Source organism: Magnolia sinica, chromosome 3, assembly GCF_029962835.1.
Source record: "Magnolia sinica isolate HGM2019 chromosome 3, MsV1, whole genome shotgun sequence".
NCBI classification, from domain to species: Eukaryota; Viridiplantae; Streptophyta; class Magnoliopsida; order Magnoliales; family Magnoliaceae; genus Magnolia; species Magnolia sinica.
This window is the reverse complement of record NC_080575.1, coordinates 121,411,765-121,472,712: the sequence shown is the minus strand read 5'-3', so window position 1 is coordinate 121,472,712 and position 60,948 is coordinate 121,411,765. Positions and strand designations below refer to the sequence as shown.

General features: G+C 40.0%; 5 protein-coding genes and 1 pseudogene across 6 annotated transcripts; 3 read left to right on the top strand and 3 right to left on the bottom strand.

The window, feature by feature from the left end:
• Nucleotides 1-6,734: 6,734 nt before the first annotated feature.
• LOC131238737 (senescence-specific cysteine protease SAG39-like) lies at nt 6,735-8,325 on the bottom strand. The gene is made up of 2 exons (XM_058236346.1): nt 7,899-8,325; nt 6,735-7,390 (listed from the first exon to the last, which is right to left on the bottom strand). Exons 1-2 carry the CDS (start codon nt 8,323-8,325, stop codon nt 6,798-6,800), a joined length of 1,020 nt encoding a protein of 339 aa, XP_058092329.1. The 3' UTR covers nt 6,735-6,797.
• Nucleotides 8,326-9,192: 867 nt separating this feature from the next.
• Nucleotides 9,193-10,823, top strand: LOC131238736 (senescence-specific cysteine protease SAG39-like). Its single transcript, XM_058236345.1, has 2 exons — nt 9,193-10,021; nt 10,138-10,823. Exons 1-2 carry the CDS (start codon nt 9,598-9,600, stop codon nt 10,731-10,733), a joined length of 1,020 nt encoding a protein of 339 aa, XP_058092328.1. The 5' UTR covers nt 9,193-9,597; the 3' UTR covers nt 10,734-10,823.
• A 325-nt stretch (nt 10,824-11,148) lies between these two features.
• Nucleotides 11,149-16,149, bottom strand: LOC131239135 (senescence-specific cysteine protease SAG39-like; annotated as a pseudogene).
• Nucleotides 16,150-17,729: 1,580 nt separating this feature from the next.
• On the top strand, nt 17,730-18,996 carry LOC131241027 (senescence-specific cysteine protease SAG39-like). Its single transcript, XM_058239644.1, has 2 exons — nt 17,730-18,185; nt 18,311-18,996. The coding sequence occupies exons 1-2, from the start codon at nt 17,762-17,764 to the stop codon at nt 18,904-18,906; spliced, it is 1,020 nt and encodes a 339-aa protein (XP_058095627.1). The 5' UTR covers nt 17,730-17,761; the 3' UTR covers nt 18,907-18,996.
• Nucleotides 18,997-24,537: 5,541 nt separating this feature from the next.
• LOC131241026 (ketol-acid reductoisomerase, chloroplastic-like) lies at nt 24,538-38,788 on the top strand. The gene is made up of 10 exons (XM_058239643.1): nt 24,538-24,886; nt 25,025-25,117; nt 34,627-34,692; nt 35,450-35,590; nt 36,435-36,662; nt 36,863-36,980; nt 37,182-37,321; nt 37,428-37,595; nt 37,768-37,923; nt 38,014-38,788. The coding sequence occupies exons 1-10, from the start codon at nt 24,605-24,607 to the stop codon at nt 38,380-38,382; spliced, it is 1,761 nt and encodes a 586-aa protein (XP_058095626.1). The 5' UTR covers nt 24,538-24,604; the 3' UTR covers nt 38,383-38,788.
• Nucleotides 38,789-42,572: 3,784 nt separating this feature from the next.
• LOC131241025 (probable beta-1,3-galactosyltransferase 14) lies at nt 42,573-59,300 on the bottom strand. 2 transcript variants are annotated; one of them, XM_058239641.1, is made up of 7 exons: nt 58,750-59,291; nt 52,773-52,925; nt 52,602-52,684; nt 52,370-52,469; nt 52,071-52,184; nt 44,757-44,899; nt 42,573-43,089 (listed from the first exon to the last, which is right to left on the bottom strand). In XM_058239641.1, exons 1-7 carry the CDS (start codon nt 59,115-59,117, stop codon nt 43,004-43,006), a joined length of 1,047 nt encoding a protein of 348 aa, XP_058095624.1. In that variant the 5' UTR covers nt 59,118-59,291; the 3' UTR covers nt 42,573-43,003. The 2 variants fall into 2 exon arrangements, with proteins under 2 accessions (XP_058095624.1, XP_058095625.1); XM_058239642.1 differs by lacking the exon at nt 52,071-52,184 and having other exon boundaries at nt 58,750-59,300.
• Nucleotides 59,301-60,948: the final 1,648 nt, after the last annotated feature.

Below are 60,948 nucleotides of genomic sequence, written 5' to 3'. Positions count from 1 at the left end.
TTTAATGACGTATACAGAACCTGCTTTCACGTGTTCACTTCCTTTACTACCTAACTATTGGTACCATAGCCTAAGGCCCATAATGGGGTGATCCGATTCATCCACCTTCTCGGCCAGCTAGACATGGGCCCAAACAGTCCTGACTTGAGCAATGTCCACTTCTAACAAACATCTAGTGAGCTTAGGATGTTTCAACAATCACCATTATTTTCTATTATATGGGCCACACGAGCACTGGATCATGCTGATATTTAGGCCCTAGCCCTAAAATGACATGGCAAGAAGGATAGGCGGCATGGATTATACACATACAACGGTGTGGGCCCCATGAGTTGGGCCTTGCCCACGCCCCAAAAAGGGCTCCGTACACATCATTAAATACAACATAACTTCTTATTCACTGAAAAACCGTACAACTTTTGAACTGAGTACAAAGGGCATTTTGGTCCAAGTAATTTTCGAAAGCTTGTCAGAAGGCTACCCTCAGAATATTTGAATGGTTGAATTTCTTTAGAGAATTTGACCATACATCGAGGTTATTATAGTTAATTTTCCCAATTTTTAGGCTTTTGGTTATTCTACAATTCTACTTTGATCAAAATTCCATAAGATTATAAACAACTTTAATATGCTAACTTACTTTTCAAAAGATGCTTTCCAAACTAACTTAAAAAATAACTTTTTAGTTTCATAAGCAAGCAAAGGCACTGATGAGAGAGTTGCCAAACAGGCATAAAAGAGTTTTTTTTTTTTTTTTTTTTTAACCTTAGCAGTTCCACAATCTTCCATGAAGTATTACGTAACAGTCATCAATCGAAACTAGGAAAGAGATCAAGTGTAGCTGTTGAGGGGAAGAAATGATTAGTACAGCCAAAGACATGTGTCCAATTGCGACTTTCCCACAGAAAATTTTGTAGGACACAATTGTACCATGCAATCGGTGTTGAGATGTGGAGCCACATCTAAACAGCCACTCAACCAGTCGAGTGCCCCACTCGACCAGTCGAGGACTGACTCGACTCAAAGTCCAGCGAGCATCAAGTTTTGGGTTTCGAGGTGCTCGACCGGTTAAGGCCCATGCTCAACCAGTTGAGAGTCTGCTCGACCAGTCGAGCACCCTGCTCAACCAGTCGAGGTTACGCAGATTCGTTTCCGGATTTGAGATGGACTGTGGATTTTTGAGTCGGTTTTCGCAGAGGTGCGAAAGTGAAGTTGCCTAAACTATAAGTAGGTGTCTCTAGGGCTTTTCTAAGGTATGAGAAATAATTCTAAGGTGTGGGCAAAGGGTTTTCTCTCTACTTCCAAGGGAAAGATTAGTATATTACCTTGTAATCTTCGTTTTTCTTCATAGTGGAAGTTTGCATCCATGGTTTTTTACCCTTATTTGAGTTATTCCACGTATATCTTGTCTTATGGTTTGTTTAGAATGCTTTGATTCTATTTCTAATATATATTTCTTCTTGTTTATCGTTTGTGGGTGAGACCGATGATTGGATCTTGGTTCATTGCGTTGTTGGCGTGCTACGCAACAACTGGTATCAGAGATATTGGTTTAGTTTTATTATGAGCAATGAAGGAAGAAGGGAAGACTAGAATTGAGAAGTTTGATGGTTCAAACTTTTCCTTCTAGAAGATGCAGATGGAGGATTATCTGTATCGGAAGGACCTCTATATTCCTCTAGGAGAAAAAGAAAAGAAACCAAAAAGGATGACAGATAATGAATTGTTTTTATTGGATCGGAAGGCTTTAGGAACGATCCAACTCTCTTTATCTAAGAGCATCGCCTTCAATATATCCAAGATGAAAACTACAAAAGAATTAATGAAAGCCCTAGCCAATATGTATGAAAAATCCTCAGTATCCAACAAGATTCATCTTATGAAACAGTTATTCAACATGAAAATGTTAGATGGTGGGAGTGTGGCTAAACATCTAAACGAGTTCAATACAGTTACGAGCCAGTTGAAATCCATTAGCATTATTTTTTAAGATGACATCAGGGCGTTATTGATCTTGTCCACTTTATTAGACAGTTGGGATGGTTTGATGATTGCTGTGAGCAATTCTTCAAGGTCGACAAAACTGAAAATTGATGATGTGGCCGGTCTAATTCTCAGTTAAGAATCTAGAAGAAAGACATCAGGAGTTTCAGCGGATTCAGGGAATGCTCTAAAAGTTGAAGGAAGAGGAAGATCGTTAAACAAATGAGTCAATAAACACGGACGTTCTAAGTCAAGGAAAAAGTCCAAAAGATCGAAAAATAAAGACGGGTGTTAGCATTGCGAGAAGAAGGGGCACATGAAATGTGATTGCAGAGCGCTCAAGAAACAAGAAGGAAGCTCTTAAGGCGGAAAGGATTCAGTGAATCTATCTGAGGAGAGTGACACAGATGCGTTGATCTTGTCTCTTGATGCGAGGAATGAGTCTTGGGTTATAGATTCGGGTGTTTCGTTTCATGTCACCTCATGTAAGAAAGTTCTGCGTAATTATGTGTCAGGTGACTTCGGGAGAGTCTACCTGAGTGATGATGAGTCGTGCAGTATCGTTGGAAAGGGAGACATTTATGTAAATCAGAAAGATGGAACGACTTTGAAATTGAAGGATATCAGACTTGTACCGAGTTTGAAACGGAACTTGATCTCAGTGGAGCAGTTGGCCGATACCGGTTATGTGACAACATTCACCAATGATTCCTGGAAGATCACAAAAAGTGCCTTAGTGATATCTCGAGGCAAGAAGGAAGGTACTTTGTACGTGACTTTAGGATCATATCGTTCACTCACAGTCGAATCAACTGGAGTGAATGGGCAGTTATGGCATCAGAGGTTGGGACATATGAGTGAGAAGGGGATGAAAGTGTTATTGTCAAAAGGGAAGCTACCAGGGCTGAAGTCTATTGACTTAGAATTCTGCGAGGACTGCGTGTATGGTAAGCAGAAGAGAGTAAGCTTTCAGAAAACAGGACGCGCTCCAAAGACACATCTATTGGAGCTTGTATACACTGATGTGTGGGGATCGGCACAAGTATCATCTGTTGGTAGCTCACGTTATTTTGTTTCTTTTATTGATGATGCTAGTAGAAAACTATGGTTTATTTTTTAAAGCACAAATCTGATGTATTTGATGTATTTAAGAAGTGAAAAGTAATGGTAGAAAACAAAACAGGTAAAATAGTAAAATGTCTCAGATCTAATAATGGGGGAGAGTACTGTGATAAGAAATTTGAGGAGTATTGTAAAGCAAATGGAATCAAACATCAGAAAATGATTAAGAGATACCACAGCAGAATGGTGTGGCTGAGCGCATTAACAGGACCATCCTTGAGGGCGACAGGAGCGTAACGTTACATGCAAGATTGTCCAAGACGTTTTGGGCAGATGCTATGAATATTGCCGCATATCTCATCAATAGAAGTCCCTCAACACCATTGGATGGTGGGCTACTAGAAGAAATGTGGACTGGGAAAGAAGTGAACCTTGCACATCTCAGAATGTTTTGTTATACTTCATATATTCACATTGATGCAGAGCACAGAAACAAGCTGGATGCGAAGTCCAGGAGGTACACGTTTATAGGCTACAGGCAGCATGATTTTAGCTATAGGTTTTTGGATACAGAAAACAGGAAAATCATCAGAAGTAAAAAATGTAGTCTTCAATGAAAAAATGATACATAAGGACAGTGTGCAGGAAAATAAGGCTAAGGAGAAAGAATTCAAAGAGTTGGAAGAGTTACTAGACACGAGTGTTACAACGCCACAGGATGATCATTTACAGGAGCATTATGAGGCAAAGCTGCATACATCAGTTGTGAGGAGATCTACTCGGGAGAGGAGACCCACGGTCCGATACTCACCCTCCTTACATTATCTACTGCTGACAGATAATGGTGAACCAGAGTGTTTTGAAGAGGCATTACAGTCAGATACACGGGTTAAGTGGGAGTAGGCCATGGATGATGAGATGGACTCTCTTGAGTCTAATCGTACATGAAAGCTAGTCATTCTACCCAAGGGTAAGAAAGCTCTTCATAATAAGTGGGTTTACAGACTGAAAGAGAAGCACGATGGTTTGAAACGGTACAAGGCTAGACTGGTTGTCAAAGGGTTTCAACAAAAGGAACGTATCGATTTCACTGAAATATTTTCACCAGTAGTAAAAATGTCTACGATTCGCATGATCTTGAATATAGTGGCTATAGAGGACTTATACCTAGAGCAACTAGATGTTAAGACAACCTTTCTTCATGGGACCTTGAAGAAAAGATATATATGCATCAGCCGATAGGATATGTGGCGTCAGGAAAGGAGAACAAAGTATGCAAACTGAAGAAGAGTGTATATGACTTGAAGCAGACCTCGAGGCAGTGGTACAAGAAGTTCGACAGTTTCATGTCGAAAAACGGTTTTAGGAGATGTCATGTAGACCACTGTAGTTATTTGAATAAGTTTGATACGTTGTATATCATCCTTCTTCTGTACGTTGATGATATGCTTGTGCCTGGTTCAAGCATGAAGGACATCTCAGATCTCAAAAGAGAACTGCCTAGAGAATTTGTCGCGAAGGATTTAGGAGCTACAAAACAGATCTTAAGCATAAGAATAAAGCGTGACAGGGAAAACAAAAAACTAGTTTTGTCACAAACAGAGTACATAACCAAGGTACTTGATCGATTCAATAGGGGATGTGCTAAGCCGGTTAGCACTCCATTAGTCAACCACTTCAAGTTATCTAAGGAGTGAGGGGCAAAGACGCAGGAGGAACGGGAGTACATGGCTAAAGTATCATACGCGTCAGCTATTGGGAGTCTCATATATGCTATGGTGAGCACGAGGCCAGACATTGTTCAAGCAGTGGGAGTTGTTAGCAGGTCATAAACACCTCAGGAAGGAACATTGAGAAGCTGTGAAGTGGATCCTCAGATACCTGGTAGGTACTATAGATATAAGGTTGTGCTACGGTGAATCGGAAATCAAGCTACAAATCTACGTAGATTCAGATTTGACAGGAGATATCGACAGCAGAAGAAGCACTACAGGTTATGTCTTTACTTTGGGTAGTGCTGCAGTCAGTTAGGTCTCTCAGTTACAAAAGATAGTACCTATCAGTACGACAGAAGCAAAATATGTTGCGGCTACAAAAGCATGTAAGGAGATGGTGTGGATGTAAGGTTTCATGGAAGAGTTGGGTAAGAAGCTAGTAGGTTGCAAGCTGTACAGTGACAGTCAGAGTGCAATACAGTTAGCTAAGAATTCAACATTTTATTTAAGGACCAGGCATATTACTATCAGATATCACTTTACACGTTCGTTACTGGAAGATGGATCGATTGCTCTGGAGAAGATTCATATAAGTGAGAATCCTGCAGATATGCTGACCAAAGCGGTCACACGGGAGAAGTTGAAGCTCTGTTCAGCTTTGATTGGTCTTCAGGCTTGAAGATGGGGAGGTGGTGCACTCCGGATGAAGAAGACGAAAGCTTATGGCGATGTGTCTCCAAGTGGGAGATTGTTGAGATGTGGAGCCACATCTGAACGGCCGCTCGACCAGTCGAGTGGCCCACTCGACCAGTCGAGGACTGGCTCGACTCAAAGTCCATCAAGCATTAGGTTTTGGGTTCCGAGGTGCTGGACCGGTCGAGGCCTATACTCGACCAGTCGAGCACTCTGCTCGACCAGTCGAGGTTACGCAAATTCGTTTTCAGATTTGATACGGACTGCGGATTTTTGAGTCGGTTTTCGTAGAGGTGCGAAAGTAAAGTTGCCTAAACTATAAATAAGTGTCCCTAGGGTTTTTCTAGGGTATGAGAAATAATTCTAAGGTATGGGCAAAGGATTTTCCTTATACTTCTAAAGGAGATGTTAGTATATATATTGCAATGTAATCTTCATTTTTCTTCATAGTGGAAGTTTGCATGCGTGGTTTTTTACCCTTATTTGGAATTTTTCCACGTATATCTTGTCTTGTGGTTTGTTTGGAATGTTTTGATTCTGTTTCTAGTATATATTTCTTCTTGTTTATCAGTTGTTGGTGAGACCGGATATTGGATCTCGGTTCACTGCGTTGTTGGCGTGCTGCGCAACAATTGGTAGGCCCACCATGGAGATCACCTGTAAAATAAATAAATAAATAAAAGGCCGGCTGCTTATTGGGTGGGCCTTAAATGAATGTTGATTCAGACCATCGGTTGTCCACTGATTCAACCGGAGTAGCTCACCTAATGAACGGACCAGCCTGATCCTCCATTTGATCTTGATGGTGAAGCCTACTGTTTCCATGGTGCGGATTACCTGCATAGCTAGCATGTTTGTCGGAATGGCCTGGTTAGGTCGAGAACTTAGCATTCTGTTGGCTATATGTGATCAGTGGCCCACTTTTTCAGCAGCCAATAGGTTAGTTGCCGTACAATGTGAGGACTATATCGTCTTGGCAGACTACGAAATGCTCTCAAATTTGTTTCCTGGTTAAAATTGAGATGAAATTTTGTAATTTGATCGATCACTTGTACATCCAAACACAGCCTTATAAGAATGGTTGTTATGTTTGTAGACATCCTTGAAATGAGCAATGTGTCACAGTTGCCCACGTGATCATGGGAATGGATCCTTACCTTCCATATCGTGCCTCCCGTGGTCAGATGGTTGAACTAATTTAGAAGATCTAATCTGAAGCCAGATGATTATATTGAGGTAATAAGATCATACATTGTAATATAATTACATATTAGAGCAGTCTGAAATAGAACAGAGCATTTATAAGCTGAAAGGTTGTAAACATCGAGTATGATGTATTATCTACTATGCTGTTGGGTAAGAAGCCTCCATGGCAATACCACACAGGCCTTCCTTAGCATCAACATCTCGTTCCATCCTTATATATCCTTCTTCACCCCACCCAATGCCCCATGAATTCTTTACCAGCCAATACTTAGTCCCATCATCAGCAGTCCCATATCCAACGGCTGTCACACCATGGTCTAAGTCAGTACCACAAGCACCCGTGAATACACCACTTGAGTAGAATTGGAAGGCAAATCCTCCAGCATCAATGGCCACTGAAATTGGCTGATTGGCCACTGCCTTCAATAGTGCATTCTCACTGTTGGCTGGTACATCTTCATGACTGTTGATCTTGGCCGCATGGTCAGAAGACTTCTTGGGGTTGCAAGTGCCATCAACTCCCTCGTATGGATAGTTTGCTTCTGTTGTAAGTCCTCGGTTGTGTTGAATGAAATCGAAGGCATCATCCATGAGGCCACCATTGCATCCTTGATCCACACCTTTGGTGTCACAGTCCACTAGCTCTTGCTCCGATAGTGAAAGCAACTTACCTGTTTTAAGTTGTGTAATTCCTTCTGTGGCTGCAACGGCTGAGAATGCCCAACAACAACCTATTTTGGAACATTTGAGCCACAATTAGTAAAAACACAAAATTAACAATCTCATCTTCCCTTTTCTTATTTGATGAGTGCGTGTATTAACAATGTTACAGATACTTGCTTGGGTTTTCTTATTCTTCATCAGTTCAAGAAGAGATCATCACTTTATTTACTAATTGAACCTGGCCATTCATTAGATTTTCCACCTCTTGGATAGACTATTGCCCAAAAATCATATTGATTTTATGGTATTAATTATGCATTAAAAAGTGGTCTGCAATGCCCCCATTAAGTCAATGGCGAATGTAATGTTATCCTAGAAAGTTTAAAAAAGATAGACTTGTATTGCCCATTCATTCGAATGAAATTGTTGGCTACTCTTTGTATGGTTCAAAATTGGACTTTGGCCATGGTCCATCCAGAGCTGGCCATTCTGATGGATGGTCCAGATTGACTAGCTCAGTCACCAATGAGGGTTAGTAGAGCGCAGGTGAAGGTTCATGGTCTACTTAGTACTTACCGCATTGTCCCTGATCCTTGATGGGAGTCACAGCACCTTTCTTTCTCCAGTCCATTGTAGATGGTGCAGTAACATTCTCATACATGAAGGATGTGGCTTCTGAAGCCCTTGCTCGGGTGGGCCTATATCCATTACGAGCGGCCCTGAACTCGTCGTTCGTCATATCGGCAAATGCATTGACGCTTAACTTGTATGATCGGTCCCCTATGCTGTTAAAAGATTCTATCAACTCCACATTACTCTTGAATATCTTGAAACGTTGTTCCTTTTCAGCCACATCCTTGTACGTGCGTCCATTTTGAGCCATCCATTGCTCATGGAGATCGGACATGGATGAGTCATGGAGAGTGCGCCGGGCCATGGCTTGAGAAGCCAAAGCTCCCAAGATGAAGAAGGCCACAAAGAAACAATGGTACATGGAAGCCATTGTGCAAAGTAAGAGGGTGTGATGGATGGGCTGAGGATGTATGGAGAAGGGATGCATAAAATCAAAAGAGGCTTTGCTTTATATAGACACTGCATTGTGCCCCACAGAAGTCATTACTCTCCCTTGCTTTCTTGTTATTGAGATAAAGAGAGGAGGGAGGGAGGGAGAGAGAGAGAGAGATATATACGTGCCGGGGCAAATGTAATGGTGTGGATGGGTACAGGGACAGGCTTCCTAATTTTGTTATAGCAATCTTTTCGTCTACGTTCTCCTCTGTTTACACATACTATCAATGGCACTATCAAGGTTTAGTTACCGTAAATCTTGTGAACATCTGATTGTGTACGACATCTGAGTCGTTTAGAAGGAGAGAGGGACATAAACACCTTCTGATGTGATCCACCTGATAGGCAGAAACACCCTATTTTTTGTGCCTGGCGGCATGGCCTGCCTTCTGAATGACTTGGATAGCATACACACGTGACAAGTTGGCACTTACACGCAAAGATATAAACCCAACCCGAAAATCACTCCATTCATCTATACACCCTAGAAACCCATATACAACATCCTAAAGACCGAAGTGGGGCTCACGTGGTATGTGTAAAGAATCCAATCCGTCCAACGGGGTCTCCCAGCCATAATGGTTAGAAGACTCAGAATTCTGGCCAATCCAATTATTAGGTGGGCCCCGCTTCTTGAATTTGGACATTTTTATGAGGTTAATTTTAAATTGTTTTTTGCGGTTTGACCCATCTGATTGTCAGATCAGCCTGGTTTTGGAGGGTCTGACCATCATGATGGGCGCAACTGTTGGACGGGTCAGATGCACACACAAAACATGGACTACTCAGATCTTGTACATGTTTACCATATTGGCACATTTGTTGACGTGTACATGGACCATAACTTTCTTTACTGCCAACGTGTCAGCCAGTGTATTAGAGTCTGGTCGTTCAAAAGGTGGGGCAAACCTTGTAGATCACCACCAGCGAAAAAAACAGAATGTTAGTATAGAGAAGCGCAACGTACACGAAATTTAAGTATAAGATGGGTTAGATTAGAAAACGTCATTTTAGCCATCGAAATCAATACACTTGATCAAGCACGTATATCAAGTCTTAATCTTCACCACAGTAACAATAAAGCCATGGAGATCAGTGAATCATGTGGGGCCCAATACCCCGGATATAAACTCAGCTTAGAGTAAGTGTATGAATCCACCTCCATAATCACATCATCAGATCATCCATACACTCCTCACCTAACACCATGGCTTCATCAACCAAATCTTTCTTCATAGCCTTGTTCATATTGGGAGTCTGGGCTTCTCAAGCCATGGGCCGCACTCTACAGGAAGCGTCCATGTCCAACAAGCACAAGCAATGGATGGCTCAGTATGGTCGCACTTACAAGGATGCAGCTGAGAAAGAGCTTCGTTTCAAGATATTCAAGGATAATGTGGAATTCATAGAATCCTTCAACAATGCCGGTGACCGATCTTACAAGCTAAGTGTAAATGAATTTGCAGACCAAACCAACGAGGAGTTCAAGTCCACCCATAACGGATTTAAGCCCACTCAAACAAGAGCATCCAGAGCCGCGTCATTCATGTATGAGAACGTGACTGTGCCAGCTAGTATGGATTGGAGAAAGAAAGGCGCTGTAACCCCAATCAAAGACCAAGGACAATGTGGTAAGCTTTATAACCTACTCATGAATCTAGCTGATTTTCTTCCATTACTGCAACTTTCTTCTAGAAAGGGACATGAAATTATTATAGTTAACTTGCCATCGGATGTCGCCAAATAGGATGCTGCTGGGCATTCTCAGCGGTAGCAGCCATGGAAGGGATTACCCAACTCAAGACAGGGAAGTTGGTTTCTCTGTCCGAGCAAGAGGTGGTGGATTGTGATATCAACGGCGAGGATCAAGGCTGTGAAGGTGGTCTCATGGATGATGCCTTCGATTTCATCCGACACAACGGAGGACTTACAACTGAAGCCAACTACCCCTACGAGGGAATTGATGGCACTTGCAACTCGAAGAAGGCAGCCAACCATGTGGCTAAGATCAACGGTTACGAAGATGTTACGGCCAACAGTGAGAAAGCTCTATTGAAGGCTGTGGCCAACCAACCTGTTTCTGTCGCAATTGACGCTAGTGGATCTGACTTCCAGTTTTACTCGAGTGGTGTCTTTATGGGAGATTGTGGTACCGAACTAGACCATGGAGTGACGGCCGTTGGATATGGGACCGCAGACGATGGGACTAAGTATTGGCTAGTGAAGAATTCATGGGGCACTTCTTGGGGTGAAGATGGATATATAATGATGGAAAGGGATGTTGATGCTGAAGAAGGGATATGTGGTATTGCCATGCAAGCTTCTTATCCCACCGCCGCTTAATCCTCAGTAGTTGCATGTCTCATGCTTGTTTTTCCTATGCTTTTATCACAAAAGTGTTATGCAGAAATGTAGAAATGTGTAGTTTCTTTATGTAATGGATTACTTCCATTATCACTCATATAGTTTCCAAACATTTACTTTTCTATGGGTTCATGACATGGTTCAGAACCTTGAAAAAACTCGCCTCGGCTCAATGTCCAGTCATGTTGGGATTGACTCCAAGACTAGGATGAGTCTTTACTTCACTCGGCTTGATATATAATAACTAAATTAATATGCTCGAAGATGTGGTGGTAGGGTAGGCCTGACCTTCTGGGTGGTCCGTCCCCTTCAAGTGGAATTTGCTTTGTTTTCTCTCCCTGGGTATCTTCTTTTGGGGGAGCTCCTGTTGTTGTGTAGTCAACCATTGGGCTCTCTAGACATGGGTAGTGCTGTTGTGGTGTATTTGGCAGGCTTTGTCCTCCAATTCCGAAGTGGTAGAAGGAGAATCTGACAAACCCTCCGCGAAGACATGATGTCTATATACGCAAAATAATAATCAAAGAAAAAACTTATTCACTGCTTTCAATATATAGGTTGTCCCATTATTAGGATCACCTAGTGGAAAAAAAAATTAAAAAAAAAAATCAACTCTATTTATTCATCTGGAGAACTAACACAATATCAGCGCAAATTCTATTGTTTGATACAAATAAAATTACAAGTGTAGCCATGAATGGAAATTTTTTGGATGAGTTTAAGTTATAAAGCATCAGTCCTAAAGGATTAAATTATTGTTTACCAAACTTTCTATATCCAACGAGAGATGCCCATATACTTATTATTGCAATAAGATTTTATCAATGTTGTTCATAATCATGTAATCTTGATTCCAACTGATTTTATTTTTCCTACTTTGGTGTATAACTTGATTGATTTGATTGCATGGCAGAGATCTTCTAATGGTTTGGTTCTTATGTAACTCACTAACAGAAGATCTCTACCATGTAGTCAAAAATATATCAGTTAAGCTCTACACCAAAGCAGAAAAAAAAAAAAAAGAATCAATTGAAATGTAAGTTATATGATGAATTTCTCTTTTTATAACACAACAATGAAAAAACGACAGACTGAGTCCGTCGTAAAATGCAGTTAATGACGGGCTTCTTCTGTCATATGGTCCATCAAATTTGTCCTAAAACGTAAAAGACAGATAGAGTCCATTGAAAAAAAAAAAAAAGGATATATCTAATCCATCAAGAAAAAACGACGAATCATATCGGCCAGGATAATCAATTAAGTCTCGCAAAACTCTAAAAAACTTCATTTAGCGATGGACTTTGTTCATCGTATTACGATAGATCACATCCATCGCTTCTCTTTGAATAGGCAGTAGACATTGAAATCCGATAATGATTTCAAAACAGCGACGGATTTAGTCCGTCATTAAAATTTCTGCGAAATTATTTTTTGAATCTATTGCACTTGATAGCATATCTATGCATATCTAATTCATAATATGAAGGAATATATGACTATTCAAATGCATGGATTGTAAAAACTCAAAAGAATATGTATACACATAAAAATTGAAAGATAATGCCAAGAAAGCATATCTGAATCAATTTGTGTTGTTCACTTGCACAGTCCATTAAAATTTCTGTCAAACAAAAAAACAGCAATATGTTTGCCATTGTCAAATAAGATAAGAGCTTTCGAGTCTTAAAGAAGGGAAAAGATGCAAACTTCTCAAGATTAATTCAATGAGGAATTATAGGATCCTTGGCAACTTTGCACCATGTACTCTTCAATACTGATAAGTGGGCCAGACGGCTTACTAATCCAGATCATTTTCTTTTGTGTCCCACACATGGATGCACCATACCCCAAAATACTACTGGGTTTAAAGATCCTAGACACCAATCTTGGCCCTTTCTCCATTGAATGTGAACCTTTGTTGTATTACTCTTCCTAAAAGTCCAGTAGTTAACTACAAATCATAAGGTTAGGATTGTCCTATCCAGGAGATTTGTTGGGCATAGTCCATCCATCACAGGGCCAATAGACCAATGGTCTAGAAACACTGGCCCATGGATCCCATTTGTCAGAACCGAAACCCCCTCAGATTAAGGATCCTCCAATCCATCCAATTGCATTAAGTTCCTCGTCATCTGTAGGACAGACAACTGAAACCTCCCTACTGGCCAATTCATGGTTCAGTAACCATATACCCCTAAATTCATGTGTAAATAAAATGTGCATTTGGTTGTACTATCAATTTGAATTACAATAATTAGTCCAAGTGGAAGTAACCAAGTTGAAATGCCATCCTTGAACTTGAGCATTTCGGCCAACGGGCTGGACTCCAAATTGCAATTACATCACTCTCAAGTGGGGCTTGAATGCCCAAGCTGAGTTGGGGAATTGTAACTCCAGTTTGAGGGCTGCTAATTAATATGGAAGGGCATGTTTGGATGCACTGTTCTCTTGGACTGCAATAATAGTTTACAGAACTGAAAGCGACCATATTGTTATTACCTTCCTCAACATTGATATTGAGGGATTTGCCTCAAAATTGCAATTACATTTCTTTGAAGTTGGACTTGGAAGGAATATGACTGCTATTGGATGGCTGTTCCTCAGTATTAATACAAGGAAGAGGCCGCTTCCTCTATGACATTTATAGAATAAGCTTATTCTACAATGCGGTGTGTGGGACCCATGTTATATATGGACCACATCCAATACATCCTCAAGGTATGCCACTGAATCTTCACCCTGTATGCCAAAACTCAGGCCAATCCAAGTCACAGGTGGGTCAGGGAACAACTGGGATGAGGATGCCCACAATTAAAACCTTCCATATTGTTTCGTGCTCAACCTGCTGTGTATGCCATCCAATCCATTCAAAAGATGCACACCACCATGATGAATGGAAACCCAAAAATCCAGATATGCCAAAACTCAGGCAGGCCATATCATGTTATTTTAAAGGTTTTAGGCATGATTATACATGGTGTAGCTGACCTGAGTTTTGGATTAGCTTGATTTTTGGGATCCAAGGAAAACGTGAGAGACCGCAGATGGATGGATAGGACGTCATGCAAACTTCATGGTGGGCCCCACACAGAGTTGTAGAATAATCTCATTCTACAATCATTGTAGAAGAACAGGCATGTACTAGGAAATGTCATTCTAATATGGTCATTTCCTCTTTATTAAACAGAATGTCCATGCTTCAATTCACATGTGCATCCAAACACAGCCCTGAAACATCTTATTTCTTCATGATTCAAATGATAGTCCGTGATTCGATTCATCTGTGTGTCCAAACACAACCTGAACATGGAATGAAGCTTACCCACTGCATCATATACAGCATTGCATTTCTCGGGCAGCTCTTTGAAGTTCTCTTGTGTAGTCGATTGCCAAATCGGCTCCCAAGCTACTAAATAGTTCCAGTTTTCTCGTTCTAGCAGTAGCCTGAAAACCTGCTTCGCTAGCTGTCCATGAAAAAATGGAGTGTTTCAGGCTCATACAGCTAAGAGAAAGGCTTGATTCTTATAAGATGAAGAGGTAGTGTTGAGTGTCTTCAAGAAATTCAATGCGAGTGCCAGTGAAAGAGAAGAATTATATGGTCCTTGATACAAGGATGTCGGTCTAATGGACCCCACAAGTGAATGCGGCAAGCAATCCTAACCCTTCAATTGGTGGACAGAACCAAGTTAGAACAGAGATCTAATCTGAAGCCAGATGGTTGTATTGAGGTAATAAGATCATACATTGCAATGCAATTACATATTAGAGTAGTCTGAACACTTTCTAGCTAAAGAACATCACCTAATAGAACAGAGCATTTATAAGCTGAAAGGTTGTAAACGTAGAGGATGATGTATTATCTCCTATACTGTTGGGTAATAAGCCTCCATGGCAATGCCACACAGGCCTTCCTTAGCATCAACATCTCTTTCCATCCTTATATATCCTTCTTCACCCCACCCAATGCCCCATGAATTCTTTACTAACCAATACTTGGTCCCATCATCAGCAGTCCCATATCCAACGGCTGTCACACCATGGTCTAAGTCAGTACCACAAGCACCTGTGAATACACCACTTGAGTAGAATTGGAAGGCAAATCCTCCAGCATCAATGGCCACTGAAATTGGCTGGTTGGCCACTGCCTTCAATAGTGCACTCTCACTGTTGGCTGGTACATCTTCATGACTGTTGATCTCCGCCGCATGGTTGGAAGACTTCTTGGGGTTGCACGTGCCATCAACTCCCTCATCAGGATAGTTAGCTTCTGTTGTAAGTCCGCAGTTGTGTTGAATGAAATCAAAGGCGTCATCCATGAGGCCACCATTGCAGCCTTGATCCACACCTTTGGTGTCACAGTCCACTAGTTCTTGCTCCGATAGTGAAAGCAACTTACCTGTTTTAAGTTGTGTAATTCCTTCTGTGGCTGCAACGGCTGAGAATGCCCAACAACAACCTATTTTGGAACATTTGAGCCACAATTAGTAAAAACACAAAATTAACAATCTCATCTTCCCTTTTCTTATTTGATAAGTGTGTGTATTAACAATGTTACAGAAACTTGTTTGGGTTTTCTTATTCTTCACGTGGTTTGAGAAGAGGTCATCACTTGATTTACTCATTGCTCCTGGCCATTCATTAGAACTGCCACCTCTTGGATAGACCATTGCACAAAAATCATATTGATTTTATGGAATGAACCATGTGAAAAAAGTGGCCTACAATGCTCCCATTAATTCAATTGCTAATATAATGTTATCCTAGAAAGTTAAAAAAAGAAGATGAGACTTATATTGCCCATTCATTTGAGTGAAACTGTTGGCTACTCTTTGAATGGTTCAAAATTGGACTTTGTCCATGGCCCATCCGGAGCTGGCTATTCTGATGGATGGTCCAGATTGACGAGGTCAGTCACCAATGAGGGTTAGTAGAGGGCAGGTGAAGGTTAATGGTCTACTTAATTAGTACTTACCACATTGTCCCTGATCCTTGATGGGAGTCACAGCACCTTTCTTTCTCCAGTCCATTGTAGATGGTGCAGTAACATTCTCATACATGAAGGATGTGGCTTCTGATGCCCTTGCTCGGATGGGCCTAAATCCATACGATCAGCCCTGAACCCATCGTTGGTCAGATCAGCAAATGCATTAACACTTAATTTATATGATTGGTCCCCTGCGCTGTTAAAAGATTCTATCAACTCCACATTACTCTCGAACATCTTGAAAAGTTGTTCCTTTTTGGCCACATCCATGTAGGTGCACCCGTATTGAGCCATCCATTGCTCATGAAGATTGGACATGGATGAATCATGGAGAGTGCGCCGGGCCACGGCTTGAGAAGCCGAAGCTCCCAAGATGAAGAAGGCCACAAAGAAACAATGGTACATGGAAGCCATTGTACAAAGTAAGAGGGTGTGATGGATGGGCTGAGGATGTATGGTGGAGGGATGCATACAATCAAAAGAGGCTTTGATTTATATAGACATTGCATTGCACCCCACAGAAAACATTACTCTCCCTTGATTTATTGTTATTGAGAGAGAGAGCCTACGTGCCAGGGCAAATGTAATGGTGTGGATGGGTACAGGGATAGGCTTCCTTTTGTTATAGCAATCTTTTCGTCTACGTTCTCCTCTGTTTACACATACTATCAATGGCGCTATCATGGGCGCGGATTGGAAACTACCTCCACCAGGGCCTAGCTAGAGATGGAGGGTCATGTTAGGGGCTCTGTGGGACCTACTCTGATCTATATGTTTTATCCTCACAGTCCATCTATTTGGACATATCATTTTAGGGCATGAACCCAAAAAGGAGTCAGATCAAAGGCTTAAGTAGACCACACCATATGAATCAGTGGGAATTTAAAGCCTACTGTTGAAAATTTCTTGAGTGCCACAAAAGTTTTGGATCAAGCTGATATTTATGTCTCTTCATACGGGCCTATGTGACCTTAATTATGAACAGTCCGGATGCCAAATAAACATCAAGGTGGGTCCCAGGAAGTTTACAACCGCAAGAGTTCAATAGCCACTGTTTTATGTGCGGTGGGTCCTTAGTTCTATTACCATTGCTTCTTGTGTTGTGTTCATTTATGAATAGGCTAAAATGATTTGTCAAAATGAATAAACTACACCGGTGAAATATATATCATTGAAAATTATTTCATTCATCAATATATATAACGTATCATTTCACATTTCACCCTAATTCTATGTCAAATTAAAAGCCTAAGGTGTTACGAAAAGTGGTAGACTGAGCTAAAGATACCTCGTTTCAACACTTGAGGTCTTGGTATCGATCCACAGTGGGGGTGGCTAACAGTGAAGTGTCAACTGACAGTGGGATGTACTCACAAGCTAACAAAAAAAAAAGTGTTACGAAAAGTGATGTCAAATCACCACTTTCTCTTAATGCTCGAGCCATAACAAATGTATATCAAAGAACCACCGGGATCAAAAAAACAGGATGGTCTACTCATCAGGCAGGTTACACCACCAAAATTAATTGGTGGCTGATGGTGTGACCCTGCATCAGTGTAGGTTGTGGGGCACCAAAGGAGGTGATCTTTATGATGAGACCCACCTTTTTTCACGGGTTGAATGTTCTACAAAAGTGACATATTCCCGAAAATAAAAGCATTGTACGTGAAAGCTCACACGCCAAGTTGTATGTGAACATTTCTCTTAAACCACTTGCAGTAATAATAATAATAAATGCCCGTCAGAGTGTGCTAGAAACATAAAATGTTAGTACAGAGAAGCGCAACGTCCACGGAATTCAAGTATAAGATGGGTTAGATTAGAAAATGTCATTTTAACCATCTGAATCAATACACTTGATCGGGCACGTATATCAAGTCTCCATCGTCACCACAGTAACAATAAAGCAATGGAGATTAGTGAATCACGTGGGGCCCAATATCCCGTATATAAACTCAGAGTAAGTGTATGCACCCACTTCCATAATCACATCATCAGATCATCCATACACTCCTCACCTAACACCATGACTTCCTTAACCAAATCTTTCTTCTTAGTCTTGTTCATATTGGCAGTCTGGGCTTCTCAAGCCATGGGCCGCACTCTACAGGAAGCGTCCATGTCCAACAGGCACGAGCAATGGATGGCTCGATATGGTCGCACGTACAAGGATGCAGCTGAGAAAGACCTACGTTTCAAGATATTCAAGGACAACGTGGAATTCATAGAATCTTTCAACAATGCTGGGGACCGATCTTACAAGCTAAGTGTAAATGAATTTGCAGACCAAACCAATGAGGAGTTCAAGTCCACCCATAATGGATTTAGGCCCTCTCAAACAAAAGCATCGAGAGCCATGTCGTTCATGTATGAGAACGTGACTGTGCCAGCTAGTATGGATTGGAGAAAGAAAGGAGCCGTAACCCCAATTAAAGACCAAGGACAATGCGGTAAGCTTTATGACCTTCACGCGAATTTTAGTTGATTTTCTTGGATTACTGCAACTTTGTTCAAAAAAGGAACATGACATTGTTATCTAGTGTCAGCTAACTTGCTATCTGGTGTTGCCAAATAGGATGTTGCTGGGCATTCTCAGCGGTTGCAGCCATGGAAGGGATTACCCAACTCAAGACAGGGAAGTTGGTTTCTCTGTCCGAGCAAGAGGTGGTGGATTGTGATATCAACGGCGAGGATCAAGGCTGTGAAGGTGGCCTCATGGATGATGCCTTCGATTTCATCCGACACAACGGAGGACTTACAACCGAAGCCAACTACCCATACGAGGGAATTGATGGTACTTGCAACTCGAAGAAGGCAGCCAACCATGTGGCTAAGATCAACGGTTACGAAGATGTAACGGCCAACAGTGAGAAAGCTCTATTGAAGGCAGTGGCCAACCAACCTGTTTCTGTTGCAATCGACGCTAGTGGATCTGACTTCCAGTTTTACTCGAGCGGTGTATTTACAGGAGATTGTGGTACCGAACTAGACCATGGAGTGACGGCTGTGGGATATGGGACGACAGATGATGGGACCAAGTATTGGTTAGTGAAGAATTCATGGGGAACTTCATGGGGTGAAGAAGGATACATAATGATGGAAAGGGATATTGATGCTGAAGAAGGAATATGTGGTATTGCCATGCAAGCTTCTTATCCCACCGCCGCTTAATCCTCAGTAGTTGTATGTCTAATGCTTGTTTATCCTATGCTTTGATCACGTAAGTGTTATGAAGAAATGTAGAAATGTGTATCTTCTTTTATGTAATTCTCATATATGTAATGGGTTACTCGGATTATTATCAAAACAGCTATTTTTTGTGGGTTCAGGAGTCCTGACATGGTTAAAAAACTAGAAAACTCGACTCCCTTCGATGTCTAAGTCGTGTGAGATTTACTCCAAGACTCGGTTGAGTCTTTACTTTACTCGGCTTGATAACTAAATTAATATGCCCGTAGACGCCGTGGTGGGGTATGCCTGACGGTTGCCGATTCCGCCCTTCTTTAACCAGGAACAGGCAGATCTGTTTGGGGCCACAGTAATGTATCTGTTTATCCAAGCCATCCATCTCATTTCTTAAATCATTTTAATGTATGAGCCCAAAAATAAAGCAGATCCAACGCAAGTGGATCCACCACACTAAATAGTAAGCTTGGGTTGAATTAAATGCATAAAGTCATCTGCTTTGCATTAAAGGCAAGAGTCATTTGTGTGTGGTTCATTTAAGCCTGTGAAATGCCTCATTTTTTGGGTCATACCTTAAAATGACCTAAGAAAAGGAATGGAGAGCATGGATAAATAGATATACATCAAGGTTGCCTTATATAGATCTGCCCATTTGTGGCTAGAGATGATTGGGATAGGACGCAATCCGCTTCCAGGCCTGACACGTGCTGGGTAGTCCATGCGCTGTAGGTGAAATCTGCTGTGTTTTTTCTCTCCCCAGGAAAGAGTAGTCAGCCATGAGGCTCTCTCGACAGGGATAGTTCAGTTGTGCCTTCTTTGGCGGGCTTTGAGCTATTTGACAATCTTTCTCCAGGTAGGTTTAAATTTAAGTTCTTGGGGCTTTATGGAGATGGCCCTGTAGGCCAGGCGTTGGCTGGTTTTGAGGGCGTTTTGGGGCTTGGTATTGTTGCTGGTGCTTGCTCATTTGTTTCGCTCTTGGCGATCGTTATGGTCAACTTGGAGTTTAAGAGGGAGTTGCAGTGGGATAGTGGCTTCAGCGGTTGGTCTTTTTTATCCTAGTTGTTTGGTGCATGTGGAATCCTCTGCTTGTGCAGTGTGATGATATGGCCTAATTATATTACAACAAGTAGCATTTTTCTGCTTGTGGAAAGCAAAGGATCCCAATTCTATAGGTATAGTTTTGTTTTTTGGTGCTTTAATGATAGGCATGGCCCCTTCTTTTTCAAGCATGCTTAAAGTTGTTATGTGTTTGGGTTGACATGACAAAGTCAGAGGAGGTGCGCTCCTACCCTTTCAGTATGTCTGAAAATGAAACTGTTAGAATATTGACAATGGTCCACATTCAGTGCAGATTTTTGGCCCCTAAATTAGTCTCTTGTCTAATAAAAAATAAATATAATTTTTGTAAAATTATTATAGGGTGATAAACTAATAGTGTGAGAATAAAAGTTTCAAGAGATTGACTCGAAAACTTCATGATTTAAATTCATATGGAAAATGACATATGTAGTTGAGATAGGTGGAATCTCAATGAGTATAAAGAAATGTGCAAAAGGATCCCAATGGCCTATATACGCATGTATGGGGTCTTCATTGTAATACAACAAGTGAATAATTTTCAAAACAAGTGAGATTTTTCTCATCCCGAAGTCTTTCCTCTTGTCCCACTTCTAACTTGTGTAGAAATCCAAGAGTGTCAAAGACATCTTCACATAAAACAGAGTGGTATCAAAGCTGAATGTTCGTAGATGGCGAATGGGATTATGTTGTTTCCAGTTCCTCAACTCACCAAAGACAACTATGAGATTTGATGTATCCAAATGAAGGCATTGCTTGGCTCTCAAGATGTATGGGGAATCATTGAAAAATGGTACTTTGAGCCACAATATGAAGCCATGTTGCCCCAGAATTAAATAGAGACTCTACGAGATGCAAGAAAGATAGACAAGAATGATCTTTTCCTCATCTATCAAGGAATGGATGAGACCATTTTTGAGAAGATAGCGTGTGCCACCACCTCAAACCAAGGAAGGAATATTTTACAAAACTCATTCAAATGGATTGATAATGTGAAGAAGGTACGTCTCCAAACTCTTAGAGGTGAGTTTGAAGCTTTGCATGTGAAGGAGTCGTACTTTTCAAGAGTATTAGCTAATGCAAATCAATTATGTAGAAATGGTCAAACTTTGGAAGAAATTCATGTGGTTGAGAAAATCTTACAATCTTTAGATCCAAAGTTTGATCATGTTGTTGTACCCATTGAAGAATCAAAACATGTGAATTCCATGACCATTGATCAACTCATGGGATCTTTACAAGGTCATGAAGAAAGAATTAACAAGAAGAGGCAAGAGCCGTTGGAAAAATTACTTCAAACAAAGCTCATATCGAATGATGACCAAGAATATTTTAAAGGCCAACAGGGTCAAGGACGAGGTTGTGATCAGGGAAGAGGAAGATCATGACACATGTACAACTTCAAAGAAAGAAGCCAAAATGCTCATCCTACAAGAGGACATAGAAGAAGAAATTTCACGAAGCTAAGGTATGAAAGATTTCCCAAGTTCAATATTTTGGTTGTAAAAAGTATGGCCACCATGCTTCGAGATGTAGAAGTCGTACTAACCACGTTAAAGAAAAAGCTAATTATGTTGAAAGGAATGAAATTGAAGAGTCAACCGTATTATTAGTTTATAAAGATGATGTAAGTGGAGAGCAAAACATGTGGTATGTTGATATTAGGGCAAGCAATTATATGTGCGGGATAAGGAACATGTTCGTCAAGCTAGATGAATCGTCAAGAGGCCATGTCACATTTGAAGGCTTGTCTAAAATTCCAATGAAAGGGATAGGTAAAATCCTAATACGTTTGAGAAATGGAAATCACCAATTTATTTCTAATGTTTATTATGTGCTAAATATAAAAAATAACATATTGAGCTTGGGAAAACTCTTAGAAAAAGGCTATTATATTTTTATGAAAAATCGTAGTCTTTTAATAAGAGATCAAAGAAGTAATTTGTTCACTAATGTGGTCATGTCAAAGAATATGATATTTTTATTAAACATTCAAAGTGATGTTGCAAGATGTTTATATGCTTGTTTGAAAAATCCGTCATGACTTTAGCAATTAAGATTTGGATTTTTCTGAATTTTCTTAATAGGATCGAGTATCTGTCGATGGCATCAACATCTACTCGATGAAATCAATTGGTCTGTCGATGACATCAACAGACTATTATAAATAAATTTTAGACATTAGGCAACAATATGTAGTGTCTGCAGATTGCTTGGCTAGCCCACCACAGACATGTGGTGACGTAATGGTGGGACTTGATGGGGCTAGCATGCTATGTGCTCACCAACCCTTACAACTTTGTGGTGCCTACCGTGATATATGTGTTTTATCCATGTGGCCTATCTATTTTTTAGGGCTTATTTTAAGACATGGATTTTAATTTGAAGCATATCCAAAGTTTAAGCGGAGCCATCATAAGAACATAGGAATTGAACACCTATTGTTCAAAGCCTCTCTTCAACCATTGAAATTTTCGATTAAACTTGTGTTTGAAAGAAATTTTATTATAAGCGTTTTGGATTTAACTTAATTTAGTACTGTCCCTCCATCCCGGTTCATGTAATCTTATAAACAATTTAGATGGCAAATAAACATTACGTGAGCCTTAAAAGGTTTAGAAGAAACCTAATTATCCCAATCCACCGTGGTGCGGTCCCCTAATTACCTTTGAATGTGCTTCAATATTTGGCTCATCTGAAAAAAAGAGAGTGTGGAAAAATCAACAAACAACTTGATAAAACACAAATATTAAAGTGGGCCTCACACAACACGGTGAAGGTGGTGAATGCCCCACCACGTTATGACTTGACAGCAGCACAAGGCCCAATATTCTCGATGTGATTGCACACCGCACTACCAGGCTTTTTATGATACCTGTAACAGGGCAAGTCCATTTTGCTCCATCATTTCAAGCATGAGCTCAAGAAAGAGGTAGACACAAAGCCAAAGTGGGTCACATTAGAAAAAGAGTAAACATTTAAAACCTTCTCACTTCTCAGGATTATTTACCATCCAACTTATTCATAACGTCACACAACTCTAGGAAAATAAAATTTCGATTGTCTAGAGCTTCGATGGCTCACAGGACGTTTTCAACGGCAAACATTGAATTCATACTATTTTACCTTATGTATTCCATGCGTTCTTTAGATCTAACTCTTTTTTTCTAGCCAAAGTCATTAAAATAAGCTGGCAAAACAAATGGACGGCGTGGATAAAACAGAGGCATTACAGTGACTTCACACAGTGGTGCCACGAGGAATATCCTGGACCCGGGATCTGCGTCCCACCATTTTGGCCCCGTAGGATCAGCAACTCAGCATTCCTATCCAGCCGACGATCGTAAGCACGCATCACCAACTCGTGTACACGTGGCTAGTCGAACAGATCGTGCTGGGCTGACCCAGTGACCACACGTGTATTGTAATTGTTCCATTGGTCATGTTCTCGCTCCTGACCTCTTAAATCGTAGAGAGTTTGGACACACTTGATGAACGGCTTGGATCTTAGTCGGTGATTTGATAATCGGCTTCGATCTTAATCAGCGGTCTGAATTGCAGGGTTGTCTCAATGTATACCAAAAACTACACTCGCTATAGTCCGTGGGCAGTCACATCTGTGATCTGTCATCCGTCCCCCCCCTCCCCCCGGGAAGAAGAGCTTTGATACTCTGAAAGTGATTGTTGCTTGATACTCAAGCACAAAAAATGTTCCCCATATTGAATTAAACTAAATAATTTTAACCGTACAAATCGTGGGATAAATCTCTTATGAATTAGATTATCGAAATTTACAGTGATTTACCTTCTTTTCTATTGGATTTATGGGTATATAATGGACAGCTGAAACAAAACTAGTTGACGGTCTAGATTGAACAAACAAGTGTCCGTTAACCATAGAATATGATCATTCAATTAATCTTATTTTCGCAATATAAAATATCTACAGTTTGTAGGGAGATTTTGAGGGTTTTCTTTAAGTTATTGTAGACTCTATTTTCAAATTCTGAGTGCATGGGTATCAACCACAATGCTCTGCCAGAGTATATAATTACTCCCCTGCAACCGAAGAAGCCCTAGCCGGACGCATGCGCATTCCGCACCGCGGCGTATCTTTTCATGCCAAAATGGTATCATCTGGAGGTTTTCTCCCCCCACACGCACCCTCCATATCGGAACTCTCACACGCTCCGCACATGCAAGTCACTCGATTAGTGGGAAATCTGGATGGCTCATAAGGTGTAACTCCACGAATTCATTGTGTTAGTCTGTGAACATGATCATATGAAAAGGTTAGGTGGGCCAACGATGCATGAAAATAACAGAAGCTCTAAAAAATCCTGACCGTCCAAATTCAATGTAAGCAAGTGATGAATGGAATGAGTCATCAGACTGATTCTTGTTCAGTGGTCATCCTTCGAGTAGTTGTCAGATTTTAGAAACACTTGGCAGATTGACACGTGTAAAGGCGCGCGTGTTGATGGTGCACGTGGGGTAGCAAACCATTGTTATTGCAGCCTATAAAGCTGCCACATCTCCACCCTCATTTTCTCTCTCTGTCGCCTCACTTTGAAGCTGCTCATCCATCCGCCGCAGGTCTTTAGTAATGGCAGCGTCTGCCTCTTTCACTCCGTCCGTCGCCCCCTCTCCCTCCAAGACCCTAAAACCAGCTCCAAAATCACTAGGGCTGGGGTTAGGGTTTCTCTCCTCCTCTTCCAAAACCCTAAAACCTCTCGTCTCCCGCATCTCGACGATCGCCCACTCCACCAAGGCAGGCGCCGCCGGCGCTCGGATGGTCTCCATGCCGGCGATCAAGGCACCGACGCTGCTCGATTTCGAGACCTCCGTCTTCAAGAAGGAGAAGGTCACTCTCGCCGGCCACGACGAGGTGAGTCTCCTTTTTTATTTTACTTTTTTGCTATTTTTCACCATTTTCTTCGATTTTTTCTCCTTTGAGTTCGTCCTCTGTCAGATCTCGGCTTCTCGATCTTATCGTCTCTTTCTGGGTTTTTTTTTTTTTTTGCAGTACATCGTTAGAGGAGGAAGGGATCTGTTTGGTTTGCTTCCAGATGCATTCAAGGGGATTAACCAGATTGGCGTGGTCGGGTGGGGTTCTCAGGTAAATTCTCGACTGTTGATTCGTATGTTCATGCTTTTCTGTTCATTTTGGTACTGAGTTATGTGAGATTCTTGTTTGTGTAGAACCATTTCTTTCTGTTTGAATGTGTTCATAGTTAACAGCAGTAGTTCAATTTACTTCTCAGAAAATAGAAACATGTACATCTATGCGAATGACAATATTCATATAAGATTAATTGAATAGCTTACTTCCTTGAATGAATGTGGTGTATGTATATTGGAAAATGCATTGACCATTTCTTTCTGTTTGAATGTGTTCATAGTTAACAGCAGTAGTTCAATGTACTTATCAGAAAATAGAAACATGTACATCTATGCGAATGACAATATTCATATAAGATTAATTGAATAGCTTACTTCCTTGAATGAATGTGGTGTATGTATATTGGAAAATGCATTGACCTGTCCGCTTTGGACTGGGTTTGGACTGAGTATCAAGGCCTGCCAGATGGAGCCGAGCTTGAGTTAGCACCTAGTAATTGGGCTGGATCTGAGACTGCATCTGCATGAAGGCCCAAGAAGTCATCCCCGCTCAGACCGACTTCTTTGATATTATGGGATGATTATTTGGATCATGCACCTCGCCTTGCCCAGCCTCCTCGTTCATCGCTGGGTTTGTATTCAAATCCTTAGCTCATGGGCTGGGGGTAAAGATGCATTGGCCCAACTTGTGCAAGCTGAAGTGCCAAAAAAATACCAATTTTAAAATTTTCGTGAACAAAATTACCTTGAATGCGTAACCACGATCATCTTCTTCACCACATGGAAACAAGCTTGGAGATGAAGGAAAGCTTACCAAAGATGATAATTCCCAACCATGAGGGAAGAGAACACTTCATATTATGGGATCTTTAGATTTGGTGTTCTAGGGTTTCTAGTAGGGAAGGAATTTCTCAAGGGCTAGGGCTTGAGAGTAGGGGTGTTAATGAGCCAGGTTATGGCAGGGCCAAGCTCTATTCAAGCCCGGTCCGCATTCTTCAAGCTAAGCCTAAACTTAGCCCGGGCCCATGACGGGCTAAAAAAGTCCAACTTGAGCTTGGCCCAAAAGGTTTATATAGTGCTTGGCCCAAACTCGAGCCCAATAGACCTCCCAAACAACACTGCCATGGTGTTGCTTGATAAACATTGCAGAGAGAGAGAGAGAGGCGTTGGATTTACCATTGGGGTTTGGTTGGAGAGTGGAGATCGCAAAGGCGGGGTGGGAGAAAGTATTTGAAAAGCAATGAACTTTGAAGAGTTTGTGGGCGCTATGTCCAGATAATCCATCTCGATTGTTCATTCAATCCATCCCACATCCCAAGCGTCTTGTAGAAATCTCGTCAATTAGATGATACTCCCCATCCAAACATTAAGAAAATGAACTAATAGAGCAGGCTCTACTGTGATGTCATAGATCTCTATGAGGTGCTAGGCGTATTTTGGGAACAAAAAAGGAGAGGCATTTGCCTTATAGAGAGGGAAGAAGAAGCCTTTATAGAGAGAGATGAGGGTGGTGTGGTTGGAGCCTTAGAGTGGTGAAAGAGAGAGAAGGGGAGTTTGGAACCCTAATGGGTCAACCTAGACCAGGTGGGCTTTTGAAGAACCAAGTCCAATCCTGACCTACTTGAGAAACAGGCTCGACTTTTTGGCCCGAACCTATCCATTGGACCTGATATTCTAGCCCAAGCCCGGCTTGAGGCAGGCCAAGCCCAGAAGCATGTTGGGCTAGCTTGGCCTATGGATAGCCTACTTGAGAGGAGAGAGAAGTATCTCAAACTAAAACCCTACACCTATGTTTATGGACTTCTATTATAGAGAAATCCCAATTAGAGACAACTCCAATATTTCTTATTATGTGTTGGTAATGTGGTGTACTGAATTATCATGCTCCTGCACAATAAGATGTTTCAATCTACACCCTCCAATCGAGTTGATCCAGTGTGAGATTTCTAAAACGATAATCTTTCCTAGGGCCATAGGTTATGACGCAAGCAAGGGTTTGGCCTCTCCTCCATAAACCGTAGTTTTTTTTTAATCCTTGAGGGCACTTTTTACTTCTTTTTTCAGGACAAAAATGTCTCTTTGTTAGTTGCTTCCTCGTACAACGGTAGCTTGCATCAAAAGATGAAAGAATTTTTTGAAGAGGGGATTGTGGGTCCTACTAAACCATGAATGGACCCACTCTTTGGCTGATCTGATCCGTTCATTTTAATTGGACAACCGTGAACCACATAATGGTATTTTTCGGTTTTTAAAGAGAAGCAATGTGGCCCACAATAGCATTAACATTATTCGTTAATGCTGAGTTGTTTCCTCCGGTGTAGTCCATTTGTGATGAGTTGTCTTCAAATTTTGGTTGATAACATGAAATTAAAACTCATTTCATGTGGACAGATTTGATTTGCTTCACGACAAGTTGATGGGTTCCACATAAGATCTCAAATGGGTTCTTATGGTGTGGCCTTGCTACAGGAAGGTCATTTGGCCTTTTCGTTTTCATTTTTTTGTTCTTTTTTTTTCACAGGACGGGACCACATGAAGAACCAAAGCTCCGTCAAAGTGAAGCTTCGATGAAACTCCATCAAAGCTCTAGTGAAGCTTAGTACAATCGCCGAGTCGAAAACAAGGGTTTTTTAAATTCTTCAACCACACTCTTGGACGTAAAAGCTATGATGGCCAAAGGTCGAAGTTTGTAAAAGGGAGAAGGGTAAGGTAGTTCCCTTTGTAGTTATTTTTTTTTTTAAATTTGATTGGGTATGAATGGTGAGAGTTTGTGAAAGGGAGGAGGGCGTGAAAGAATAATATAATGGATGAATTTTTTAATGGAAGAATGTGATGAATGTGATGAATTTTATAATAGATGGATTTTGTAATAGAAGAATGTTGTACTGTGGATTGTCGATACTCATTCCGGATCATAGATATTCACTTTAGATCGCCTATACTTATTATGGGTCGATCATAACTCCCTCGTTACATATCCGATTGGGGTGTTCTTATGCTCGTGGGAAAGATAATTCGATGAACTTTCAAATGGCTTTGAAATCTTCTCATTTAAACACCATTTGATAGCCTAAAAGTGGGCTCAAAGTTCTTTACGGTTGTGGGCCGCCGATCCCACGAAAGCGATCATAACTCCTTGGTTACATGTTTGTTATTCACAGTGAGTATTGGCAATCCACGGTGAATATAAGTGACCAACAACCATGATGACATGGGAGTTAGGACTATTTTCGTGGGATCAGACATGTAATCAGGGAGTTATGATATTTTCGTGGGATTGGCAACTCGTGATGATTATCAGCGATCCATAGTGATGACATGGAGTGGGCCCAAAGTTCATCCACAGTGAATGTCTGATATTCACCCCAATTGGACATTTAATGAGGGAGTTATGACCGTTTTCGTAGGATCGGCGACCCACAACCATGTTAAACGTTGGGCCCACTTTTGGGCTATCAAATGGTGTCCAAATGAGATGATTCCAAAGCCATTTGAAAGTTCATTAAATTATCTTTTCAACAAACATAAGATCACCCCAATCGCACTTGTAACTAGGGAGTTATGGCCGTTTTCTTAGGATCGGCAACCCACAGTGATTATCGGCGATCTGCACCACAATGAATTTCAACGATCCACAGTATTGGTGATCCACAATGAGCATCGACGATTCATAGTGAATATCAGCGATCTATGGTGAGTATCGATGATCCACAGTACAATACTATTACAAAAATTCATCCATTACAACAATCATTCATTATAACATTCATCACAGTCTTCCATACTCTCCTCCCTTTCACGAACTCTCACCATTCATAAATACCAAAAAATTAAAAAGAAACTACAAATGGAATCACTACACCCAATTTTCTTTTACAAATTCCGACCTTTGGCCGCCATAGCTTCTATGTCGGAGAGTATGGCCAGAGAACTTAAAAAAAAAAAAACCATCTTTTCGACCCATATAGTGTACTAAGCTTCACTATCGCTTTGACAAAGCTTCAACTCTTCTTGTGGTCCCCTCCCATGAAAAAAAAATGAAGAAGAAAAGAAGGAAAATGCCAAATGGCCTTCTTGCTGCAGGGCTCCATCATAAGAACCCATCCGAGATCTTATATGTGGCCTAATGGCTTGTCGTGAAATAAATCTAACCCATCTACATGAAAGAGGTTTTAATTTCATTTCATTTGCCAAAGTTTAGGGTAAAACTCATCACAAATGGATCACATTAGAAGAAATAGTTTAGAATTAATGAATAATGCTAATGCCATTGTGAACCAAAGAGAGATTCTCTTCAAAAATGAAAAAAAAAAGTCCTTTTATAGTTCACGACTGTCCAATTAAAATGAACAGATCAGATCGACTAAGGAGTGAGCTTATTCATAATTTAGTGGGATCCACAATTCCCTTTTCGAAAGGTCCTTTTATCTTTCGAGGCAAGCTACTACAGTACGAGGGAGCATCTTGCAGAGGGACGTTTTTGTGCTGAAAAAAAAAGAGAGCAAAAAGTGCCCTCGGGGCTTTAAAAACCTTAGTTTTAGAGAGGGGAGATCAAACCCCTTGCTTCTGTCACACCCTGAGGCCATTGTACTTAAAAAAAAAAAAAAACCTAAACTGTTGATCATACATGTTTAATTCTATATGCACATGTGAACAAATTCTAACGTTATGATCATCATGCACACTTGTCTACTTTAGAGACGGATTTTTTCTTTAGAAACGTGATTGATGAAAACCTATTAAAAATATTAATATATAAATATTTTTTTCAAAAATCTAGGCAATAAATTCCGACTGTCCATTCGATCTGGTGCCTTAACTCTTATGTACATCTTCACCACTATGCAGTCATTGATCAACCAATGACCCAACCTTGCTGCAATATATAGGCTTACACTATTTGACCAAATACAAAGTAGATCATGCTAATCTGCATAAGAACTCATCATAAATCAAGACAGAGGTACATCTCATGTGTACATGCATCACTCTTGTTGTGCATACCTACACATTGGTCTATGATGTGAAAGAAGCAAACTAAGCCATTAAACGATGAATGTTGGACACACCTCATTGTGAAGGCCGATTTGAATGCCTATGTACATACATCGTCATGAAAGAGCACATCCACACTCAAACATCAGAAAATCTCAATACGATCCAATGAATAAATATTACACATGTCAATAATGGTCAGTAACGGTCTGATGGGCCAAACAAAGCAAGGTGTTCTAAATCAGTTACGTATCGGCCGTAACGGCCGATATGTAACGGTAACTGCCTAGGCCGTTACGCGATACGGGTATGAATCGGTTGGGTTAGAAAAAGAGATACGTAACGACCATTACGGGCCCCGTAACGGCCATTACAGGGTGTAACGTTTGTTACCCTGTAACGTTCCAAAAAAAGGGGGTCTTCTTCAAGGAGAAAAAGAAGAAGAGGAGAAGATAAAGGTCGAAGGCGTACCTGATTCTTCTTCTTTCTTTTCTTCTTCATCTTCTCATCTCCATCAGCCGACCAGCATCTCTGTGACTCCATCTCTGTTAGGGTTTCAAAATCGGAGAACTATCTCTCTCTCTACTAGGGTTTCGAGCGCAGAGCCATGTGCATCTCTCCCTACTAGGGTTTTGTGCACAGAGCCCTCGCATCTCTCTCCATTTGAAATTGCAGCGAAGGCGAAGAGCCCTCACATCTCTCTCCATTTGAAATCGCAGCAAAGTCAAAGAGCCCTCTCTCTCTCCCTCTCTTTTCATTCCAAAGGAAATTGGACTGCATACGAGTTACTCAGCACTCTTTTATCATTCTGAGTAAATTCTGTTGGGCCCATTGTGAATGTATGTGGTTTATCCACACCGTCCATCTATTTTTCCAGCTCGTTTAAGGGGTTGATACCAAATTAAAACATATATAGAGCTCAAGTGGATGATACCATAGGAAACTGTGGGAATAATGATTTCCACCGTTGAAACCTTGCGAGGCCCCACAGTGATATTTATTTGTCATCCAACCTATTCATTAGATCACAAAAACATGGATGAAGGGTAAACACAAATATAAGCTTTATCCAAAACTTCAGTGGCCCTCAATAAATTTTCAACGGTAGAAATTCAATTCACACTATTTCCCGTGGTGTGGCCCATTTGAGATTTGGATATGCTTCATTTTTTGGGCTCAAGCACTACAATTATCTGGTAAAATGGATGGTAGGAGTGGATAAAATATCTAAATCACATGGACCCTACATAGTTTACTCGGTACGCAATCAGCTTCCATTCCAAAGAGGCTACGTGGTTCATATCCACCGAGTTTTCTTTTTAATAAAAGGTCCACGTGCCGCGTGGGCCCCACTATGATGTATGTATTTTATCCATGCCGTCCATCCATTTTGCCACATCATTTTAGATCATGATCCAAAAAATTAGTAAGATCCAAATCTTAGGTGGACCACACCATAGGAAACAATGGTTATAGCATGCTCACCATTAAAATTTTGTTAGGGTCCGCTGTAATGTTTATTTTCCATCTAACCTGTTTATTGGGTCACACTAGCGTGGATGAAGGGAAAACACACATGTCAACTTGATCTAAAACTTTTGTAGCCCCCAATAAATTTTTAATGGTGGACGTTTAATCATTGTTGTTTCTTATGGTGCGGTCCACTTGAGCTTTGGATCTACCTCATTTTTGGGGTCATGTCCTAAAATTATTTGGCAAAATGGATGGACGATGTGGATATAACACATTCATCACGATGGGGCCCAAAAAACTTTTGACACTTGTGTGCTATACTTCACAATCCGAGTCCCACCTAATTCAGGCCCTTAAAAAATTGTACACGAGATGCATATTAGCTTAAAATTTACCAATTAAATTATGGACCGTAGTTGCTAACTCAAAATGCCAAAATCAAATTATTTGAATAGTTTTAATTGTTAATTTGTGGGCACTTATTTTTTAAAGTAGGGCCTTTTGTTTTTTTTCATGATTCACTATACAATAAATGTCCACCAATTCATAAGTGGGATAATGCTAATAAATTGCATGAATTTGAGGCTGATTTGGGGCATGGATTGGTCCTCCAAGTCAGCCCCAAATTGGCAACACCATCTACCTGAATTTAATTTCATTTTTTTAAAGAACTATTGGGAGAAATGATATCAAATTGTTAAGCATATAAATTAAATATTTAGAAAATTAAATATATGAATTTTGTAGTCAAATCCAGGTTATTTGGTTCATAAATTCATCAGACAGTCCGATACAACTACTCACCAAAGAGTGGAGCGTTACACCACCATAAATATTTTCCAAATTATAAAGGAATGCATATTTGGAATATTTAGAATATTCCGGATTTAATGGATATTTTTTCATAATTTTTTGACAAATTTTTTTTTTTGCACTGTTACACACCCCGTACTGGCCGATACGGGGCATATCCGTATCGGTAACGGTGGGCACCGTTAAGCCCACCGATACCGATATCGAACACCTTGACACAAAGTCTTATCATTTGCCACCCTACTTGTAAGTTGACTGGTTTCTAGGCTAGGATATTCTATGGGATCCACTACTGTAGAAATTAAATCAGTTATTGTTGATAAGAATTCAAAGGGTTCCAATTCATATCTTTTTGGGCTCCTAGAATACGACAAAGTGTCCGTACCATTGATATAACAAAGATGGCAAACTGAGGGGCCGTGGTACTTGGAGCAGTCTTATTGATCTTCTTCTCCTTTGTAGGTAAGGATAAAGCTAACATGTCCATTAATATCTGCCTATGCATGAGAATGTTCTGTATGTGCATGTTTTCCTTCCATCTGTTTATGTATGCATGTATCAGCAGAGATTTTCTCCTAGGAACTGGTTCTCATGAGAATGCTTTGAGAACTCATTTCATGTGATGTGTATATGCAATCTAGGCCATACAGGTCCTTCATCTAGCTTAAATGAAGGGTTGGGCAAAAAATCACGTTGTTTTGCAACTCAGGTGGGCCCTAGTGAAAATCAAGGGTGGGAATTCCCTCCCACTTTGCTATGGCCCACCTGATTTTTGGATCAGGCTGACTTTTGGGCTATAGGGGTTTCATGAGGGTGGCTCATCTAGTGGATGGTTCAGATTTTGTGCACACATCAGGTGAGATGAGTTCTCAAAGGGTTCTCATGAGAACTGGTTTCTAGGAGAAAATTTCTCTGTATCAGCATATGCGCGAGTGTGTTTATGTGATTGCGTGTGCAGGTTTGGGTGTGATTGTTTTCATGTGGGTGGCCATGTAGTGCATGTGCACTTGTCTCCATGTGTATATGTATGTATGTCTCATCGTCACCACCACCATCACCACCATCATCATTAAGCCTTATCTCAATTAATTGGGGTCAGCTACATGTCTCCTGTTCTGCCATTCCACGCTATCAAGGGGCAGACATTCAGTTAGATCATAGGTCATTAAGTCTTTTAGTCTGGCGATAGAAAGAACCGCACACACTGTTTCAAATGCAATAAGTTCAGTCTTGCTCCCTCCATACACGTCCTTTTCAGCCTTCCCCTTGCCTTTTTAGAGCGGTTCAACTTGTACCAACTCACTCCATAACTGGCACAGTTCTTGGTCTCTGTCGCACATGACCAAACCATCCAAGTCTACTTTCCCTCATCTTATTACCTATTTTGACTACTCCTAAGCTCCATCGAGTGCATCTAATTCTAATTCTATCTTGCCACTCATCCATCTCAGCATCCTCATTCAGCGACGTTTTATCCTATGAACATGTTCTTTAACTGCCCAATGTTCTGTCCTATAAAACATGGCTGGTCTTATAGCTATCGTATAAAATTTCCCTTTCAGTTTGAGCTGTACACGATGATCACATCTCCATTTCTCCATAGGTACATGTCCATTTCCCTTTCAGTTTGAGTGTATGTATGCATGTCTGTATGTAAATATTGCATAGAGGAATTATATGATCATCAGTGCTGAATGATATGTATCCTCTGGAGCCCTTAATTCCTACAAGAGGGACCCATAATTCGGTGATCCAGACTGTTGACCTTATAGGCCCCACAGTGGATGGTCATTGTTGCCATCATCATCATCTAAGCCCTTGCAGCAATCTATTTGATTGTTTCGGAAGTGCCAATGAGTTGGGATTTACCTATTAGGCCAGGTCCTCTTGGGGCAACTGGATCATTTATTATAAAGAGGATGAGCTAGAATTAAGTTTACCATCTATATTTCATGTCGTTTATGATATGCTTCTTTCTTGTCTTTTCTCTAAATAGTATATAAGGTCATATTATTGTTAACTCTTCTATCTTGTATTCTTTCTTTATATTTGAATTTTTATTCGGTGTTTTAGCACCCGATATCCTTATCTACAGCTTCGTTGTTTTGTATTTTAGAAGAAATAGCCCCTCTACTTATTAACTGTATTTGATTTGGTATCTCTTATGTATTTTTTAATGGTTATGGGCATTGGATTTAAGCTAAAGACATTACTGTTTCCATACAGGGTCCTGCTCAAGCGCAGAATTTGAGGGATTCACTTGCAGTGGCAGGGTCCAACATCGTGGTCAAGGTCAGGTTCTCTCAGCCTATTTTGAGCATTTGATATTGATTTCTTGGGTATATAGCTTTAAAGGTAAGACCATCCAGTTGATGAGCATGTTTAATCGTCGCTATCATTTTTGTTCTTCATTTTTATCTTTTCATTGAGGAATTTAAAACTTTTGGTGTATTTAGCTGTGCAATGTCCAATACCAAGGAAGATTTCTCACATCTCATGTTTATATGTGGAGGTTTGCCGAGCCCACACCTGCCTGCAAGGCACACCATCTGCATGGTACCACCTGCGCAATATATGAGGACTATCCATTACATGATCTGAGTCTGATAGTCTAGCTGTTCTTAACCAAAACAAAGGTTGGTCTACTAATTAGGTGGGCCATGATGTAAGAAAAAGGTGGGTGGCTTAGAAAGCTTCACTATTTTTTTCTGGTGTACATTTGTTTTGTAAACTGTGGCCTGCGGGCCACCTTATTATTTGACCAACCTGATTCTTGGACCATGACATTGAATTTAGCGGGATCCTCATGATGGACGGTTGGATCTTGTAGCCATGTGCCATGCAGGCACAATTCGGGGCATGTATGTGAGCTTCCTTGTACATGCGCATGGTTTAGCAAAACTCATATATGATATTCACACTTATTTTCTGTGTTTGATAGCTTGAGTATTATTTGTAGTGTTATATTATGTATTTAACCATATATTTTAATATAGCAGTCCTCACCATGCAAAATTCGTAAAAATTCATTATGTTTGCTTTTGTGCAGGTTGGGCTGAGGAAAGGCTCTCACTCTTTTGCCGAAGCGCGTGCTGCTGGATTTAGTGAGGAGAATGGAACTCTGGGTGACATTTGGGAAACTGTTTCAGGCAGTGATCTTTTGTTGCTATTGATTTCTGATGCTGCACAGGTTAGAACCCTATGGGCTTGAGAATCAGATTCCTACCTGTATTGGGAACTGCTTGCCTTTTATCCGAATAACTCTAATATGCCATTCAAGAAGAAGAAGAAGAAGAAAAATTCTTGGGCCCTGTTTGGTAGACACGTAAAAATGAGCTCAATCTCATTTTAGTTAACAATAATTATGTGGTAGAGATCTTGATCTTCAATGCACAATTACTGTTAATATGAACTCATCATGTATTAGATATTAAGATCTCTAATATGTTATTACTGTTAAATAAACTCATTTTCAGGCGTCTACCAAACAAGGCCTTAATTTTAACATAATCTACTGCTGCTTACCCATGTTGCTCCTGGCTTGCTTGTATGCTGTTTTGGCATATGTTGTCCTGTACTTGTCCACCGTCCAGGTACAATTTGTATCCTGCTGTTTGACTAACTTGTGAAATATCTGGAATTTTTTTTGTCAAAATTGTGATTTTGGTTGCTTCCAATCAAATAATAACCCATTGCAACTCTGCAGCAGTGAAAGTTTATTTATATCAGGTGATGCTGCATGTTTATAATCATTAACCTGTCACATATAGCTGAATGAATTTTTGAAGCTATGCACCTTTGTGCTAACATCTTTATATATGAATATTAATCTCTCTAATAATTTGCATTTGATTCAAGCTTTGAACTGTAGTATTTCTTGAAATTTGTTGTTAATAATGCACCTGTATATATTAAATATGCTTGATTTGGATTTCAGATGCATTTTGTGCATGATGTGTGCTTATCCACAACCTTATGAAGCTTAACAACTGAATGTTTGTGGAATTTTTTCTAATTCTAGGCCTTTGTTGCAGGCGGATAATTACGAGAAAATCTTTTCTCACATGAAACCAAACAGCATCCTTGGGCTTTCTCATGGCTTTCTTCTTGGACATCTTCAGTCTTCGGGGCTTGATTTCCCCAAGAACATTAGTGTGATTGCTGTATGCCCCAAGGGAATGGGTCCATCTGTGAGGAGACTGTACGTTCAGGGCAAGGAGATAAATGGTGCAGGAATCAATTCTAGTTTTGCCGTCCACCAGGTCTGGTTTTTAAGATTTCTGTGCATCACCTTGCTTATTCATGGCTATTTCTTAATTATCATCCCTAGAAGCATTGGTAACTAGATAACACTTCACAGAGCCTACTGTCATGAAACTATCATCCAGTTTCATGCATGTGGTGTTAGCCTGAGTATTATTTCAGCAGCATGTTGTCTGACATCTTGTATCTTGTTGTGCAGGATATTGATGGTAGAGCTACAGACGTGGCCCTTGGATGGTCAGTTGCTCTTGGTTCTCCATTTACATTTGCCACTACATTGGAGCAAGAGTACAAGAGTGACATTTTTGGGGAGCGTGGTGAGCTCATGCTTCTTCTTGCTTCTTCTTTTTTTCTTTTTTTTTCCCTTGGAAAGGATAACAAAAATTCATCGAAAGTGCTATCTATCTGATTTTGCCATTTTACTACAATATCAATCTGATTCCTGATCTATAGGCAGCAACGCATTCCTGTTGCTTGTTTGATAAGAATGGTGTCTGGCTGTCTGTCTGATCTTGTAGGCATTTTACTTGGAGCTGTGCATGGAATGGTGGAGGCTTTGTTTAGGAGGTATACTGAAAATGGAATGAGCGAAGATCTGGCTTACAAGAACACTGTGGAGTGCATAACTGGAATTATATCAAAGACCATTTCAACAAAGGTCGTAACCCGTATCATATTGATTTTGGAACTCTTCTAAAATCTCTTACCTTTATTTATTTATTTATTTACTTTGGTGCACATTGGTGCTCATTTGTTTATTCCAGGGCATGGTTTCTGTGTACAACTCACTGTCTGAGGATGGCAAAAAGGAATTCCAAGCCGCATACAGTGCATCATACTATCCTTGCATGGACATTCTCTATGAGTGCTATGAGGATGTTGCCTGCGGAAGTGAGATCCGAAGTGTTGTCTTGGCTGGACGCCGCTTCTATGTATGCTTTCCTTCTATCCATCTTTGTTTTCATGACCTTAACTCAACCAGAGCTGTTGCAAGGCTGGTTATAAAAAATTTAAGATTTTCCATGGCTATAGACTTCATGTTTCCTTTCTAGATACTCACAAATGAAGTTGGCAACTGATTCTGGTTATGCAACTGCTTGACAGGAGAAGGAAGGGCTACCAGCTTTTCCGATGGGTAAGATCGATCAGACACGAATGTGGAAAGTTGGTGAGCGAGTCCGAGCAACTCGGCCAGAAGGAGACTTGGGCCCCTTGCACCCTTTCACAGCAGGTGTTTATGTGGCACTAATGATGGCTCAGGTAAGATTTGATCTTGACACCTCAAAGCTTCTATCTGTGGATACAAGACGCCGTACGGTTATTACAATGTATCTAATTTTTTCGGTGCAGATTGAGGTGTTGAGGAAGAAGGGACATTCATACTCGGAGATCATCAATGAAAGTGTGATCGAGTCGGTGGATTCTCTGAACCCCTTCATGCACGCTCGTGGGGTCTCATTCATGGTTGATAACTGCTCCACGACAGCGCGATTGGGGTCTAGGAAGTGGGCTCCTCGTTTCGACTACATTTTGACTCAACAAGCTTTTGTGTCCGTCGACAATGCTTCCTCCATCAACCAGGACCTTCTCAGCAACTTCTTCTCAGACCCTGTACACAGCGCCATTGAGGTCTGTGCACAGCTGAGGCCAACAGTTGACATATCGGTTCCTGCAAATGCAGATTTCGTTCGTCCAGAGCTACGCCAGTCTAGCAATTAGGTAGAGGATATTTAGGACCCATCGGAGACCTGCCTTCCATTGGCAGGAGAAACTTGTTAATCAGGACTCAGGATTTCCTCTCCTGCTCTAAATCATTGGTCTATGCATCATGGCAGGAACACTTCAAGATGGATCCTTAAGCCAGCAGTGTCCACAGTGATGACCACGGCATGAAAGTAAGCTCTATCGATGTTAGGGTTTTGTGAGTAGAGGCATTCTCGCAGTGCACCGTAAGTTATCAAGTTTTATGTTTTTTTTTTTTTTTAGCTGCTATGGTTGCAAGCGTGAAGCAAAACATCATCATGCATTATTTATATCATTGGAAGCTTTCAATATAGACTCCATTACTGATATACAGCGTATCCATGGGAATAGTGTTATATTGAGGTCCGTAGCAACTATTCCATTCTTCTGTGGCCACCAACAACTATAGGTGAATTCCACCCTGTGACCCATTTTCTTCAAGCACTTGCCCATGAAAATATATGGGAAATTTGCACAAAAAAAAAGAAAAGGCTGGAGGCATGGAAAAATGGTTTGGATCCTTGTATTTGGTCAATCCAAGATTGGGAGACAATGGATGCATTTTCAGACCAATTTTTCTGCCAATCCAGTTTAAATTGCATGTATTGACTAATCCTGGGTTGATGAATTAGGTGATCCAAACAAGGCACTGAATGTACAGGCAAATAGAGTAATGAGCACCGTCTACTAGTGTACAAAGCTTCAAATGGTTGGTAGTTAGCCTTCATACACGGCCCATGGTAGGATGATAAGGGTTGTTAGGATGCCTGTAAAATCTTTATGGATGGATTCCATGTTGAAGTGTTTTTTACCGGCAGGTAAACACCCCCATTTACTCTCTTATAGGGATTAAACCTGTAAAGGAGGTCAGGTAAATACCCCATTTATTCCTCTATGGGGATTAAAACCTGTAAAGACATTATACACGGGAGAGCATGATACTTGATACAAACACTTTGTGGAGCTCACCATGAACTGTACCGTACATCCTAGTAGTCCATATGTGTCCCTTGTGCTCACCTTTAAAAAAATTAATTAAAAAAATATTAAAATATAAAAATTGATGGGTGCAAGACATCCAATTGGGCCAGAAGGAAGGCATTGATTTGTGTTTGGGCCTGCTATGATGGGTCAACTGTCTTACGACTCCCTTTTATATAATTTGAAGTTTTTGGTTTGATGTACCACAGAAAACAGTGGGAAGGAAGTTGATATTTATGCTTTACCTTCATCCATGTACGTGTCACCTTTGAACAGATTGATCTCAAATTAGCATTATGGTAGCCCTACGTAGGTTTCAATGGTGGGTTTCATCATTGTCAATTTTGGGCTCATGCCTTAAAATCATCTGGCAAAATGAACGGACAGTATGGATAAAACATATGGGGCCCACATCGTCAGACCTGCCCAAAAGGTGTAGGTCTCACGGTCATCCAGCCTTCATTCCCATGTAACTTATTGGTAAGCAATTAGAGGTGAAATTCACATCAATTACAGTGAATCAAACAGGGCGATTAGCTACTTAACCCCACGGTGACGTCACCACGTTCTGTGGGCCCCATCACACCGTCCATCCATTTAGAGAGCATTTTAGGGGATGATCCAAAGAATGAAGCAGATCTCAAGTAGACCACACCACATAAAACAGTGGGGACAGTGACGCCAACCGTTGAAACCTTCCTAGGGCCCACCATCATGTTCATTTGAGATCCAACCTGTTTATAAGTTAACACAGACATGGAATAAGGGAAAACACGAATATCAGCTCGATCGAAAACTTCTATGGCCATGAAGCTTCTATGGCCCCAAGAAGTTTTTAATGGTAGGCGTTCAATCCCCACTGTTTTCTGTCGTGGGGTCAACTTGAGCTTTGGATCTGCCTAATTCTTTGGCTCATGCCCTAAAATGATCTTCCAAATGGTTGGACCGTGTAGATACAACACATACATCATGGTGGGGCCCACAACGTGGTAATATCACTTCGCTAGCGAGGCTCGCTACTGTCAGGTTCAGTAGCTAATCCCCGTCCATCAAACAGGTATCATGCACTAATTCATATGGCTTTCTTTCGGTAGCTAATCCCCGTCCATCAAACAGGTATCATGCACTAATTCATATGTGGCTTTCTTTCGATCTGTTTATGTCGAGGCAGGTTCCCTTACAACTTTGCGTCAAACAAACTAATACAAAATGTTTGCGTGGAGCCCATCATGGAGTGTGTATGCTATCGAACTTGTTTATTAAGATCACCCCACCATCAAAGTCAGACGGCCCAAAAATAAGGCTGATCCAAGCATCATTTGAGACACCACATGACCTGATGTTTTTTGGGGGGTGGTCCATGTCTAAAGTGTAGCCCACCTAATGATTGGAAGCAAGATTTTCCTGGCATCCATGTTAGAGTTTTGGAAAGCATGTTGGAAAATAAAAAATTTCAGAGGGCAAAATTAATCAATTAATCATTAAGGATCATCATTAAGAAATCATCAAGTTTTTGGTCGAGAAAGCCCTTTTGATTGCCTGTGTAAAAAACCATTTGATTTTCAGTACCATACCTTTGGAGTAGAATACCCCCTCCTATATATATCCCCAACGAAGAGAGGAGGAAAGCCAATTCCCTGACCTAGAGTAAGGCTAGGGCAACGGATAGAGATGCATGCAAAATGAACCCCCACAAGTTTACAAGTATAAATGGGAGCAAGAGGAGGAAAGAAGCAAAGTCTCGTTGATTTATCTCACTATTCAGTTTGCCTATGTGGTGACGCCCTAAGAGACAGAATTCATAGCTCTCTTTCTGTGTGTACTTTTTTTGGGATGAGATCCTATTTATGAATAATTACAGTGAAGATATTCTTAAAATCATTTAAAGCCTTTTGAGATATGGGTACCAACAAAAAATGATGTGATGGATGATTTAATCTACATAATCTTAGCAATAAAAGTGTCCTTAGGAGACCCATGGGTCATAAGAACCTAAACCATATCCTAATGCATAAACCCAACAACACCCCATGAGAACCATTGCAATTGACTTATTGAGGGTCACAAAAGCACATCACATCAAGAGCTTGAGCTCCTCAAAAGTTTTCAGGTCTAAATATTTGTCAAAGCTAGTACAAGAGTAAATCTTGACCAAGCATTATGGGTCACTCAACCTAGAGACTTGAATTGATCCTCCAATATAAGTGTCCAACAAGTCCAATACCAAAAGCCTATTCCCAAGGCACACTTAGGGCCTATTTGTTTCACCAACTTCCGTTATTTTTATAACGTGAATAAATCATCATTACTATTTCACAACGTTTGTTTAAGTATTATGCCACATATTTCGAAAGTCGAATGCAAATGTAATAGGAGATAGGTACAAACATTTGTAATCATTAATAAATTTACATTGCATTGTAGTGGAAATTCTAATCCAAATATCAACATCGGTTTATTTTAGCGTTAATTTAACATTAAAAGTAACGTAAATTGCCATCATTGCATTTTTACCACAATAAAACAACGTAATTGATGCCATTATTGTAGTTACATGCAATTGATATTACGAGATAAGTAATTTGTAATTATTGCCCATTTCATTTACTTTACTGTCATAATTGATAAAATAAATAGGCCTTTACTCTCTTATGTACGGTAGAGCACAAGCACACTGGCTTGTCATCAAATACGATGTTGGAGACCTACCATCTCAATTCACCACCAATCCCTTCACACAAGATGGCTTCATGAGAATGATAGCAACCACCGGTTTGTCCTATAACCTATCAAGTGGTCACGGCACAACAGGATACTGACATCCATGGAATACAACTCTCCTTTGATGGATGGCCATTGTGACCAATTTCAAGTTTCCAAAGGCAACCAAAGGAATCTCTCTCCTTTAACCTGCATACTTTTATGTTTCAAGATATACCCGCATATCAGTTATGGGATTAATGACATATCCACACAGAGCCCATGGTCATCATGATCTACGGTCAAGATCATCAAATCAACTATTAACATTAACACATTAGCTTTGCAGCGCACACAACACTAACAATCCCATTATCATGGTGGGACTCCACATAGGCCAGATGGCATACACAGAAAATGGTGGGCTTCCAATAGACAATAGTCAATAAACAAGCAAAAAAGCAAATGAATGAGCAGGTGAATACTTGTGGGATAAGCCCTATTCTACAAGGACTTTCAGAGCAACGTGCCTCAGTTTATGTTTTAGTTATCCAAATGTTTTTAAATTTTTTGCTTCTGAATTGGGAAGAAAAAACAGAGAAGGAAAAAGACACAACTGCAACAAGAACTCCTCCAACAAATAATTGAATGCAACATCAAAAGCTAGCATAGCAAGGAGCAGATTATAACACTGGAAAACGATATTTCTAAGATTAACTGCCAGGAATGGGCACTCCATCTTGTGTAAATACCAGCATCAAGCAGATTGAAATACAGTGGTCACCAGGACAGAGAGGAAAAACCTGGTTTAACCAGAATAAAGCGGATTGTCTGGTGGCGCCAGGTAAGGAAGAAAGCACATGTTCGTTACACAGGCTGCCTGTTTGTTTCACCTGAACTAAGGAGATGGGAGAGGCTATCCATTGGAAACCAAAGTTGGATTGCTTGAGCAGATGTCCCTTTGATGGAGGGTTACCAACTTCTCTTCTGGGTTACAGAGCCCTGCTTGAAAGAGAGACAGAAGCTTAGAGCTGGTAAGTACCTGTTGGGCTAGTTTCCAACTGGAATCCCACTAGACAATAAATATGCATTAAAATAAAATAAAAAATAAAAAAGATGCTATTTGGTACGCGCAATTGTAGGCCTTGAAGCCTACAGCTATCCATTCTGTTGGAATGGTGGGCCCCACACCCATCGCTTTTCAGGGCTGGTTGGGGCCTTCCCATCTAATTGGCGACCATAGTCCCTTCGCAACTACAGTTTGCAAGGCCTACCAACATTGTACCTCTCCCAAAAACCTCTCATCGAGATAAGGAGGTTTGAATCAATAGGGAAGAAGTAACCTCAAAGGAATCTAAAAATTATAACAAATGTTCGAAATATCGGTATCGCGTTACGTATCGCATCCTTCAGATACAGATACGTATCAGTTATCGCACAAGATATATCGTCTGTATTGGGTAATTTATCGCACTTTTTGGGAAACATGGGGAAACATTGGGAAAATGGTTGAATTTTTCAATGAAACTTCATGGATTATTAAAAATGACCTTAATACACACTTTTAAATCATAACATCTCAAAAAAGAATTGCACATAATGGGTTTTCTTTGTATAGGGTCCTAAGCTATGCACTGCCTGATTGAACTAATGCAACTATATTCAAATTGAATGCATAACATTTAAAGAGTACGTGATGATCATTTCATCAAACACTCCTAAATACTTTGAAATTAGTCTCAATTGACAGCTGGTTGAAGGGAAAATTCAAAAAAAAAAAAATTAATTAATTAAAAATGATTTTTATTTTTCGAAAATTGACTAGGACTTCACGAATCAGTAGATCATCCCTCATGCATGCTTGATTTCATGTTTGGAGTGCAACATTGCAAGCAATTTGGGAAAAAGTGGGGAAATTTCGATTTTTTCTCAAATCGGACCACCTACACTCAAATTTCAAAATTAGAGTGTATGTGATGATCATTTTATCAAATACTCTAAATACTGCGAAATTAGTCTTAATTGATAGCTGGTTGAAGAAAATTTTTGAAAAAAACATGGAGAACTTGAAGAACCAATGGATATCAAAATCAAAGCTCCAACTCCATGATTTTTAATGCAAAACATGAAGAACCAATGGATTTAAAACCATTAGACACTGATTTAACATAATTTCAACAAAAAAAAAAAAAAAATGGATTGGAAATTGAAAACTTTCACCCGATCGAACATGTGGGATATATTGGCACTACCTATGTGTTTCGTATCGCATATGTGGGATACAAGATATACCGTGGGATATATCGGCTAATATCGTCGATATTTAAAACATTGATTATAACGGATCAAACCGCTGATTTTCTTAGTTGCAATTCACACACTTTTCTTATCAATTATGACTTTTCTACATGTTGATCTATGATGGTGATTAAATGTTTCTGGGCCTAAATGCCTGAGAAGAATTTCTCAGGGGCCAGCATCAGAAACAGTAAGCTTGTTTCAACATGGACCTGCGGAACCCAGCTGTCCGCTGAGAAATTCTTCTCGGTGATCTCCATGCAAATGCAGCCGAATAGATTAAGACTTCATAAATATAAGAGGGAAAAAAAAGAAGAAAAACAAGGCAAACTGCTGACATGCATAACAAAGCATGTTGAAAAATAACCCACCTGAACATGCTGGAATATCCCACACAGCAATGGATGATTCTGAGCAGTCTGGAGCACAAAGTGCTCGGTTGTCTTCATGGTCGACATTCATTGCCAGCATCCATGAACCAATTGTAACATCCTCATTGCTAAACATTCGGAAACTGTAATGTCAAATGGAATACAGTTTGTTAGAAGGAAATAGCTTGTTCTAGAATGCATCACATGAAGTTAAGCAGTGTCTCAACTCTACCGAATGGTCAACACAACAGCATCTTACAGAATGGAGATGGATCATAGAAAAATTTTAAGACCCAAGACATTTCATATGGCATTACAAATTGCTTAATCGTATTTTTCTATTAGGCAAAAAAATGAAAGAGTTGTTACATACAGAGACTCCTTGGAATCTTTAGACACGTGAAGATTACGATTGATGAGTGGATCATGACAGTGCCTACTCATTGAAAGCACAAGGTTACTTCGTCGCTGAAAGAGACAATGGGCATATGACTCCAGTAGATGTTTCCTCGTAAGAAAAATGTAAACTTCCTCGGTTGAAAGAGATGCATATGGCTCCAGCAGATGCTAGAAGTAGTTCCACACATCTATTTCTGCCAAAAGGTAACAGAAATAGCCAATGTGTATTTTTGAATGTCTTGAAAGGAATTTGTCTGAAATTATTTATCAAAAATTTGTTTTCCCTAGTTTCTGGCATTTCAAGCAAGCATGGACAAATTTTCCATAATTTAGTGGAGATTCTGCTTTCAAACAAGAGGCATTTTGCAAGTTGAAATGGGAGACAGGCTTTCTACAAGGCTTTTGGAATTAAAAGGGAGTAAAGGATTTGATAAAGCACTTTGGGTTTCATGTTCAGACCAAGGGTAAGGGAGAAAAACTGTTAGAAAATAAAACAGTAAACATAAAGCTTTCACTAACCCACAGAACAGTATGTGCCCTGTCTATCAATGTGCTTTAGGTAAAGAAAGAAAGAAGGAAACGTCCCATCATGAGATTGGAGAGCACAGATAATAGAGACACTTCATTACTTTGATTTCCATATATGGCTTCAACCTAGATAGGAATCATCTGCAGGGATTTGATTGTCGTGGCTAGGTTTTTTGGTACAGCTTAGATCCCTCATAGATAGATTGAGTAAAATTGGCGGCTTTGTAGATTTACTGAGAATAAAAATACCAAGAAAGGGGAACAATGGGATAAGGGACTTATTATCCTTTTTTTTCCCTTTTTAGAGAATTTAAATATAGAGTAACCTGGTTCATACAAACACCCTCTTCTTTCTACTTCAGTAATATAATGCTGGAAAGTTATACATTGTACTACTATAATTAAAAGAAAGTGTTTATCCATCCATACGGGTGTAAATAGCCACTCCCTTTCTTTCACCAATAATATATTCATCGAAAAGAGTAAAGGATGTGGGAGAAAGCAAGCTCTTTGTATGAGTAAAGACTACTGGGATACAATAAAATTTGAGGGAAATCTGTTCTTTCCACAAAAGCAGCCTAATATGCAGCCTAGCAATTAACATAAACCTCAAAACCCAAATGAGGGGCATTCAACCTACCTTTCCATTAAAGCTCTCTCCCTATTTGAACCCCCCAAAACAACCACAACAAACAAGCTCTCCCCGTGAAAATTATCTCTGCAGACCATGTGACCAAGGTTGCCTCTGCCGCAATGTCACAATTGAATCTCATTTACCTAGCTTACCATGGGTAATGCAGTCTAAATAGCAAGTTTGTGCAATTGCAGGAGATCCTAGGGATTGAACATCCATTGTTGGGTGGTCCAAGATGAGGTCATATGGATCAAAGAGTTCTCATGTGGCATCCAGTCATTTAGGTCCTGTGCTACGTAGTGTGTACTTAGACACAGAAATGACAATGTGTCAGCTACGGATACCATAGAACCTGACATGTTGATGTCTGCAACAGTAATATTTGAATGACCTTAGGGCACAATCTCAGTCCACGGATATCAGTTTTAATCAAGTCCTAGATGGGTTACTATATCGCCAGCTCCTTAGAAAAGGAAGGAATCCATATATCATCTTGTTTTATAGAGGATTGTTATCCATTATTTCCTTGATGGAACTATTTTTATTTTTTTTTTGATGATCGCCTTGATGGATTTTGTATCTTTTCTTCCTTAGCTTGTCACAGATTCTTTTGTTATCGAACAAAAGTTATGAATTTACTGCCAGTGATTTAAATATCAATATCAGTGCACGTATCGCACCTTTGGGACATGAAAACAAATCAGTACACGTGAGAAATATCACACATATGGTGAATGTATCGCTGTTTGAGGGAAATATTGGGAAAGGATGAATTTTTTTTTAATAGAACTTCAGGATATGTTGAAAGAGACATGATTACACACTTAGAACTCAAAAGATCACAGACAACAAGTATGCACAATGAGTTTCTTTTGTATAGGGTCCCAAGCAATGTGTTATCTTACAGAAATGATGCAATTATATCCAAAATTAATTCAAATAATTCATAAATCATATAATACAAGTATGAAAGAAAATTCCCCCAAACAAATTTGGGAGAAATAGATTTTTGTTGGGTTTTTCGCGAACGCATTTTCGGTGGGGGAATGTATCACAAATCATGTATTGATGATAGAGGGGAAATTTATGAAGGGTTTTTCACAAAATATCCCAATATGTTGATATATCACAAATTCACAATATATCGGCAATACATTGCGATACATTGTATATCATATTAACTACATACAAAATTGATAGCATCGACCGATGTATCAGCCGATGTTATTGATATTTAAATCACTGCTTATAATATATATTTGTTCATGAAAGTGTATACATAGAAAGCATATCTAGATAAATAAAAAATTACTTCAGTATCATAGGTAATAAGACGAGGGAAAGTATACTTAGATGGTCTGGTCATGTTCAACCGAGACCGAGAACTACACCGATTGGGAGGAGTGAATTGGTACAAGTAAAGGCTCTAAAAGGGCAAGGGGAAGGCCCAAAAGGATGTAGGTGGGGTAGTAAGAAAAGACTTGATGACCTACGGTCATATTGAAGTTATGGCCCTTGATAGAGTGGAATGCTGGAAAATGACACATGTAGCCGACCCCAATTAGTTGGGATAAGGCTTAGATGATGATGGCTTTAGTATATTTAAAAAATAATAATAATAATAATAAATAGTGTACAACTAATAGCAAAAGTCATTGAAAGGGATAAACTGAGGGTCATTCCAAAGAGCCATGTCACTTTTACATGTTTGATGCTAAAATGTGCTTTGCATGGCGACCTTTTAAATAAGTGGAGTGTCCTCGTTATATAGCCCCTATCAATTTATCCAAGTAGCCTATTGACGCAAGGGCATCTTGGTGTGACTCCAAGGATGCACTGTATCTCCACAATAGGGGTGGGTGGCCCACAAAGTGGGGCCTGTGTGGGACCAATTGTGGGACAGTGCGATTCAGAGACCAGAGACCTGTGCAATGCGGGGGTTGCCCACGGGAAGGACTCGCTTGGGTTTGCCTTGGAGAGCCAGAATATAGGGATAAATCGGTGCTCTCCCAATAGCTTTGGAGCTTTTAGTGCATTGGTCGGTTGTTCGCTATCAAAGTGGTATCAGAATTGGAGCCCATGGATCGAGTTTCCTCACCGGTTTGGGTGGATGATGCGGGGCATCTTGATACAACTCCAAGGATGCACCGTATCTCACACTAGGGGTGGGGTAGCTCACGAAGTGGGGCCTGTGAGATGCAGGATGGCCATGAGGTAGGACCCATTATGGGACCGTGTGATTCAGGGACTCGTGCGACGCGGTGGTTACCCACAGGGAAGACTCGTCTGGGTTTTCCTGAAAAAGCCAAAATATAGAGATAAATCAGTGCTCCCCCAACGGCTCTAGAGCTCAGGAACCTATAAAGATTAAGGCAGTTTCATCCCTAACCTGCTGGTTTATGTTTTGATGGCTACCTGGACCATGCCTAACAAACTTCTAAAAACCAAAATCCCACACCCAACATTATGGCCTTCCTATGAATTGATTAAGGAGAACTTCATCTGTCGGCGAGTGAAGTATTCCCTCACAAACGATTGGGATGAGCTTACTATCTCATGAAAGAGAGAGAGGTTTGTAGTTATTTGCATGTGAACTTTGGCTTCATTATTGGGTGTCATCAAGGTCAAGCATACCTTGGAGTCATTTATGAAGCACACCTTCAAAGTCAACATAGCCATTTGACCAAACCTAATCAGGAAGGATCCCACTTTCCTACTCTCATCTCTAGCAAGATCATAGGAACCTAACCATAGAGCCAACCCAACACCCATACCCTTCCACAATAAATGATGTGTGAGCAGAGTGTAAATGTGCCAACTCATGTGGGCTGAGTATGTAGCATGCCGACATGAGGGAATCCGATCCCCGCTTTCCGCATGATGTCATTGTAGCATCATAGAAACTCTCCCTTGTCCTTTTTCCCATACCTATTTACCAATATACCCTTACTACATCACCTTGACATCATCAACCTATACTCATATCACCAAACTACCCTTGGCTCCCCATTTATCACATCACACTCCAAATAACTACTACCACCTCACCCTAAACTACCCCTCTCATCTATAAATAAGGCCACACCTCCTCACTCAATATAATCAAACATGCACATAAGAGGAGGGGGGGGAGGGGAAGAGAGAGACCCTCTCCTCTTCTTTTCCTTTCCCTCACTCAAGCCTTGGCCACCTCTTAACCACCAATATGAGCCACCATCTCTACACCACATCAACTTTAGCCACCATCTCTACACCACCACCACTCTTAGCCACCATCTCTACAACACCATTTGCCTCCCTTCCACCACCATTGCTAGCTCCACTACCACTTGCCCATTCTCCATACCATCAATTCGTCACCACTAGCCCATTCTCTACAACATCCCCTTGTCACCCACTTGCCCCATTCTCTACACCATCCATCCCTCAAAACTAGCCCCGGTCATCCACCACCACTAGCCTCATTCTCTACACCAGCCCGCCACCACCACTAGCCTCATTCTCTACACTACCCTTCCACCACCACTAGCACCATTCTCTACCCATCTCTCCACCACCACTAGCACCATCCTCTACCCATCTCTCCACCACCACTAGCTGCATACTCTTCACCACCCTTGCACAACCACTAGCCCCATTCTCTACACCATCCCTCCACCACCATTTGGCCTCATTCCTTTACACCACCCTTCTCTATACCACCTCTCCACCACCACTAGCACCATTCTCATCACCATCTCTCCACCAGCACTAGCCCCATTCTCTACACCATTCCTCTACCACATTCTAGCCTCCACCACATTCAAGTCTCCACCATATCCTACACCTCACACCCGTTAGTCACCACATCCTAGCCAACACAATATCCTAGCACATCCCAAGCCTCACATCCCTTAGCCTCTACAACACCCCAAACCTCATGCACATTCTCAACCATCACACCCATCCAGGGGAGAGAAAGCATTTAAGAAGAGTAGGCCAAGGCCCCTCCGCGGGAATCATCAAACACGGTAAGGCGCAATTTTTCTTTACCTTTCGCCACATCTCAATCACTTCTACACCCCCTTGCTCATTTGCATCATCATCTACATCATTTCTTTTGCCTTATTTGCATCATCCCTGTATTCTTTCCATTTTTTTATTCTACCATTAATATTATCATGGGAGATTTTTTTGCATGAGTGCTCTGATCCCAAAATTTTGAATCCCACAAAGTAAGGACCATAGATGTGGGGGCAAAAGGTGCCTCACAGCTTCCTCCGTAATTGAGGCCCTTGCCCAAATCTCTGGAACCCATACTTTACATGGAGTTAAGTATTTCAAGTCTAACTTTGACCCTTGGATCACGTGGTGTGGATCCAAGATTTGTCGGCTAGTGGCAACCCCTCTCTTTTATTCATCTTTGCCGATGAGACCAGTTGGTCTGTTTGCACATAATCAAACCAAAAATCTACTAGACTAAAGATCCTCTAGCCTAACCATCAGAGAAAACCTTTTTAAAACATTTTTTTTTGCATATATTGGTTCATCTATGATTCAACCACATCAAGGCACAAGGCTCACAAAGATCATGTCACGTAAGGCTCGCCGGCAAACCACAGGCCACGTTTAAAGGATCAACGTTGAGACTCTTGACCATGTTTCCCATTGCCGTTTAATTAGCAAGAGGTTAATTGCAAATAAACCTAGACGTTCAAACAAGACCATTGCTGATTTCCTACAAGTTCTACCCAAGAAGAACCACGCACTGAATCCAAAGTGCTAAAAAAAATTTAAAAATAAATAAATAAACTCAAAGGCTCTTCTCTATGAAAAGATTCACCCACGATAAACATAGCTTGAATTAAATGAATAACAGCAGTAAGATAAGAAAGCAAGCTCAACATAGCCCGATTGAAGGATAATGAATAGAGAAGAAACTCTCCAGGTAATGATGAAGGGGACTTTGGGAGATTCCAATAGCCTTAAGTGTTATCCATCCACAAAAGGAAAAAAGGAAAAAGGGAAAAAAAAAAAAAAATATTCCAGTGTTAAAAACCATTAGAATAACACAAGAAGAGACACTCTTCTTCTCCATATATAGAAGAGTTTAATAAAGAACACGAAAGAATTCAAATCCTATTCGAGGTTCAACTGTATGCCTTTATAAGCTATATAGCCGTACCCAAAGTAATGCTACCATTTATATATACACCCTAGGGAACGTGCACAGCTGGACTAGTGGATCCCACAGTCCAACGGGTTGATAATCTAGGCCATCCGATTGGATACATGGGTTCCATAGTCCAATTAGACAATTGATATCTCGTCCAGATATTCAATCAGGCCAATGTGGACCCTTAATGTAGTCCAGATATTCAAAATGGGTTGTTGGATGAGCTTCATATTCAATCTGGACAGCTGATGTTGCCGATAGACCATATCTTCAGTTGGACCCTTCAATAGGCCTGATCTTCAATATGGACCCTAAAATGGGCTTAATCTCTGAGTCCAATCTGCAATTTGAAGCCTCCGAAGGACCTGACCATTCAATCAGCTGTCAATAGGGACCACTATTGGCCTCGAGCAGATGATTAGATGGCCTGGATGCATTACAGACTTAAATGCAATACCTATCACTACACGCACAGTATAGGAACAAAAAGGTGATGATGATATAGGAACGAAAAGGTCCCATGAGTACATGTATGAGAAGAGTCTTGCTGTGTCAGAAGAGTTTTGCTCTCTAAGTGTCAAAAGAGTTTTTAACTTGCCTGTTGTTTCTTAAAGCAACCAAGCTTGCAACAACATCCACAGAAAGAGCGTATATAGGACCATAGGCATGGATAAAATACTCCCGCCCTAGCAAATAAGAATGAGGTTCATACCTGCAAATGCACAAGCTGTGGTCACTTTATTTATAAAAAGGCTGACAGCCACAACAGGCAACAGCTAAAAATACGGTAATACCATGAAACTGTAAAACACAGAGCCCAAGAGAGATTGAACCATGTCACGTAATTAAATGAAAATCGTGGAGGCTATATTCCCCATTCAACAAACTAAGACTAACCATTTGAGCTTTGGATCAGTGAAAACTGGACCCTTTTTCATGCATCCAAGATAAGTTAGAGGGTGAGAACGCTCCTTTGCCAGAAGTAATGAAAGGCGATCTGACATTAGAATAAGCTGGAAATCAAACATAAGACACAATCGCATGAAATAGTAGATGTAAAAAAGAAACTTGAGGAAGAAAGACATGAATTAGTGAGAAAGCATGTGAAAGTGCTCCTGAGGTAATTTACCTGGCCTCAGATAAATGTCATCGTCAGCTTTAACATAGAATTCAGAATCAAAGAGTCGATAAGCAGCCTTGAAGAAAGCTAACCTACATACCAAGATTAGATGAGAGTTTCTTCTGTCATAAAACAACATAAGCACAGTAGAATTGATTGTGTAATATATTGCATGCTCACGTTTTATGTGGAAGGTTGCTGTACTCTTCCTCAATGTCTAAGAGCATAAAGTCATCATATTCTGCAACCTCCTTTCTGAGCTCCGACATTTTTGATTGATCACTGGTTCTCCCAATCACAAATCTGAAAGCCAAACCAGTTGCCTCTTCCAAACTGCAGGGACACTTGCACAGTTCAAGTCCGCAATAAGATCAATACTTCCATAAAATATCCTTGAGATAGTGGAAATCAATCACAACCAGATTCTAAACACACGTTGATTCCAAAATCCACTAATTATGGGTATCCCTCATCCTTCAACATTGCTCAACACGAAGAGGAGTGTTGAGCTAGTCTTCTTATGGCTAAACGACCATTACATGGAGCTCACTTGGCCCAATTTACATTCCTAGCCACGTTAAAGACCCCACGTGCAGATTCGTGCATCTTTAAAGACCCCACACTGAGAAGATGCACGTGGGCTGCATATAAGAACTTGATGGACACATCAGACCGTTGGATCAAATGGACAATATGATCAGACTTCTTGGTCGTGAACCCCCATGGGCCACAAAATAATTTGGTTGTTTAGTTTGTTTACATGTTTCGTTATTTTTTGTATAGCTCATATTTGTGTTGAGATTAGGGAGTTACGAATAACTTTTAATTCATTAAGCGTCTTTATATGGAGAATCTTATCTAAGAGCGCCTTTTTGTAAAATGTCTTTTCTGATACTATAAAGAGTTGGACGTCCCCACCCTAGCCAATATGCAAGTTATGAATGAAAGAGATTTCTCTCCTTTTGTTTTGAGATTGAGCAAAATTTCATCCTATGATTGGATTGGTGGTGCGAAACCACGGGAGCGATTCCCTAGGTATATTTTCTACTTTTCACTCTTCTTAACAAGGTATCATCTTCTCTCATCTTCTTTTCTTTTCTTCCTTCATATCTTTTTTTTTTTCGTTCTTCTTTCTTACCGTTCAAAACCCAAAGCAACCACAGTCGGCGATCCCATACTGTCCATACAGATGTACAGACTGGCACACATACGGCTGTCAGTGCGGACGGCCTTGTACAATAGCCCCCTTGTTTTGTCATGAATGCTCTTCCCTTGCCTTAGCTTCCCTCTTCAAAATCCCCTAAACTAATTTCACCAAACCCTAACCCTAAAATATCCAAATCCAAAAATTCATTAACCAAACCATAAATCCCTAATTCCCATAACCTGGAACCCATATTCCTAATTCTAGAAACCCTAAATCATAAATCCCTTAAACTCAAAATCTGAAATCGTAACCCAAAACCTTAACCCTAATGTTCCAAACCCTAATTCATCTAAGCCTAGATACCCCAAACTCATTTCCCACATTCCCTAGCCTTTAAACAGCCATAACACATCAAAACTCTTACAAGACACATGATTTCCATTGAATCCGGATTTCATCATATGCTAGGATGGGGGTTCTATCTCCCATAGGTCCTGTTAATCAGTAAATTATAAGATTCGCATTGCAGGACTGTCGTAGGCTTGAATTTGAACATGTCGTGAATCTGAAATTTTTGGATTTACGATAAATTAGCTTTATTTTATCATTCCATTGCTCTAGTTGATCTGTCTTTTAATTTCATGGCATCATATTAGGTTAGATCAACAATTGCATACCATGTAGATGCAGTTTTCTGCATGTCATGGCTAAATACATTCTCAAAGGATAACAAACAGTGTAATGAAAAAAGAAAACAAATAAGTTAATGATTCCATATCCAATTAAAACATGCGCATGCAGAGAACAAAGTTTATGTGTTGAAGCTGATCCTTTCCATGTAGTCAAAACAATGACTTTCTTTTGGTAGTGATAGGTAGAGAACCCGAATCAACTCTTTTTTGTCATTACATGCTAGAGTCACCAATATAAAAAATGCTACTTCCCTTTCATCTCTCCACCACTCGCCTCCCTCTCATTCTTTTTAAGGTACCAGGGATAAATTCCGCTTGAAAACTTAATAGATCTCTATGTAGATCCTTAAAACCACTTAAGTCTGCTTTTCAAAATCTAGAAGAACTAGATGATCTTGTTTGATTTTTCCCATAGGATTTGGACATTGTCATTTCCTCTCCAATAATCCATTTGATGGACACCAATTAGGCAAGACGAGTGCACTTTTTATGATATGTCATCAGCATTGTACCCACAATTTGGATGGCCTAGATTGGCATACATGGCGGATGTGTGTGTAAGATCCACCATACTCTTCCAAAATCTCAAATCTAATCTATATATACACATCAACAATGTTATCATGAAGACTTTGCATTTTCTCAACAGAAGTGGAAATAGAAGATAAATTTCCCTCTGTAGACTTCCCTTTTAACTGAACAGCCTACCTAAACCTCTAAAACTTTACTTTTCATTTATAAACGTTGGAGCTTTTTTCAAACGAAAATACCCTTATTATACCACGCATTACAAGTATAATCATTTCGGATAAATTTCCCTCTATATACTTAACTTTTAACCAGTCATCCTAACAAAACCTTCAAAACTTTAGTTTCTATTTCTAAATGTAGGTTGTACGGATGGGCTGAAATGGTAAATGGTGAAACGGTGATCTGTAGGAATTGACCAAGTACTCGGTCAATATTCACCTATACGCAGTGAATATTCACCTGTACTCGGTCAATATTCACCTATACTCACTCGGACAGTTTTCACCTATACTCGGCGAATTTTTTCTTGTACTCGGTCAATATTCACTTGTACTCGGTGAATATTCACACGTACTCGGCGAATTTTCACCTGTACTCGGTCAATATTTACCTGTACTCAATCAATATTCACCTGTACTCGGTGAATTTACACCTGTACTCAGTCAATTTTCACCCGTGCTCGGTGAATTTTCACATGTACCCGATCAATTCCTTTTTATTCGATGAATATTCACTGAGTATGTTGTAAATCTAACCGAGTATTGTGAACTTTATTGTGAACTGTTTTGTGAACTTTTTTGTAAACTCATTTATAAATTGTTTTGTTAACTATTGTGTCCTTGAACTATTTTTGATATATTTTGCAATTCATTCATCTTTATAGAAATTGAAGTCTCCGAATAAGGGAAGCGATTTTGAGATCCCAAACTTGTCCGCGAAATGTTCATTAACATGGTGGTTTGATAAAGTCAAGAGTGGTTTAGAGAAGAATGAAACTAGGTTTTAAGTATATTTAGGCAGTCCCCATTTTCTTTCTTGTTAGACATTCCATCATTTATATTTATATGAGCTCTATCGCACGTACTTTTTTTGATACATAGATGTGATCTCGTATTTGAGATATGGAAGAAGCTTTTGAAATTTACTAAGATGGACTTCGCCCTTATAACAGAGCTTAAAACCAGAGGCCTTTCGATACCCAAAATAGAGACTAGTAAGAAGTCCATAAGAGATAAGTACTAGAAGAAACAATATCCCATATTAAAAAACATCTAGGAGAGGTGTTTGATAAGATCGCCGGCACCAATAAGCATGAAGATGTCGTGAAGGTTGCCTTATTAATGTGTGTAAAGTGGTTTATTAGGGGGACTAACACCAAATATTATTACAAATCAGAGAAGATTGACTTGGTTGACTCTTTAGAATAGTTCAATAGGTATCATTGGGGTAGTTTGACATTCACGAAAATGAGTCAAGGAGTTGAAAAAGCCGTCAATGCATCACATAGGACACGGAAAACCTACAACATCTACAGCTGCATTTTCCACTACAAGTAAGAATTCTTTCCTTATTCCACATAACTAATGTTTGTATTAAACTATAGTTATTTTAACCTCATGCAATTTCATTGTAACAGATATGGGTCATTGAGAGAGTACCGACCCTTAGAGACTGTGTGATCTTATTTGTTCCCTCCCAAATTCCACGTTTCATTCAATATCGAGGCTAGAATGGTAGAAGGTACAGCACAATATACAATATCTTCGAAAGTGAAGACGTGAGCCAATTTATTTCAAGTTATTTGGTCGCTTAGTTTAACATATAGGTTCTACACGTGAACTTGAAACAAGTTATTTTGCATACCAAAATAATCTTTACCTTGGGACACACGAGTGAAGAACTGGAGACGGAGGTCATTCGTCTGGTTCGTGAAAAGTTTGAAGTTTAAGATAAGAATTACTTTACTATGCAAAATAACTTGTTTCAAGTTCACATATATAACCTATATGTTAAAATAAGCGACCAAATAACTTGAAATAAATTGGTTTACGTCTTTACTCTTGAAGATGTTGTATATTGTGTTGTACCTCCAACCCTTCCAGCCAGTGTTTTAAATATCCCACGATATATCCCACGATATATCTTATATCCCACTATGCGATACGAAACACACAGGTAGTGCCGATATATCCCACCTATTCGATTAAGTGAGCATTTTCGATTTTTGATCCATGTTTTTGCTGTAAATCACATTAAACTAGTATCAAATTGTTACAAATCTATGATTCTTCATATTTTCCATGAAAAATCATGGATTTGGAACTTCGATTTTGAGATTTGTGGGAGATGGGTCGAATTGCGGAAAATTGAGAAAAATCAAAATTTCTCAATTTCTCACAAATTAGTTGCAATCTTTGTATCCAAACACAAAATTAAACATGTATGTAACCTGATCTAGTGATTCTTCTTTGGCTTTTGAATGAATTGCTTGTGTTTTCATACATGTCTTCTTACTTTTATAAATTATATGAATAGACTTTGAATATACCTACATCAGTTCTGTTGGAAAGTGCAAATATCAGGACCCAATACAAAAGAAACCCCTATTATATGCACTTTTTTTGTAATGTTTTTATTTCTAGGTATGTATTGATGTCTTTTCAACAATCCTTGAAGTTTCATTGAAAAATTCGACCAATTTCCCAATGTTCCCATGTTTCCCAACAACAGCGATACATTACGTGATACAACCGATATATCTCATGCAATAACCGATATGTATCTGTATCCCAAAAGTGGGATACATTATGCGATAGCGATATTTAAAACATTGCTTCCAGCCTTAACAAATGAGATCACACGGTCTCTAAGGGCCGGTACTCTCTCAATAACCCATATTTGTTACAGTGAAATTGCATCAGGTTAAAAAAATATAGTTTAATACGAACACTAGTTATTTGGAATATGGAAAAAAACTTTGTAGCGGAGAGATGCATCTGTAGACGTTGTAGGTTTTCCCTATCCCATGTGATGCCTTGACGGCGCCTTTAACCCATTAACTCATTGTTTTGAATGTCAAACTACCCCAAGGATATCTATTGAACTCTTTTAAAGAGTCAACCAAGTTGATGTACTCCGATTTGCAGTAATATTAAGTGTTAGTCCCCCTAATAAACCGCTCTACACACATTAATAAGGCAACATTCACGACATTTATATGCTTATTGGTGCCGACGATCTTATCAAACACTTCTCCTAGATGTTTATTTAATATATGATGGTCAGTTAAAAGTGAAGTCTATGGAGGGAAATTTCTCTGAAACGATTATAATTGCAATGTATGGCTTCTTGGACAAAGGCACCATCTTCTTCATTTTTTATCTCTTCACATAACCAGTTTGAAACAATGAAGAAAACAAAGTGGAGATTTCAAGAAGAGACGAGACAATTTCAGGAATAAATATGAAGACACGAAGATGGGATTTTGGTATAGCATGGGTATTTTCATCCGAAAAAAGCTCCAGCATTTATAAATGTAAAGTTTTGGAGGTTTAGGTAGGCTGGTCAGTTAAAAGGGAAGTCTACATAAGGGAATTTCTCAAAATAGAAACTATAGAAACTAAAAGACTATTAATTCTTGAGCATCGTAATGTTGAAATCAAAAAACGATAAATCACTCGCTCTAAACAGAAATGCTATCTTAAACAAATACATCAAAAGTCGAAAATTACAGAACCAAAGCAAGAGAAATCTATTACCAGCCAAAAGGCATAATCTAAGGACTCACCGCTGAAGCCCTTCCTGATCCGATGGCATCCACGTCTTCCTTAGCGATCTCCGCCGTCCTGTCGATCCGAACCCTGTCTGAATTCCCACAAACCCCATGACCTTATGCCTTTTCGGACCATTGACGAACACCGGATCGTTGCCGAGAGGCTGACCGGGCAGGTGGCCATTACCAATCTCCCACGCAACAGAAACCGATCGAGGCTCCAGATCACGACACCTGTATCCGCGAATCGGCCGAGAGATCGCGATCAGTCCGAAGAAGAAACCGGCTACGCCGAAGACGAAACAGCAGATCGAGACAGCAGGTTTGCGAATTTGAGAGAGCCATGGCTGGCGGGGGTAGAAGAACTTGGGAGATGTAGGCATGTTGAAATAGGATCGAAATTCGCCTTCATAACCCACGAGATTTAGGGTTTCTATTCTAGCGTTTACAGTCGAATCGGTTTTTTCAGGTTTTTTTTTTTTTTTTTAAGGATAAACGAAAGCGGGAGGAGCATTGATTCACAGTAGCGGGTTTAACGACGAGGAAACGAAGAGTTTTAGATATGGAATTGATAACACATCCCGACGTATTGCCGTACGGGAATCTAGCCGTTGAATTTGATTCCTTTTCAGCGACCTGAACCGTTCTTGTGATAGGGCTCAGCTTGGACGGGGCACTGCCAAAAAAAAAAAAAAAAACCTCCCGGATCGAATATTTTAATCATTTGATTAACAAAGGTAACGATGGCCGTCCATGTTCAAACTAATATAGCATGATTACAAATGGGCTGAAGTGACCGTAAGAACCTTCAGATCCTGTTTGGTTTTTCCAATTACCATGGTAAGTGGTTGTAAATGGGCAATGAATTTTTACCATTGTAATTATGCGCTGATGTCACTGAGTGCAATGATGGTTTTGTTACATTATTTCTTTCACCAAGAAATCACTGTTAAAATGATGGCTTTGTAATGTAATAATTATAATTTACTTTACCTACTTCCCAAGTGATTTTGACTCCCAATTAATGGGTCATAATTTTTCTTAAACAAACACGTGAAAATAATGATGGCTCATTTATTTTGCATAAGGAATTGGAAAACAAAACAGGCCCTTATTTATTATTACCCCCCACGCAAGATAAGACCCATCATGTGATTGGTTTGGATCTTATTGGAAATTTGAAACGTATTGTACTACAATAAGTTAAGATGTATTCTAGCAGCTTCAACACATCCCAAAAGTTAATGTGAGCATCATTGTGGACAAATGATGTGAAAATTGTTGTTGTTATTTTAATCTCAATCACGTGATTAATGTAGGCCTGTCAAAATTGAATGTGCAGCTGAATTCAAACCTAATAGTTATGACCCTAAGTGCCAATATGGGCAGATATATTAAAAATCGTCCATATGTAATTGGGTTCTAATAAGATCGGTTGTCTATTCAACCACTTGCATAGCGTTGCTTAAGATAATCAAGTGATGGTTAGAGAGTAGAGGTGGGCATCGAGCTGAGTCGAGTCAAGGTAAGCCAAGCTTGGCTCGACTTGTCTATGATGTACTTGAGTTCAAGCTCAACATTGAAGCTTGGCTTGTTTGCCAAAGCTATCGAGTCGAATTCGAGTCGAGCTAGTGGTTCGAGTTGAGTCGAGTTTACCTCAAGTCAAGCTCAAGCTTGTTGGGTGAGAGAGTAATGGATTCTGTTCTTGATCCTCCTCCATTGATGAAAAATTCAAAAATCTTAAGAGAATCAAAACAAAACCCGATGAAAAAATCAAACAAAGCTTTGAATCGGATGAGGAAACCTGTAAGAACCAATCTGTTCTTGATCTTTTTCCACCCACAGAAATCAAGTACTATAAAAGAAATAAAGCAGAACACATATCAGAAATCCAAGTAAATAACTTTAACTAATCAAATCATTGGATTTCCTTGAAGCTCTAACAAATCTGAGAAGAACTCATCTCGGATTTCTTGGATTTTTCGCCCAAGAAGTAAATTTCAAGAGATTGAAATCATACCATTGTGAAGCTAAAATAAAAATTGGTGGTGGTGGTCTGGGCGAGCGTGCGGCTGGCAGCGGGTAGAGAAAGAGAAGAAATGGAAAGGGAAAGGGGGTGCGTGCGGTCAGGTAAATACTCTAGGGTTTTTTTTTTTTTAAAGTTAAAACTTAAAACTTATATTAATATTTTTTTTATATATATATATATATAAT

Bases quoted from the DNA above. Each gene is read 5' to 3' on its own strand.
- LOC131238737 (XM_058236346.1), bottom strand. From the start codon at position 8,325: ATGGCTTCCATGTACCATTGTTTCTTTGTGGCCTTCTTCATCTTGGGA. The intron at 7,391-7,898 runs GTAAGTACTAAG...GTTCCAAAATAG, and splicing joins CAAGGATCAGGGACAATGCG to GTTGTTGTTGGGCATTCTCA.
- LOC131238736 (XM_058236345.1), top strand. From the start codon at position 9,598: ATGGCTTCATCAACCAAATCTTTCTTCATAGCCTTGTTCATATTGGGA. The intron at 10,022-10,137 runs GTAAGCTTTATA...GTCGCCAAATAG, and splicing joins CAAAGACCAAGGACAATGTG to GATGCTGCTGGGCATTCTCA.
- LOC131241027 (XM_058239644.1), top strand. From the start codon at position 17,762: ATGACTTCCTTAACCAAATCTTTCTTCTTAGTCTTGTTCATATTGGCA. The intron at 18,186-18,310 runs GTAAGCTTTATG...GTTGCCAAATAG, and splicing joins TAAAGACCAAGGACAATGCG to GATGTTGCTGGGCATTCTCA.
- LOC131241026 (XM_058239643.1), top strand. From the start codon at position 24,605: ATGGCAGCGTCTGCCTCTTTCACTCCGTCCGTCGCCCCCTCTCCCTCC. The intron at 36,663-36,862 runs GTCTGGTTTTTA...CTTGTTGTGCAG, and splicing joins CTAGTTTTGCCGTCCACCAG to GATATTGATGGTAGAGCTAC. The intron at 37,322-37,427 runs GTCGTAACCCGT...TGTTTATTCCAG, and splicing joins CAAAGACCATTTCAACAAAG to GGCATGGTTTCTGTGTACAA.
- LOC131241025 (XM_058239641.1), bottom strand. From the start codon at position 59,117: ATGCCTACATCTCCCAAGTTCTTCTACCCCCGCCAGCCATGGCTCTCT. The intron at 52,685-52,772 runs GTGAGCATGCAA...CTTGGTATGTAG, and splicing joins AGCAACCTTCCACATAAAAC to GTTAGCTTTCTTCAAGGCTG. The intron at 44,900-52,070 runs GCAAGTTAAAAA...TTGACATTACAG, and splicing joins GTTGCTTTAAGAAACAACAG to TTTCCGAATGTTTAGCAATG.